The following is a 71,893-nucleotide window of genomic DNA, read 5'->3' on the forward strand; positions in this document are numbered from 1 at the left end:
TTCCTAACTGCAAAAACACAGTTTACAACACCGCAAGGGTGAGCATTCACAATAAATACTTCGTTCATTTCAGCAAGAATGAGGGATCAAAACTTGTAATTACACGAATATTATGCACTTCATGTCAACTAGTAACTTTAATTTTCGTTAAACATAAGTGACTTTAGTTTTGTTTCTCATTATCAATGATCATGTTGTGAAATGCTGCTTCTTTTTCCACATCATATTCTTGTTCAGATATATAAATAATAATAATCTTCAGTTTTGAGCCTTTTAAAAATCATAATAATAATTTTTTGCCTTAAAAAAAAGATGTCCGTGTGTATGTGGAGAGATTCTATGAAATTATACGAAGAAATACTGACATTTATTGAACCTGTATCTCGAACTTGATACAGGTTGGGGCTCAAGTTGCACGGATGAAGATGACTCCTGTTCCTATGCATGGAGGATTCTCTTGGCAAGCATATAATGAAGAAATAACATCGTATGGTGATAACACATTCACAGTGGTAGGATTGGTGGAACAGATAAATACTACTAGAGATCTCACAGATTATTTGTGGTACATGACAGAGTGAGTATAATATATCATTGCACATAAGCTATTCCTTCTCTTTGTTTATTTATTTTGTTTTTTCCACTCCCTTTGAAAATAATTTTCAGATGGACTTTATCTTGGATTTCTCCTATTGATTACATTTTATATCTCCTCCCCAGTGTTGTGATTCATCCAAATGAACACTTTCTGAAGACTGGGAAGTGGCCTCATCTTAATATCGTTTCAGCTGGTCATGCAATGCACGTTTTTGTCAATGGTCAATTAGCAGGTGTGCCACAGATTCTCATTTCATTTTAGACATGCCCAACAGTGATTGTGATAGTATGATTTCTTTCTTTAATCAGGAACTGCTTATGGAAGCTTGGAATCCCCAAAGCTAACATTTAATAAAGCAGTAAATCTGAGAGCTGGTGTCAACAAAATTGCTATTCTCAGCATTGCAGTTGGTCTCCCGGTATTTGTCTCTTCCTCTTTTCTTGATTTGTCCCATGTAGGCTTATGCATGTACAAGCATCCACAAATACACCTGTTAAGACCAACAAGTATATATGCAACTGTCATTTTCCCAAGTACATACGTTCCATGTTAGTTTGAATCTAACTATACTGTTCTGTATCTCGAGAATTCAGAATGTGGGTCCACATTTTGAGACATGGAATGCTGGTGTTCTGGGCCCAGTTACAATGTATGGACTCAATGAAGGAAGGAGAGATTTATCATGGCAAAAGTGGTCGTACAAGGTTTGTATTTAAACACTCAACAATGTTCTTTCCTGTTGCTTCAATATGCATGATGTTTATTTGATTGCATAACCAAATTCAGATTGGCCTTAAAGGAGAGCAACTGAGTCTTCATTCTCATAGTGGAAGTTCCTCAGTAGAGTGGGCTCAGGGGTCGTTAGTTGCCCGGAGGCAGCCCCTGACATGGTACAAGGTGAGAGTTGCAATTCTCAGCTAAAGAAAACTATTGTTATATTCAGGATATCAGCCACATTCGTAAACCGAGTGATTTATTTTATGCATATCCCAAGAATATCTGCATTTTCAAGCATTGGTCATTTACAAATGCTTTTATTTCTATAATGGACCTTCTTTCTTCATGTTTCTAGACTACTTTCAACGCACCAGCTGGAAATTCTCCATTGGCTTTAGATATGGGCAGCATGGGTAAAGGTCAGATATGGATAAATGGACAAAGTGTTGGTCGCCATTGGCCTGGATACAAAGCATCTGGTTCCTGCAGTGACTGCAATTATGCCGGAACATACAGACAGACAAAATGCTTAAAAAATTGTGGAGAGGCTTCTCAGAGATGGTAACGATACAACTTTCTTTCCTAAAGTTTTGTTTAGGCATGTTCGGATTTCGTAAAAGTATTTGACAAGTTACTTGTGTTATCTTAGGTATCATGTCCCTCGGTCGTGGTTGAACCCAACTGGCAACTTGTTGGTTGTGTTTGAAGAATGGGGTGGAGATCCGAATGGAATTTCTTTGGTTAGAAGAAAAGTAGAAAGCGTATGCGCTGATATTTATGAATGGCAGCCAACGCTGATGAATTGGCAAATGCAAGCCTCTGGAAGAGTAAATAAACCCTTGAGGCCTAAGGTCCATTTATCATGTGGTCCTGGACAGAAAATCTCGTCAATCAAGTTTGCTAGCTTTGGAACTCCAGAAGGGGCTTGTGGGAGCTACCGCCAAGGAAGTTGCCATGGTTTGCACTCTTATGATGCTTTTAACCGGGTAAGCTTCAACTCCCTTGTTTTTCTCCCATTGCACGTTTTATTTCAGCCAAATTGCATCCAAGAAAAAATGGGGAAAAAAGAAAAGAAAAGAAAAGTTATCGGTTTTCTGATGCTGAAAAACAGCTTCTTATACCATTTAGAATCTCTGTCTTAATCTACATCTCCATTTAAAATAGTTTTAAGCTCATAAATAAAGATTGTGCATAAGAAGTTCAGTAACCTTGGCCTCTTTCGAGTTCATGATGTCAATTCATCATCTTCTCTTGCAGCTTTGTGTGGGGCAAAACTTCTGCTCAATTACTGTGGCACCTGAAATGTTCGGAGGCGATCCTTGCCCCAATGTCATGAAGAAACTTGCTGTGGAGGCTATTTGCAGCTGATGAATCAATCCGAATCTTCCAAAAGCAAAATAAAGGAGGTTCTGCATTGGTTTCAATACGGCATTTACAGTACAAATATTTGTTTTGGGAGCAAACTAAGCATGAATGTTGAAGACTGCCACAATCATTCATTTAGGCTTTGAACAAGGTGAAGTTTTACAGTATACAACACACCATGAGGTTAAAAACCCTCAAATAGATTGTTGGTGAGCTGTATGTATATAGCATTGAGCCACGATTGGGTACCTGCACGTACACACGGAATTGTGGAAGAGGAGGGGGAGCAACTGGTAGCAGCACGTTGAGATGAAGATAATAGAGTCCATGAGTAAGTGTTTTTTTAGATTTAGATAATGGAAAGCATCTGGTTTCCAGTAAATTATTGAATGTTACTATTGTGAGAATCAACTGTCCATTGCTTTGTAAGAAATGCTTGAAAAGGTAATTAATAATATCAAGAAAGAATGTTAAGAATTTATGTTTTAGTCCATTTGAGGCACTTTTATCTTTTCAGCTTTGATGATAATACTTTTAACTCTTTATTTACTAGTGTTTATCTGTCACTGATTGTGCTGTTGGGACCTAAGTTTGACATAATACTTTTCCTGCCTGGTTGAGCGAGTCGATTTGTTGGTCAGTTTCAAATGCAAATTATTGGTAGCTCACACGACATATTACATCTCTTCAATCTTCCTTTATCACATTTTTTTAAGATTCTTTGATCCAGATCGTTCTTGCCATGGCATTGTGAAGATTACTTTCCGAGGGTGGATTTTCATGCGAGAATAAATGAAACAAATAAGAGGCTTAAAGCTTGAGTTTGTTGTTCCATCACCTTCCTCAAAGATATCAAATTCCGGCCAAGATAACTAGAAGTTCCAACCAATAAGAACCCTAATGAACCTAAAAAAAGGACAAAGGCCCAGCATAAATTACTTGTTTTTCGAGATCCTGCTATAAGTTCTATCCATATACGTTCTGACCGATAACTTTTATTGGAATTGGGAGAATAACTTTCACTGTACTCTGCTCTCTAAAGAGCAAAAATTTGATGAAATATTCCCCCAAATTCCCTTCAAATCCATCCCTTTCCATTCTCGTCCCTCCCTCAAAGCCCTCAATCCAAACAATACTCTAAATGAAAAATAAAAGGCTTAAAGCTTGAGTTTCTTGTTCCATTGCCTTCCTCCAAAGGTTTTTCAGGGGCAAAACCATATTTTATGCCCTCGAAGTTGTACGGGTTTCTCGTTTCTGTCCTTGAAGTTTAAAATTTACCTCAAATATCCTTAAAGTTTCAAAAAACAAGTGTTTTCTGTCCCGAAATCAATTTTCCGACCATTCATCACCGGAAGTTGATTAGCTGGCAACCGGAGATCCAAGTTGGCAATTACATCTCATTATTATAATAATAAAATTTTACATGTCATTTTCTTTGACAAAATAAAAAAAAATATTACCCAAAATAAAAGCCCTAGAAACGTGAGAATCCTTAACACTCCATATTCTTCTCTTTGTTATAGTCTGCTGTTGGTTCTTCGTCATTCATCCACGACAGCTTCATCGGAGTATATGGTAGCTTCATCGAAGTTCATCTTTGGTAATACCCATTATCGTTATTTCTATTCCTTTTAGTTTCTTTGGTAGAACTCCAAATTTACTGAATAAAAGATGGTGAGGATCACAGACAAAGAGGAGCTTGAAGAAGCTCTGATCGGACCTCTATTTTGAGGTCCTAATATCATCTAATTAGGAGGTTCTAGTGCTTATAGTAATGCATTTGTGTTTAAATAAAGTAATTTTACCCTTATACATGTTTCCCGTTGGTTTTGCAGGAAATCAGGCTTAAATGACTGAATTGGGCACCTTTGGAGCTGAAAGAAGAAACTGGGATTCAGCAAGTGTCCGGACACCTGTCCGGACAGTGGGTGTCCGGACACCTAAAGTGCCGTCCGGACGCTTTCTTCACAAATTGAGACAGAGGCTTCAAAGTTGATGGACGCATGAAGTGTCCGGACACCTGTCCGGACACCACCGCGGAACTGCAATTTTTCTGCACAACATTTCAAGGGCATTTGGCGTAAATCATGTATATAACCAATGGGGAACGTTTGTATAAGGGTAGTTAGGTATTTTCAATGGTAAAAGGAGGAGAAAACCCTAAGATTTCTTCTTCCTTCTCATAATTCATCTCCTCCAACTTCTTGCCTCCATTGTTTTTCTCTCTCTTTCTCTCTCTAGGGTTTTACTTAGTTCTTGTGATCTTGATTGTAAACATTGGTTTTCATCTTTAAAATTGATGTTTATTCTCATTATAATGAGTGGCTAAGTTCCCTTTCTAGTTTCTAGTCCCGAACGGTGGGTGCAAGGTTTCGATTACTCAAGGTATGTTCAAAGAATCGTAGCTTCGATTTTTCTCTTTTAATTTCGTGATAGTTGTGTGATTGGATACATGAGAATGACATATTTGATTGTATTCTTGGATTGTCTAGTCTAGGGATTGCATCTAATGTGTTTGATTGAGAATTGTTAAATCCATTGCATGATTTCCTTAATTGATTGAGTTTTCCATTGCATAGCTATTAATTATGTGTATTGATGATGGGGTTTTGGGTTAATTTAGGAATGTGCATGGGAGAGTTATGGTTAATTGATCTTTGAGTGTGAAACTAGGGTGTTAGCCAAGCCGAGCCCCAAGGGGGAACATTAATCCATAATATTTGGTGCTTATCCCTTTGTGTTCATCGTAGATTAAGAGACCCGATGGCCTACATGTATGAATTGAAGTCTTATATCCTAATTCTCTTTGCATATGCATGATTGATAGTATCACGCAATGCATTGTGTATGGTTGTGTGTGTTTGCAATGATACCTTGAGTATGAGAACCGAGTAGCCACCGGGACGGACTAGAGACTAGGTTTTTAATTAATTGTTTTAAATCCAATTTGTGCTTACTTTGATTACAAAATCGCTCATGCTACCGAGTCATTCGGCCCATTTCTTTTACTTGCTTTTATTTGATATTCATTGTGTTTATTAGTGTTAGCTAGTCATTTGCATATCATTCACTTCAAATTTGCATTGCTTCCTCGTGGATCGATACCGGACTCACCGGTTTATTACTTGACGATACCCTACACTTGGGGTAAGTACACACACACACTTTGGTGTCGGTCAAGTTTTTGGCGCCGTTGCCGGGGAAGCGGATGTCAAAGACAGAGCTGGGTGGCTTGTAGATGCTAGCTTTATGCTATTAAACACCATCAAATAAGGAAGGAGCACAGTCACGCTTCAAGGGTAACTTCGTTCCGCCCTTTTACTTGCTTTTTAGTGTAGTTGAGTTAGTGTAGCTGCTGAAAAGAGAAAAAAAAAAAAAACGGTGAGGAGAACTTGGCGGATGGGGCTAACTTAGATTCCTGTGGGCGATGGATGCCACCTTGTTTGTTGCTTGGTAGTGCTGCGTTGTTTGAGAGAGCTTTGCGCATTTTTATTTTTATCACTACTTGCTACATCTTGGTGTGTTATTGTTCCTAAGGTTGATTGTTGCTCTATTCCTCTCCTTGCTCTTGTTCTTGCTTAATATTGTTCTTGGTTGTTCATTAATTGAAAAAAATCTTGTTACTTGACGTGGTTGATTGTCATCTTTTGAGCTACTTGCTATTGTTCCTTGCCATCATGTCTTAACCTAGAGATAATGTTAGTGGGCATGGGTCTAATAGAGATGGGATAGGTGGTGATATAAATGTGAGTGATGCGGGGAGTGTACGTGGGGGTGATATGAATCTTGATGCATTGCGTCGTCTTTTGCAACATGTGAACATTGATGAATTGATGAATCCAGTGCAAGGGCAAGATGTCCAAATTGGCAATGCCCAAAATGCACCAAATGTCCAAAATTTGCAAAATGTTCAAGTTGAGCATGCTTTGCAAAATGCACCTCAACCACTTCAACAAGACAATGCGGCGCAATTTGCCCCACAAAATGTCTACCCACCTCCCAATATGCCTCCCGCATACCATATGCCTCCCCCATATAATTATATGCATCCCATGTATTACCAAATGCCACAAGTGCCACAATATGCTCCTTTTGGGCAAAACTTTCATGCACCTCCTCCTATGGAGTACCTTCATGCCCAAGCCCAAGAGCATCGCACTTTGAGGGAGCTTACACATCTCGCAAGGCAAACCCAACCTTCCTACATCATCATGCCACCGAACCAACAACATGTGAGCCTTAAACCGTCAATGTTCCAAATGATTCCCAAATTCCATGGAATGGAATCGGAACGACCATATTCACATGTGCGTGATTTTGAATCGGTGTGTACTACTTTTGGTGATGTCACATGCTCACAAGAAATTTTGAGACTCAAACTTTTTCCATTCTCTTTGAAGGATCATGCAAAACAATGGTTTGAGAACTTGCGCCCCCAATCCATTGCGACTTGGGCGGCAATGCAAGAAGAATTTCTCAACAAATATTTTCCTTCCCACCGTACCATCTCTTACCAAACACAAATCATGAATTTTCATTGCAAAGAACATGAAACCTTCTTTCAAGCTTGGGAGAGGTTTAAGGATTTGTTGTTTATGTGCCCTCACCATGGATTTCAAAAATTTCAAATTGTGAATTTCTTCCATAAATCTTTGACTCCATCTTTGAAGAAATTGGTTTCCACAATGACTCAAGGTGACTTTTTGAATAAGGATGCTAATGAGGCCTTTACTTTCTTTGATGGGTTAGCGGAGGAATCCCGATCTTGGGAAGCTCCTCCACTAACCCGACATGATGTTATGCCAAACTCTAGTGGCAAGTTTGTTTTGAATGAAAATGATGATGTTCATGCTAAACTTGCTTTGTTGTCCAAGAAATTGGAGTCCCTAGAGTCACTAAAGGCCCCTATAAATGTGGTTGGTGTTGATGAACAAGTTGCTTGTACTTTGTGTGAAAGTAGGGATCATAGGACGGATGAGTGTAATGCTCTACCGGCTTGTAAGGAAGTCCTATTTGGGCAAGGTTACAATGGGAACAATTCTAAAAACTTTAGACAGTCCTACCCTACCAATAACCAAGGCAACAATTCTTACAATGAGAATTACCCTTGGAGGAATCATCCAAATTTTGGGTGGAGGAATGATGGGAATGATCACTCTCCATCACTCCCCAATCCACCCCAACAACAATTGCCTCCTCCAAGTGTTGCACAACCAACTCAACAACCTTATATTCCACCTCCTAAGAGGTCTCTTGAAGACACTCTTAACATTTTCATGCAAGCCCAAATAGGGGAGAATCAAAAGGCCAACAAATTTCAAGAACAAACCAATAGGGCCATTGAGGATATTAATAGTCAAATCACGAAGGTTACGCAAGCTCTCACAACCTATGAAAAAGGAAAATTTCCGGCTCAACCTTACCCCAATCCTTCAAAGCAAACCAATTTGATAAATTCACCTAGTGGGAGTAGGGAGGTTAGTGGACATGAGCAAGTGCAATCCATTCTTACTTTAAGGAGTAGAAGAGTTGTGGATAGACCTATACCCTTTGAGAATAGTGATGAAAATGATGTGGTGCAAGACTTTGGTGATGGTGTGAAAGAGAAAGAGGAAGAGACAAGTGAAACTGAGAAAATTTTGCTTGGTGAAAAAAGAGTTAAGCAACAAGGAGACCGCGAGGATAAAGTAGAGCCTACCAAGGAGAGTGAGTACATCCCCAAGATACCCTTTCCCCAAAGGCTAAGAAATAACACCAATGAGGCATTGTATAAGGAGATGTTTGAGCTATTTAAACAAGTTAAGATCAATATACCTCTCTTAGATGCAATTAAGCAAATACCCTCTTATGCCAAGTTTCTTAAGGATTTGTGTACGGTGAAGAGGAAATTGAATGTTAAGGAGAAAGCTTTTCTAGCGGAGCAAGCAAGCTCTATTATTCAAACCAACACCCTCCCTAAGTACAAAGACCCCGGTTGCCCTACTATCTCATGTGTCATAGGGAACCATAAGGTGGAACAAGCATTGTTAGACTTGGGAGCAAGTGTGAATCTCCTTCCGTACACAATCTATCAAAAATTGGGGTTAGGTGAATTGAAACCCACTAGGATTACCCTACAATTAGCCGATAGATCCGTTAGGGTTCCTAGGGGTATTGTTGAAGATGTGTTAGTACAAGTGGACAATTTTTACTATCCCGTGGATTTCATTGTGTTAGATACTCAACCTCCCACTAGCTTTAGGACTTCCATTCCGGTCATTTTAGGTCGCCCATTCCTAGCAACTTCCAATGCCTTAATCAATTGTAGGAGTGGGGTGTTACAACTTTCTTTTGGGAATATGACCATGGAAATGAATATCTTTAGTATGACTAAGGTTATGGGTGAGTGTGAGGATATAAGGGATGTAGATTTTATCCATGCCCATGTTGAGGATAATTTGGAGTTAACCCTTGCAAAGGATTCGGTTGAAGGTGTGCTAGCATTGGGTGCGAAACTTAGTCAATCTTTGTGTGAGAAAGATGACATTGAGGAGTTAGAGCCTCCTACACTTAGAGTTGAATCATCCCAAGTGCATCCACCAAGACCGGAAAGCAAACCTTTAGTAAGTGGAGTGAAAAAGTCTCCAAAACGCCACTTTGTTCCAAAAGTCCTTGAAAAAGTTAGGAGGGTGTGGCGGCCCAAATCTCGGGTACAATTTTTTCCCGAAGATTTGAGGACCAAGGAGAATGGACCTTTAGATGTTCGTCATGTTCCTCAACATGGAAGTAGTGATTTTGAGGACACTAGGGGAGGACAAGTGTTTAAGGTGAATGACCAATGTTTGATACCATTCATGGCAAACTTTGATGCTTTGGTTGTTCCCCGGGATCTAAAGGATCCCACCCCCACCTAGTTGTGGGAAACTCCACCCTTGTACCATAGTATGGTTGTGATTAGTTTTGGTTTGATTTCAATTTTTGTGTGTGTTTTGTATGCTCACAATCCATTTCACAATTTCCGCGCCTTGTGCACTCATTGACGTTGGGGGGTGAGAATTGTGAAATGGTTGTGTGTTATGTTGTGATTTTCTTACCCTTAATTTTGGTGTGTTTTTGTATGTTCACAATGCATTTCACAATTTGTTCTTGCCTTGTTTTCCATTCTTGACATTGGGGACAATGTCTCATTTAAGTTGGGGGGTGAGGGAATTGTGAATCCATTGTGAAACTTGCTTTATTTTGGTGTGCTTTTGTGAATATCAAAAATTTGAAAATTTTGAAAAAAAAAAAAAAGTCTTGTTGTGTCATGTTTGGATAGTGTGGTTGGTATTAACTTTTTCAGGACATGCTTCGTTTCTCGTGATTCTGACCACTTTTGAAGAGTATGGTATGACTTCCTACCCTCTATCTTATTGTGTTGTGCTTTGTTGTTCATACATGCTAGATGGACTTTAGGAGGGGACGAGTAGGTGCTTTTTGGGATTCACTACCAATTTGAATGTTAATTTCTTATTCTTGTTCAAACGTGCAAGTGTAGAGTAGGTTTCTTGATTTCTTTTGTGAAGTTGATACATGCAATTGAGTGGGATAATTGTAATCAATCTTTCTTGGGATGATTGGGACCTAGTTTGATATAAAATTGTGTAGTTAAGCAGACATCTTGGCATTGAAGCATTTGTATGACTGCGTTTTTGGATTCTTTTGCTTTAAAAACTACCTTTTATACCTTCTCATTCTTTTGAGCCATTCTTCATTGATACACATTGGGTTTCGGGTGATGTTTTTCATTGATATTCATTTGACATCTTATCCGCGTGTTCTTCAATAGCTTTGCATCCATTACATTTGATTACTGAGAAGTGTGATTTTTGTATTTTGCCACTTGCCTGTGAACTTAGGATTGAATGATTCATTAGGTTGAGAGATTTGAGCCTAGCCTATTCATTTGTGAGTGATAATAAGCCCTAAATTTCTTTAAGCTTCTTCATTTCACTTACAAGCCTTGTGTGAGCTATTTTCCCAAATATTTCCCACCTTTGGTTGCAAGGTTGAGTAGGAGCTTGAAAAATAAATCAGTAGTGATATTACCCCTCCTTCTTATGAGAAAAAAATTATGAGGGTTGTTGTATAAATGATGTTATATTCAAGAAAAAAAATTCATAGAAAAGAGAAGAAAAATATCAAAAAAAAAAAAGTGTACGCAATAAAGTTAATCCTTTGTGTGTAAAGGATGAGAAGTGTTTGAATTTGTGGTACAATGGAAGGGTGACAAAATGAGAATTTAGCTCACATGTTTGAACTTAACCTTGCAACTTGTTACCTAGATCCAAATTCTTCCTACCTTGTCCCATGACCACATTACAACCCAGTTAACCTTTTGATGAATTTGATCCAAGGTAAGCAAGTGAGTTGGTGAATGCATTAATTGCTCTTGTAGGTGATTTCTTTCTCAAAGCTATGCCCATCCAAATTATCTTTTATAAGCACATACATTTAATTCAATTGTGTAAGTCATTCACTTAGCACAATGCTTTCATGTTTTTGTGTATATTTGGGATTGAGAATTTATGAACACCAAAAGGGTCCATAACAAGGTTTTGCTTGTGTGAATGTGTTAAGTTGTCTAGTTTGATTGCACATATATTTTTCATAGTATAAAATGTTCTTGGTCATTTTTAAGGGGATTGAGATTGATTTTCCAAAGATTTTGGATGTTTTTGACCAAGCAGGGGAATTGGGAGATTAGCTCTATTTCTTGCATGTGAGAACTTAAGAATCATTTATGGTGCTTTCAAAGTAATGGTGGATCCCTTGGCAAGTGTTTGTGGGTATCGCTCTGATAAACCCTCACGAGACTACAACTCGTCCACTAGGGTGACCTAGGGGTTTAAAGGCTTGTTGCATATGCTAAATGCAACCGTGATTCCTAAGTCAGTGAGTTAGGTTTTTATTTTTTTTAGGTAGTGTTTGCATTGCTAGGGACTAGCATCGTCTAAGTTGGGGGGTGTGATCGGACCTCTATTTTGAGGTCCTAATATCATCTAATTAGGAGGTTCTAGTGCTTATAGTAATGCATTTGTGTTTAAATAAAGTAATTTTACCCTTATACATGTTTCCCGTTGGTTTTGCAGGAAATCGGGCTTAAATGACTGAATTGGGCACCTTTGGAGCTGAAAGAAGAAGCTGGGATTCAGCAAGTGTCCGGACACCTGTCCGGACAGTGGGTGTCCGGACACCTAAAGTGCCGTCCGGACGCTTTCTTCACAAATTGAGACAGAAGCTTCAAAGTTGACGGACGCATGAAGTGTCCGGACACCACCGCGGAACTGCAATTTTTCTGCACAACATTTCAAGGGCATTTGGGGTAAATCATGTATATAACCAATGGGGAACGTTTGTATAAGGGTGGTTAGGTATTTTCAATGGTAAAAGGAGGAGAAAACCCTAAGATTTCTTCTTCCTTCTCATAATTCATCTCCTCCAACTTCTTGCCTCCATTGTTTTTCTCTCTCTTTCTCTCTCTAGGGTTTTACTTAGTTCTTGTGATCTTGATTGTAAACATTGGTTTTCATCTTTAAAATTGATGTTTATTCTCATTATAATGAGTGGCTAAGTTCCCTTTCTAGTTTCTAGTCCCGAACGGTGGGTGCAAGGTTTCGATTACTCAAGGTATGTTCAAAGAATCGTAGCTTCGATTTTTCTCTTTTAATTTCGTGATAGTTGTGTGATTGGATACATGAGAATGACATATTTGATTGTATTCTTGGATTGTCTAGTCTAAGGATTGCATCTAATGTGTTTGACTGAGAATTGTTAAATCCATTGCATGATTTCCTTAATTGATTGAGTTTTCCATTGCATAGCTATTAATTATGTGTATTGATGATGGGGTTTTGGGTTAAGTTAGGAATGTGCATGGGAGAGTTATGGTTAATTGATCTTTGAGTGTGAAACTAGGGTGTTAGCCAAGCCGAGCCCCAAGAGGGAACATTAATCCATAATATTTGGTGCTTATCCTTTTGTGTTCATCGTAGATTAAGAGACCCAATGGCCTACATGTATGAATTGAAGTCTTATATCCTAATTCTCTTTGCATATGCATGATTGATAGTATCACACAATGCATTGTGTATGGTTGTGTGTGTTTGCAATGATACCTTGAGTATGAGAACCGAGTAGCCACCGGGACGGACTAGAGACTAGGTTTTTAATTAATTGTTTTAAATCCAATTTGTGCTTACTTTGATTATAAAATCGCTCATGCTACCGAGTCATTCGGCCCATTTTTTTTACTTGCTTTTATTTGATATTCATTGTGTTTATTAGTGTTAGCTAGTCATTTGCATATCATTCACTTCAAATTTGCATTGCTTCCTCGTGGATCGATACCGTACTCACCGGTTTATTACTTGACGATACCCTACACTTGGGGTAAGTACACACACACACTTTGGTGTCGGTCAAGCTCCTCTTGCTGATGAGGGTAATGTCAGACATTTCCCTCAACAGCAACACGATCTTAGTTGTGGTGTTGGTGAAAAACTCTTTAATGAGCCTTCTGACTCCAGTGATGCTGATTTTGACATTGGAGAAGTTCCAACTGAAGAGGTTGATGATGAGATAGAAGGGGATAGTTTCATTGATGTAGGTATTGAGGCTGAGGCTGAAGCTGAGACAGAGACAATATTTCATGGCATTTCGAGTGATGAAGATGGAGATGAGGAGGTATTCGATCCCATCATTGACTCAGTTAGAGGACTGAGTGATTTGGAATGGGATGAAGAGGATTTGGAAAGCTTACCTAGTGAGGATGAGAATGATGTTGATGTAATACAAAAAGATGAATCTTTTCCCACTTTTAAGCCTCTTAAAGACATGTCAACTTTCAAATGAGAAATTGGCATGGTGTTTACTTATAGGGAACAATTTGTGGAAGCTGTGGGCACATATGCAGTATATTGTGGAAGAAAAATGAAGTGGGATAAGTTGGATCATACTAGGGCTAGGGTTATGTGTTTTTCAACATGTAAGTTTCATTTGTATGCATCGAAGATCACACACGAGAATACTTGGCAGCTGAAATCTGCATACCTTATCACAGTTGTACAAGAAGCCAGAAGGTTAGAATTCTTAATTCCAAATGGCTTGTTGCTAAGTTGGTTCCCAAATTGAGAAGGAATATTCCTAAAATGAAATTGAGAGAGAATGGTTTCCAGGGCTTGGAATACAGAAGGGCAACATTGACAAAATCGACACCTAAACCTTTCATCCACCAACTCATCTCAGAACTACCTCAATCCTTCATTCTAACACCCATACATGTATGAATTTTTCCCCCTATGTATTCCCAATTCTGAAAATCCAAATACCCTCCCAGATGATCAATCATCTTAAACTTACGATCAACATTCATCTTGGATCGAAAATCGAAAATACCAACTGGAGATCCGAACTTACCTTACTCAATCCATCACGCTAACAGGAAGAAGAACGACAAGCTTCAAAGTGGATAAGCTAGCGTGAAGAACGACGATGCAGATAAACTAGAGCTGCAGAAGTCTTCTAAACTAGGGTTATAAAATCAGGGCTATATTTTGGGTAATTTTTTTTTATTTTTTAAAAGAAAATGACATGTAAAATTTTATTATTATAATTATGAGATGTAATTGCCAGCTTGGATCTCCGGTTGCCAGCTAATCAACTTCCGGTGATGAATGGCCGGAAAATTGATTTCGGGACAGAAAACACTTGTTTTTTGAAACTTTAAGGATATTTGGGGCAAATTTTAAACTTCAAGGATAGAAACGAAAAACTCATGCAACTTCGAGGGCATAAAATATGATTTTACCCTTTTTCTGGGTTGGTTTGTTTGATAATCAAACCAGTAAAGAATCTTAATTCTGTGAAATATAACCGTCTGGATGAAAATTATTCGCTACTCAATTGTCATTTATACATAGACAATGTCACAGGGCCAGCCAGAAGACGGACACAACGACCAAATAGGTATACCATTTGAACTACATTAAATCACAAACAAACATTACCAGCATTTTGAAAAGCCACTTCTTATTTCCAAATAACAAAAAGGAGATTAAGAAGAAAACCTAGAATGTCAAAAATGGATGATGAAAACTCGTATGGTAGATAAGGTCATTTGACAACAAACCACGCAAACGAGCATTGAAGTTCATGACAGACAATGGATTATATTCAGTGCTGGAAACATCAGTAATTGATTGACTTCTCTCACCAAATTACTAAGATACATTTCATGTCTACTTAATACTGTAAACAATATATCATTCGAAGCCCCTACCCTGTCATCAAGGGAAGGAAAAAAAAAAGGCGGTTTTGAAGATAAGTGGTCATATAGTCGCACTCTTTTTTTGTGCATCTCTTCAGACGAGTGCTTCAGTCGATCTTCACAGAAGAGTAGATCTTCTGAACAAACCAGTAGCATGCATAGAAGCCTACCGTGCCAGTCAAGGTAAAGAAAGCATATGAGATAATTATCATGTAACCAAAGTACAGAATGCCTGATACCAGTTTTGTGATTTCCATCTTGGTGAAGAAGTAGAAAATGGAGTAGAGGAAAAGATACAGAGCAAAGGAGCCAGCAGTCAGGTAAGACCTCCACCACCAGTGGTAGTTTTCACTGCAGAGTTGGAAGTAGCAGAGCACCATTGTTATCTCTGCACAAGTTATAAAAAGGATAACAAACACTATGAAAAGGAAGCCGAAGATGTAGTAGAACTGGTTCAACCACAGCGATGTCAGGATAAAGAAGAGCTCAATGAAAATAGCACCAAATGGGAGAATTCCTCCAACGAGTATAGAGAAGACCGGTTGCATATACCATGCCTGCTCTGGTATTTGTCTAGGAATTTTATTCGTCTTTACAGGGTCTTCAATGGCTGGCTTTTTGAAACCCAAGTAACTACCCACGAATACCAAGGGAACTGAAATACCAAACCACAAGGCTACAAGAACGAACATCGTCCCAAAGGGTACTGCCCCAGATGACTGCTCCCCCCAGATTAGAGCATTCAGCACAAAGAAGATTGTGAAAAGAATACCCGGAAACATAAAAGCAGTTTTTAAGGTATTTCTCTTCCATTCTATGCCCTTGAGCATCTTATACAAACGCGCGGAAGCATAACCAGCAAAGACACCCATGAAAACCCACAAGAGAACCATGGCAGTCATAAGCCCTCCTCTGTTTGATGGAGATAAAAAACCAAAAAGAGCGAATATCATTGTTACAAGAGCCATTCCAAAGATCTGAACACCTGTACCAACATAGACACAGAGTAAACCAGAATTGACAGGTGCCCTGAACACATCTCCATGTACAAGTTTCCAACCTGTTTCTTCCTGAGCCTCGTCTTGGGTATCAAGCTGATTATAGTTCGCTATGTCTCTATACAGAGTTCTCATCATGATCATGGCTACCATACCAGAAAGGAAGAGAACAATCATCAAAGAATTAATGATCGCAAACCAGTGAATCTGATCATCATTCATGAGGAGGTATGTATCCCAACGAGATGCCCATTTAATCCCACTTTCCTGAAGAATGGTCAGTGAAGTAACATTATTAAAATACTAGGATAGACAATGAGATAGAGGTGAATGAGCAAAAGCTTCAGTGAGAGAATACCTTGAAGGTAACATCATAAGTAAACACAATATCCTTGCCGGTGTCAACTTCTTGTGCTGAAATGGCATCTTTCTTAGAAGTTATAGTTTCCTTGTTACAGGTTGTCACCTGTGGATTCTTCTCATCCCACTCCTTGTACTCATGATTAATACTATTTACATGAGTTAGTCAAGGATTATTATGTCAGCTAGTTAATAAAAAGACCAAGGATGATTTATACAATTCAGACTACAAAATCACATCGAATATGGACAAAAAAAAATCACTCCTTAGAGAGTCAAATGAAAATTTGAGATGATATTTCAGGATGACCTTCTACAAATTTGAGTATAAGTTAATCAACCATATAGTTTGGGAACAAGTATTGGGTATAGATATCACTCAATTCTTTAAATGTAGTAAATAAATTGCTGGAAACATCCTCTTTTTTAGTTTGACAAAGTTACTCCAACTATCCAGTACGCCGAAACGACACAAAACTATTACAAACTTCAATAGAAAATATACATATATATCAAACAGAAGAAAAAAAAAACAAATATCAAATAACAGACATTGCAAGACCATCAATTAGCTACCCTGGTTTGCTATTTAACTGCTGTCTAATTTGCATCTTAAATAGGGCGAGAACAAGGATGATATGATTCCTTGCGTAAATTATGATAAAGGAATACAAATCCTCAAGACCTCAACATCAACTCATACAAAGTTACAAACTCAACCAGCCTTAAACTCAAACTAATACTGTTGTTTAATTCCCTAAAGGTGATAATTCATCCTGTTTACAGACATTTTCCTTCTAGTAGTATCTATTCTTTCATAATTTGAAGGTGCAGTAGGCGAGACAACGATATCGGCATTGCAACTCAAGCAAACTTTCTAACTGCAACTAAAATCCATGAAGGAATTAATAGGAGAAAGATGGTGCAAAACCTCATTGGAGAAACCTCAAATCCCACAATTCGAGCAGTGTCTAAATCAGGATCCTTGTGATACATGACTCTAAAGCTCAAATGATTATATATAAAATACCTCTTCACCTGGCTCTGTATTAAGAAATAAGCAACTGCATAAATAATTATTTAAACCAGTATGACCGCAACAATTCAACACTACAAGAAGTTTGACAAAGCATACCCCTTCATACTTTCCTTTGAACCCAACAAGAAAACCATGCTCATACGTTGTAGACTGACTTCCATCAATTCTCTCTCTGAGAACGGCAACTGGAAGATTATCCAAAATCCTGGACATCCATTTCAAAGGTTGACGTAAAAAACTTATGAAAAAATAAATACAATGTGGGAAAATAGGGGTAAATCAAGATAAATATATATGGGAAACTCAGAGGAATCTAACAGAAAGATGAAGTCAGGATTCCATAAAAATGATATCAGATAGGGAACATCTTTTTACAAATAAATAAAAACTACTTAGAGAAATTAAAGGAGGTGCACAAACAACTCACATATTAACCCGGTATTTATCATCAATTTTTTCCTTAAAGTTTTTCGCAGATGGAGCATCAAGTGTTACTCGACAGGCTACTTTGCACGGCTGTTGTTCCATCATTTCAAACTGAGATAAACTTCATAAATTAGATATATTTTACATGGTACCAATATGTAACAATTTCATCATAATTTCGTCTTTTTGCCAACTACGGAAAAGAACAGCCGAGCTAGGAGATGCTCACAGAGTAGACGGAGTTCTCTATGCGATCACCTCGAAGAACCTCTCCCAAATTTTCTGCACTATTCACAATCTTAGAAGGCTTGCAATAGTTCAAGTAATAGTAGTCATATGGAAGTTGTGTCTTTGTAGATGATAGTTTGTTCACTTTGACAGAAAGAGTATCGCCCTGAGGATGGAGCGGCAACCACAAACTGAAATCAATATAAGAATTAAAAATAATGAAATAAACACAGAGTACAGAAATGGAAATACAAATAAAGAAAAGCCAAGGAAAAGATAAAGAACGGCTAATCAAAATTCCTCATTAAATAGCATTGGAAGGGGAAGGTGAGGGAGAAAAGGAGAGCAAGGGAGAAAGAGCAACTAATTAAAGAACAAAGGAAGCAAAAATTAAAACAATGAGCGTCCAGTCTCAAGTGATTGATCGAATTCCAAGAGAAAGCCTTGAGGTGGGAGGGTTGAAGTTTTATTGCCTTGAGAAACAGCCCAAACCATCAACTTCAGCTCAGTGTATACTCTTTTAGCTTCCTAATACTATTTTTCCTTCCTCTTTCCAAGATTCTCTCATGATTTCCTTGTGATTTTGCGAACATTCAGCACATCCTTGTACACTGATTGGAATCCTTGCTGCCCAAATTTGCATTTGTTTTGAAGGCAATACACAGCTCAAAACACTTATAAACACAAAGGAACAACACAAATAAAATTAAACATCACGCGCATCCTAAGACAAGTAAATACAGTTCTACCACGCAAAGTTTTTCTCATGCTTTCCTTTTAAAGGCATCAAAAAGGTCATATTGTTTCTCTCATTCCAAATGACTGGATAATAGACATTGGAAGAAGTTCGATAATTCTTCTCTGTCTTGTCCCTATCCAAATTACTCCAAGCCTGAAGCTCATTTTCTATGCTGGAGCAGGAAATCCAGCTGATTCCCAATAGATTCAAGGCAACTGACCAGACTTTCGCAGACCAGGGACAGTTGAGCAATTGGCTGATAGATTCCTCAATCTAGTTACAGAGGTAGCATCTAGTTTTGTTATCCAGCATTGAAAATCCAAAAGAATTTAGTTTCTCCAGTAAATACAGCCATCAACACTATCTCTCATAAACAGTTATTGTATATTCCCTAGGATAAAAGAAGAAAATCATTCAAAAACCATTTAAATAGATGAAATGTATACCATTGCCAATTTTCCAATAGACTAACAAGCCATCAAACCTAGTTAAACCATAATTCCATATCTCTGTATCTATCTATTTGTCCAACTAGCTCCTTGGAAAACCTTTGATAACATATATTTCCTTCACACTTCCAGGTTTTGTTTTCTCCAGAAACTCACAGTCCTGCAATATAAAACCTCAGAAAGCAAAAGCAGAATGCTAAAAGGAAAACCACTTGCAGTCCCCAAACCATAATTTAAACTAAGAGAGACGCGGTAAACAAACAACTAAATCATGATTTGTAGACTGACAAAGAACATCAGAATCAAAGGAACCCAATAACATAGTCACAGGACACAGATCTAAAAGAAACCAAAACACGCACAATATGGATCAAAATCCACAAATCCGGATCGAACTGCGTCGCAAAAAAAAACTAATCCATAAAATAAATGAGTTTAAACCTAAATAGAGCCAACGTGAGAAGGAAAAAAAAAAGGACAAACAGAAAGAAAGTACCCTGCGAACGTCGCGAGGAGCGACGCCGGGGAGATAGAAAGCCTTGACGGATGAGAGTAACAGGAGAGAGAAAAGCAGAACTACGAATATCCTGAACATCTTCATCTTCTTCGATGCTCGATCAAGAGAGGAAGAGGGACAGGATTTTAGCTTTTAACAGTATAAGAAGCTGGAGAGAAGAAAAGTTAATTGGCCCGGGATAGGTCTGGTTTTTGCTGCTTCCAATAGTTTCTTCTTGTTTTTTTTTCTACGTTCATTTCAGTAAAATTAAAATTAACATTTAATACCACCACACTTCTAAGACCAGTTGGAAGAGTGGAGTCGCTCACCCACATTATATGTCCATTTGATAGATAATTTTGAAAGTAACATATCTGATTCTTGTAACATATATTGTGAACAATTCATATTGATATAAAATCGTAACATATATTATTGTTGAAATGTTGGTAGGTGTTTGGTTATATTTTTATTGGTAGCATATTGGTGTTAAAATTATTGTGACAAATTACATGTAACAGTATTGTGCATTTATCCTTTAAACAGATTATAATTAATATTAATATTAACAATATCATTATAATTAATTTAAAATTTTATAAATATTAACAACCTCTTTCCCATGGCTATGTGACCAACACCAAAGTGCGTGTGTACTTACCCCAAGTGTAGGGTATCGGCAAGTAATAAATCGACGAGTCTGGTATCGATCCACAAGGAAGCAATGCAAATTTGGTGATGAATGATATGCAAATGACTATCTAACACTAATAAACGCAATAAATATCTAATAAAAGCAAGTAAATGAAATGGGCCGAATGACTCGGTAGCATGAGTAATTTTATAATCAAAGTAAGTGAGAATTGGATTTAAAACAACTAATTAAAAACCTAGTCTCTAATCCGTCCCGGTGGCTACTCGGTTCACATACTCAAGGTACCATTACAAACACACACAACCATACACAATGCATTGTGTGATACTATCAATTATGCATATGCAAAGAGATTGGGATATAAGACTTTAATTCATACATGTAGGCCATCGGGTCTCTTAGTCTACGATGAACACAAAGGGATAAGCACCTAATATTATGGATTAATGTTCCCCCTTGGGGCTTGGCTTTGCTAACACCCTAGTTTCACACTCAAAGACAAATTAATCATAACTCTCCCATGCACATTCCTAAATTAACCCAAAACCCTATCATCAATACACATAATTAATAGTTATGCAATCGAAAACTCGATTAATTAAGGAAATCATGCAATGGGTTTAACAATTCTCAATCGAACACATTAGATGCAATCCCTAGACTAGACAATCCAAGAATACAATCAAATATGTCATTCTCATATATTTAATCACACAACTATCACGAAATTGAAAGAGAGAAATCGAAGCTACGATTATTTGAGCATACCTTGAGTAATCGAAACTTTGCACCCACCGTTAGAGACTAGAAACTAGAAAGGAAACTTAGTCACTCATCATAATGGATATAAACATCAATTTTATAGATGAAAATCAATGTTTACAAACAAAAAATCACAAAAACTAAGCAAAACCCTAGAGAGAGAAAAACTATGGAGGCTAGTTGTTCAAGAGTGAATGAATGAATTAGAACCCCAAATGTTAGGGTTTTCTCCTCTTTTTACAATGGAAAATACCTAGTTACCCTTACAATATCAATCCCCATTGGTTACAATTAAGAAATACCGAAAACCCTTTAAAAATCTATGTTGCAGCTGTTGGTTCGCGACAAGGTGTCCGAACGGCTTCGGAAGGTGTCCGGACACCTGGGCTTCATCAAGTCTTCATTATAGGCTCTGTTTCATTTTTCAAAGGAAGTGTCCGGACACCTAATGTGGGTGTCCAGACAGTAAGTGTCTGGACACCTTGGGAGGTGTCCCGACACCTCACAGCAAAAAGTGCCCAAAAAGTGCTCCAACTTGCCAGAACAATGTCCGATTCCTACAAAACCAAGGGGAAACATTTGTAAGTGTAAAATTAAGCTAGAATGCAATAAAATACATTAGCTAAGTGCTAGAACATCCTAATTAGATGGTATTGGGACCTCAAAATAGAAGTCCGATCACACTCCCCAACTTAGACGTTGCTAGTCCCTAACAATGCGAACACTACCTAAAAAATATAAAATCATAACTCACTGACGTATGCATCATGGTTGCATTTAGCGTATACAACAAGCCTTTAAACCCCTAGGTCACCATAGTGGACGAGTTGTAGTCTCATGAGGGCTTATCAGAGCGATACCCACAAACACTTGCCAAGCGATCCACTATTAATTTGAAAGCACCATAAATGATTCTTAAGTTCTCACATGCAAGAAATAGAGTTAATCTCCCAATTCCCTCACTAGTCGAAGACATGCAAAATCTTTAGAAAATCAATCTCAATCCCCTCAAAGATGACTAATAACATTTTTATACTATGAAAAATATAAGTGCTATCAAGCAAGACAACCCAACACATTCACACAAGTAAAACCTTGCTATGGACCATTTTGGTGTTTATAAATCCCCAATTCCAAGTGTACACAAAAACATGAAAGCATTGTGCTAAGTGAATGACTTACACACTTGGATTAAATGTATGTGTTTATGAAAGATAATTTGGATGCGCATAGCTTTGAGAAAGAAATCACTTACAAGAGCAATTAATGCATTCACCAACTCACTTGCTTACCTTGGATCAAATTCATCAAAAGGTTAAATGGGTTGTAATGTGGCCATGGGACAAGGTAGGAAGGATTTGGATCTAGGTAACAAGTTGCAAGGTTAAGTTCAACATGTGAGCTAAGTTCTCTTTTTTTTTTGTCACCCCTTGTACCACAAATTCAACACTTCTCCTCCTTTACACACAAAGGATTAACTTTATTGCATACATCTCTTTTTGATGTTTTTCTTCTCTTTTCTAAGCTTTTTTCTTTCTTTCCTTTTTTTTCATTTGTACAACAACCCTCAATTTTTTTTCAACCTAAGAAAGGGTAATATCACTACCAACTTATTTTTTTCAAGCTCCTACTCAACCTTGCAACCAAAGGTGGGAAATATTTGGGGAAGTGGCTCACACAAGGGTTGTAAGTGAAATCAAGAGGCTTAAAGAAATTTAAGGCTTATAATCACTCACAAATGAATAGGCTAGGCTCAAATCTCTTAACCTAATTAATCCTTCGATCCTAAGTTCACAAGCAAGTAACAAATACAAAAAATCACACTTCTCAGTAATCAAATATAGTGTTTGCAAAGCTATTGAAGAACACGCTCATAGGATGTCAAATGAATAATTGATGAAAAAAATACCTAAAACCCAATGTATATCAATAAAGAATGACTCAAAAGAATGAGAAGGGTAACAAGGTAATTTTTAGACAAAAGAATCCAAAAACGTAGTCATACAAATACTTCAAGCCAAGATGCCTGCTCAACCACACAATTTTATATCAAAATAAGCCTCAATCATCCCACAGAGAAATTGATCATAATCATCCCACTCAATTACATGCATCAGTTTCACAAAAGAAATTAAGGAACCTACTATATACTTGCATATTTGAACAAGAATAAGAAATTAACCTTCAAATTGGTAGTGAATCCCAAAAACGTCTACTCATCCCCTACTAAAGTCCATCTAGCATGTATGAACAACAGAGCACAACACAATAGGATAGAAGGTAGGAAATCATACCATACTCTTCAAAAGTGGTCGGAATCATGAGAAACGAAGCACATCTTGAAAAAGTTAATACCAACCACACTATCCAAGCATGACACAACAAGATTTTTTTTTTCAAAATTTTCAAATTTTTGATATTCACAAAAGCACACCAAAATAAAGCAAGTTTCACAATGAATCCACAATTCCCTCACCCCCAACTTAAATGAAAAATTGTCCCCAATGTCAAGAATGGAAAACAAGGCAAGAACAAATTGTGAGATCATTGTGAACTACAAAAACACAACAAAATTAGGGGTAAGAAAATCACAACATAACACACTCTAACACTAGTAAACGCAATGAATATCTAATAAAAGTAAGTAAATGAAATGGGTCGAATGACTCGGTAGCATGAGAAATTTTGTAATCAAAGTAAGTGAGAATTGGATTTAAAACAATTAATTAAAAACCTAGTCTCTAATCCGTCCTGATGGCTACTCGGTTCTCAAACTTAAGGTATCATTGCAAACACACACAACCATACATAATGCCTTGTGTGATACTATCAATCATACATATGCAAAGAGAATTGGGATATAAGACTTCAATTCATACATGTAGGCAATCGAGTCTCTTAGTTTACGATGAACACAAAGAGATAAACACCTAATATTTTGGGTTAATGTCCCTCCTTAGGGCTCGGCTTTGCTAACACCCTAGTTTCACACTCAAAGACAAATCAACCATAACTCTCCCATGCACATTCCTAAATTAACCCAAAACCTCATCATCAATATACATAATTAATAGCTATGCAATCGAAAACTTGATTAATTAAGGAAATCATGCAATGAGTTTAACAATTCTCAATCGAACACATTAGATGCAATCCCTAGACTAGACAATCCAAGAATACAATCAAATATGTCATTCTCATATATCCAATCACACAACTATCACGAAATTAAAAGAGAGAAATCGAAGCTATGATTATTTGAGCATACCTTGAGTAATCGAAACTTTGCACCGACCGTTCGGGACTAGAAACTAGAAAGGAAACTTAGCCACTCATCATAATGGATATAAACATCAATTTTATAGATGAAAATCAATGTTTACAGATAAAATCACAAGAACTAAGCAAAACCCTAGAACGAGAAAAATAGAGAAAAACTATGGAGGCTAGATGTTCAAGAGTGAATGAATGAATTAGAACCCCAAATCTTAGGGTTTTCTCATCTTTTTACATTGAAAAATACCTAATTACCCTTATAATATCAATCCCCATTGGTCACAATTAAGAAATACTCGAAAAACCCTTTAAAAATCTATGTTGTGACTGTTGGTTCGCAACAAGGTGTCCGGATGGCTTCGGAAGGTGTCCGGACACCTGGGCTTCATAAAGTCTTCGTTATAGGCTCTGTTTCATTTTTCAAAGGAAGTGTCCAGACACCTAATGTGGGTGTCCGAACACCTCACAGCAAAAAGTGTCCAAAAAGTGCTCCAACTTGCCCGAACAAGGTCCGATTCCTACAAAACAAAGGGGAAATATTTGTAAGTGTAAAATTGCTAGAATGCAATAAAATACATTAGCTAAGTGCTATAACATCCTAATTAGATGGTATTAGGACCTCAAAATAGAGGTCCAATCACTATACTCTCCCTTAATCACTTCTTTCAACATCTTCTCTCTCTAAGGAGCTTCCTCTCTCTACATCCTCTGTTTGTGATGGTGGTTTCTAGCAAGAGAAGAGGAAGAACACTCAATTTGGAGGCTTTGATGATGGTATTAATAGTGGTCTGAGAAGCTGTAAAATGGTGGTTTTTGAAAAGGATAGCTCATCATCGGAAGTGGACTAGCTGGAGGAGATGTCGACTAGACGATTTGGACACTGAAATCGTTGGGGAAGAAGGGCATTGGTTGAATTTTCTATTTATGGACCATTTTGAAAGGGACTTATTGGTCCTTGAATTGTCTCGATTTTTGTACCATAAAAAAGTCGTTTGTTGCACCAAAACAATATATTGTCTTAGAATTGTACCTGTACAATATATTGTTGCACAAAATTGTTGTCCTGTACAATATATTGTTGCACAAAATTGTTGTCCAAACGGGCACTAATAGTGTGTATGTGACTTTACCTTAAGTGTAAAATAGTCAGCAAGTAATACACTTGGTGAGACCGAGATCGAATTCACAGAGGAGTTAATGCAAATTTGGGTGGATTAAATTAGGGGTGTCCATTCGGTTTCTGATTCGTTTTTAATCGAAATCGAAATGTTCGAATTGATTCGGTTATGATATTTTAGAATCCATAATTGAACCATATTTGTTCGGATAACCAAACCGAAATAATCATATTTTTTGGATCGGATCGGTTCAGTTGTTGGTTTTTGAAGAAATGGAAAAAAGGAAGAGTTAAATACACCGCTCTTTTTGTTAAATACATCAAGTGTTAAATACACTACCCTAAAATTATTATTATACCCTTAATAACCTACAACTACAAAACCTAAAAGCTTTTAGTCCATCAACTCTCCCTAACCTATATCATAATCCCACTCCCCATCTCATGAATGACGTTTGGCAATTGCATGGAGCACTCTACATAGAAATCCTTATTTCCTTGCCATATCCGCCACATATACATTCCCTTCCATTGAGGGTACGAAGGTGGCCATAACCATTGGCATGAATCACACCATGCACAGATGAGAGTTTGTCTTCAAACTGAGCGTTAACCCAGTCTTCAACATCATCTCTAGTGATCAGAAAGTTGCACCTATATAATGAACCAAATTCACGTTAGATGCTCTCAAAAAATACCCAAGAATCTCGCAAACATGCAGATCAAGTAGCCTGCTTGCTTACCTTGATTCTGTCTTTTGTTGTAAAAAGCTGGTTTTGGTATTGTTGTTAAGGGAAAGGGTTTACTTGTCTTTTCCTTTGGGTAGAGTCCCCCTTTTAACCTAGTTTTGTGGAGTTTCAAGTGATGTTGGAATTGAGAAGATAGTTATGAACATTAAGAGGAGCCTATTGCGATTGGCTATCTGATCTTGTATTATCTGTTCTTGATGGAGTGGTGAATGATGATTTTGTATCTCTGGTAGGCTGATTGCAAGTATTGAATACTTGGCTCTGTTGTTACTTGTTATCTGTAGTAGGTTTGCTTGTATCCGTGATTTACTAGTTCAGTAGCTAGTTGTATGGATTTCCTCTATTTTATGTAAGACAATTAACAAGCCAATAGACTTGTGTTGGTATTTTGCTGCCCTGTTAAGTATTTTGGAGTTTGTTACCTGATTTAACTACATGATAGACTCATCTTATGTTAACTTGATAAAGAGTCAGGTTTGAGTGGATTTAAGAGTTGTATTTAACATCAAAGTCTTTTTGAAATAATGTATATTTTAGTCATTTTGTAAAAGAGCATTATTGTCTAAAAATTATAAAAAAATTATGGTATTGCATTTAACAAAAAGAGCAGTGTATTTAACCATCCCCAATGGAAAAAGAATTAATAAATCTTAAATAGAGGGATGAAATAGCCCATGATAATAAATATATTATCTCATCACAGTTAAAATGATAGTCAACATGAGTTCAATTAATCAATCTTAATTTATAATTTGTATAATGATTAGGTTAATTGATATCTTAATTTATAATTTCTTATAGAGACATAATCAGAGTTTTACAAATACTACTTGGCCTCCCATGGTGTCTCAACAATTCCAATATGTAACATACATATATATATAATCTAATATAACATATATTATTTATTATATAAGATATATTATATTATATAATATAGTATATAATATGTAACATATATAATATAGTATATAATATATATTAATATTTTTTGATTGCCGAAAAAATAACCGAAATTTTACTAAAATCATAATAATATCAGAAATTGTAACAAAAAAAACCGAATCCAAAATCGAATAACCACGGTTGTAGATCGGTTGTGGACACCCCTTGATGAAATGCATATAGACTAAAATGCATTGAATAATGAACAAATGCGAGTAAAGTAAAAGACCCAAATAACTTAGTAGCATTGAGAGCATTTTGTAACTAAACTAAAGACCATTTTTATGAAACAATTTATTAAGATTCTAACCGCTAATCCGTCCCCGTGGATGATTAATTATGCATATGTAAGGAAGATTGTGCATAAAGACTTCCGTTCAAACATGGAGATCATCAGGCCTCCTGGTCTACGAATGAATGCAAAGGCGTAGTCACCTAATCTTATAGATTAATATTCCCTCTTAGGGCTTGGTTTTGCTAGCAACTCAGTTTCACACTCAAAAACAATTAGCCATAACTCTACCTTGTTCATTCCATGAATTCCACAAAATCCAATCATAAATACACATAATCAATGCCTATGCAATTGGCTCAAACAATTGGGGAAATCATACATTGGGTATTAAGAACTTCGATTTAAGCATGCTAAAATTGAGTTCCTAGATTCACGATGAATATATTAACACACAACGTACCAATTTTTATGAATTAATGTTCCCCTTGGGGCCTAGCCTAATCGTCAAACCCGTTTCTCACCCAAATCAAGAAAACACAATAATAACACATCCATTCATATGCAACCAACACATAACTATCACAGAATTGCAAGAGAGAAATCAAAGCTACGATTCTCTACACATTCCTTGAGTAATCAAAAATCACATCCAACATTTCGGGACTAGAGATTAGAAAAACAAACTAGCTGCTCATGATCTTGGTGGGAAACATCCAATTTTATTGATTAAAACTAGAGTTTACACCAAAATCAAGAGATTACACAAAGAAATTTAGAGAGAGAATGGAGAAAACCTAGAAACTAAAAGGGGCTAGAATGACAGATAGAGAGAAACCTTTAGTTAGAGTTTTAGTCTCTTTCCTACACCTAAAATTATCTATCTACCCTTACAACGTCGTCTCTCATTAGTTACAATTGGAATTTCCTAAAATTATCTTTCTATCAACACTCCACGGCACCGGAGCAATCGAAAAAGCGGGAGCGCTTGAGATCGCTAGAGCGGGCATCAAAGGTAGTCGTCTGGAGGCTTAAATAGGGTGTTTAGACGAATGTCTGATAGCAGAACAAATTGCTCCAAAAATAGTCGCATTGCTCTCATTTTCTACAAAATCAACGAGAAATACTTATAAGAGTAAAATTGAACTAAAACACACATAAACACATATACTAAGTACTAGAATATCCGAATTAAAGGACGTTCGCACATCAACTTAGAGGTTCAATCAGTCACCTAATAACACGAGAGATTCTCCTTTCACCTATTAAAATATAATTTTTTTAAACAATGTACAGTATTTTTATAAACAACAACAACATCATAATCTCTATTCTACTATAATTTACTTAATACTTGATATGCCAATTATATTCATATAATTGTGCATCCTTTTATATGAAATCTTGCATTGTTTAAGAGTTAATTCGAATTATATGCTGCTTAAAGAGTGTTATTTGCACATTTCAGGTTCCGGAGCATAAATGGAAGAAAAGCAGCTTAATGGATAGGAATAAGCAAGAAATTGGACCCGGAAAGAAAAAATCCGATCGATCGGACCAAATGCCCGATCGATCGGATTCTAATTTAACTGAATTGGACAGTGGAGAATTCCGATCGATCGGGCCAAAAACCGATCGATCGGCCAGAGTAGTCTCGCGAATTTTTAGGCCTTTAGATGTCCGAAATCAACCTAAAGTCAAGAAAGATCAGCTCAAAACGACATCATCCTGTGAGATAAACGACTCTGGGTCATGGGGAGTATAAAAGGAATAAGTTGCTAGGTTTTGGGGGGTTGGAACGTTTTGGAGAAATTCTCTCAAGCTTGGACGGCAACCCTTGGGAGCTCAAGCTGGAATTTCAGGGGTTTCATCTAATTTCTTCTCATTTCTTGTATTAAATGACTGCTAGTATGGATTTCAAGTTGTATTTCGTGATTATGAGGAACTAATCCTCTAACTAGGGGTCCTAATGGAACCCCTCTTTGAATGTTGAATGAACTTGATTTTTAGCCTTTAATCTCTCTTATGGTTGTTGATTTTCTATGGATACACTTATTGCTTTCAAATGCTTGATCACCATTTGAATGATTTTTAGCTTGAGTTGAGTCCGGAAGGATAGGCCTAAGGTTGCAAGAATCCGTAGAAAACATAAGTTGAATGAACCATAGAAATATAGGTTTATGACTTATGCAATTGTTAAGTGATTTCCATTGATCTTAATGGGTTTACAATGTACTAATCCGAGTGTTAGGAATAACCCGGATTTATGTTGAAAACACATTCGATGTATCTAGGAATAGAACATTGAATAGAGTGGGAAATTGATTGTCAACAACTAATTTGAGAATTGAGAGTTAAAGAATCAATGGAGTTCAATTGGATGAGAGGTGGTGAAATTAGGAACCCTAGTGTTTAACTTTCTTGGAAATCAAATTGTCGTTTGTTGTTAGTTAATTGTTCAATTTGTTACTTACTTAGTGATTTTGCAGTTGCTTGTTAGCTTTGAATGACCACAATCACAATTCGCATTGCCAATTAGTGTAAAAATTGTTCGAATTGACTTTGAATTTGAATTTGCTAAAATATCCTCGTGGGAACGATACTCTACTCATTCTTTATTACTTGTGCGACTTGTCCGCTTGCGAATAATTACACAACAAGTTTTTGGCGCCGTTGCCGGGGATTGAGGCAAAGTTTTATTTTTGTGTCAATTTAGGAAATTTTTGTGCTAATTCGGTTTTTAATTTTCTGCAGAAATTATTTCCTCTTGTATGAGCTTGGGAACACGTTCTTCTAATCCAGAATTAATTGCTATTGATTTGGAGATTGAAAGGACTCTTCACAATCTTAGACGAGAGCTTATTAATAATCAAATGGAAGGCTTTGGGGACAATCAAGGAAGGGGAAATCTTGGTGATCTTGGTGGAGCTGTAAATGTGAATGGTGGCAATGGTAATGGTGGAGGTGTTAATGTAAGACATGGTGATGATGAGGTTGAAGGTCCTCCTAGACAATTTGATCCTCGCTCTCTCGAGGATTGTGCTAGGCCTACTTGGGACACCAATCCTTCAAGCATCCGCTATCCCCCTATCAATGCTACTAATTTTGAGATCAAGCCGGCTATCATCAACATTATCTCTAATTCAGTGGTTTTCTATGGTCTTCCCAATGAAGAGCCCAATATTCATCTTCGCTCTTTCTTGCATGTGTGCACCACTTTTGGGATTAACGGAGCTTCTAAGGATGCTATCTTGTTGAGGTTATTCCCATTTTCTTTGAGGGACAAGGCTAAGGGATGGTTGATGTCTTTGCCTCCCAACTCTATCACCACTTGGGATGAGATGGCGGAACAATTTTTGACGAAATTCTTTCCTCCAAGCAAGGCGGTGCTAATTAGGGCGGATATCATGTCTTTTGCCCAAAAGGATTTTGAATCATTTTATGAAGCTTGGGAGCGCTTTAAAGGAATTATTCGAAGTTGCCCAAATCATGGCCTCCCGGAATGGGTAGTGTACCAAGCTTTTTATAATGGTTTGAGCATGCATACTAAGGAGACTATTAATGCAGCTGCGGGAGGTTCATTCATGACCAAGAATCAAGAGGAGGCTAGAGAATTACTGGAAAAAGTGGCCAAAACCACTAACTCTTGGTCTTCGGAGAGGGGGAATCCAAAGCAAGGAGGAAGTTTTAGAGATGATGAAGTTATGTCTACCTTGGCTATAATGGCAAAGAAGATTGAGGCATTGACACTAAATCAAGCTCAAGGAGTACATGCTATGCAAAGCACACCTTCTCATATGTCTTGTGATTATTGTTGTAGTACTAACCATCACACCGGAGAATGCTTGATCACTAATGCATCTTCGTCTCAAGGTGAGCAAGTTAATGCTATTGGAGGTGGATATTACAGTCGGCCCCGAAATGATCCATACTCAAACTTCTATAATCCGGGGTTTCGTAATCATCCAAACTTCTCTTGGAGCAACAATAAAAATGTGCAAAACCCCCCCCCCCCTCAACAAATCCAGCCACAAGAGAAAAGGAGGGATATCGATGAAATGTTTGCTAAAATGGCCGGAAGTATGGAGGCATTAGCCAACAACACCAACAATTTCATTAGCAAGACTGATTCTGCATTACAAACTCAAGCGTCACTGATTCAGAATCAAGGGGCATCCATTAGAAATCTTGAAATACAAGTGGGGCAGCTAGCTAATGCCCTATCATCAAGAGAAAAAGGGGAACTCCCTAGCCAAACGGAAGTGAATCCAAAAGGTAAAGATCATTGTTATGCTATCACCTTACGGAATGGGAATCTAGTAAAAACTGCTGCTGATCTCGATGCTGAAAAAGCGAAAAAATTGAAAGATGCAGAATTGCAGAAAAATGTAGTTGAGGAAACACAGAGTCCAAATCCGATCGATCGGACCTCAAATCCGATCGATCGGATCCCTGAATTTGAAAATGAGACAGGAGAAAAATCCGATCGATCGGACACAATTCCGATCGATCGGACCACTGCAGACCAAAATGAAAGTGTTGAAAATATGCAGAAGAGCAAGGATGTGCAGTCCCGGTATGCAGTTGAATTGGATTGGCCTGATAGTTCATTGCCAGCACCTCCAGTTAAAGCATATGTACCTCCAATTCCTTTTCCACAAAGGTTGAAAAACACCAAGACGGATTCTGGATTCTCAAAGTTTCTTGATGTGTTCAAGAAATTGCAGATAAACATACCTTTTGCCGAAGCTTTGGAGCAGATGCCCAGCTATGCCAAGTTTATGAAGGAGATTCTTTCTAAGAAGCGGAGGTTGAAGGATTATGAGAGTGTCCAGTTGACAGAGGAGTGTAGTGCAATAGTGCAGCAAAAGCTTCCAGTTAAGAAGAAAGATCCAGGAAGTTTCACTATTCCTTGCACTATTGGCAGTACAGTAATTGAAAGGGCATTATGTGATTTGGGAGCTAGTATCAATTTAATGCCACTATCGATAGCCAAGCTCATTGGCTTGCATGAAATCAGCCCCACTACAATGTCTCTTATCATGGCGGATCGATCTATTAAACATCCTCGGGGTATCATTGAGGATGTTCTTGTCAAAGTAGACAAATTGGTTTTTCCGGTGGATTTTGTGATTCTTGATATGGAAGAAGATTCTAATACTCCAATTATTTTGGGGAGACCTTTCTTGCGTACGGGGAGGACTCTTATTGATGTGGAAAAAGGTACTTTGGTATTGAGAATTGCGGATGAAGAAGTCACGTTCAAGGTGTTTAACACTACCAAGTACCCGAATGACGAAGAATCTTGTCTTTGCATAGACTCGGTGGACCATATTTTGGCTCATACTTATTCCATCAATTCTTGCCAAGACCCTCTTGAGTCTTGCTTGGTGAATAGAGATGCTCTTGAATACGGTGATGATGAAATGGTAGAGTTTATGAATTGGTTAGAATCGATGCAAGAAGCTAAACCAAGAAGATTCCAGCGATTTGAACCGCTTGGTGTTTTGTCTTCAAGGCCACAACCAAGTATCATAGAAGCTCCAACACTCACTTTGAAACCTCTTCCGTCTCATCTTCGGTATGCTTACTTGGGAAATTCTACTACCTTGCCGGTTATTATCTCTTCGAAGTTGAATACGGAAGAAGAGGACAAACTTTTAAGAGTATTGAGGGAGCACAAAATGGCTTTGGGGTGGACAATAGCAGATATTCGGGGAATCAGCCCCACTATGTGTATGCATCGTATTCTAATGGAGGAGGATTACAAGTCTTCGGTAGAGCATCAACGCCGACTAAATCCCAATATGAAAGATGTAGTAAAAGCTGAAATTTTAAAACTTCTTGATGCAGGAATTATTTACCCTATTTCAGATAGTTCTTGGGTAAGTCCGGTGCAAGTAGTCCCCAAAAAGGGTGGAATCACAGTGGTGAAGAATGAGAAGAATGAATTGATTCCCACCCGCACTACGACTGGTTGGCGAGTTTGCATTGATTATAGGAAGCTCAACAATGCCACTAGGAAGGATCACTTTCCTTTACCCTTTATTGATCAAATGCTAGAGAGGCTTTCGGGATATTCCTATTATTGCTTCTTGGATGGTTATTCGGGGTACAATCAAATCCCCATTGCTCCGGAAGACCAAGAAAAGACCACTTTTACTTGTCCTTTTGGCACTTTTGCTTATAAAAGGATGCCTTTCGGCTTATGTAATGCGCCGGCCACCTTTCAACGGTGTATGATGAGTATTTTCAGTGATATGGTGGAGCACACAATTGAGGTATTCATGGATGATTTTTCTGTTTTTGGCTCATCATTTGACTCTTGTTTGAAAAATTTATCTATGGTGCTCCAAAGATGTGAAGAGACTAATTTAGTGCTCAATTGGGAGAAATGCCATTTCATGGTGCAAGAAGGGATAGTCTTAGGGCATCGAATTTCTCAAAAGGGCATTGAAGTGGACAAAGCTAAAATTGAACTTATTGAGAAACTCCCTCCACCAACTTCGGTTAAAGAGGTGAGAAGTTTTTTGGGGCATGCGGGATTCTATAGGCGTTTCATCAAGGATTTTTCGAGAATCACAAAGCCTTTGTGTGAATTATTGTTGAAAGATGTTAAGTTTCATTTTACAAAGGAGTGCTTGGCAGCCTATACCACTCTCAAGGAAAGGCTTACTACAGCTCCTATTATCACTTCTCCGGATTGGAACATTCCATTTGAGCTCATGTGTGATGCTAGTGACTACGCTATGGGAGCGGTTCTCGGTCAAAGGAAGAATAAAATTTTGTATGTTATCTACTATGCTAGCCGTACTCTAAATGATGCTCAACTCAATTACACAACAACGGAGAAAGAACTTTTGGCGGTTGTCTTTGCTCTTGACAAGTTCCGGTCGTACTTGATTGGCTCTAAAGTCATTGTATACACTGATCATGCAGCCTTGCGCTATTTATTAATGAAGAAGGAAGCCAAGCCAAGGTTGATTCGATGGATTCTTCTATTGCAAGAATTTGACTTGGAAATTCGAGATAAAAAGGGATCCGAGAATGTGGTGGCGGATCACTTGTCTAGAATATTGGAGGGGCGTGAAGAAGCGACCATTCCTATCAAAGAAACATTTCCAGATGAACAATTGTTTGCTATTCACTCTTCTACAACTCCTTGGTATGCTGATTTTGTAAATTATTTGGCCAAGGAGATCCTTCCTCCGGATTTATCCCACTATCAAAGGAAGAGATTCCTCCATCTTGTTCGGTTTTATTATTGGGAGGAGCCTTTCTTATGGAAGCAATGTATGGATCAAATTATTCGTCGGTGTGTTCCGGAGGAAGAAATGATTAGTATCTTGAAGCATTGCCACTCGTTTCCATGTGGTGGTCATTTTGGCGGTAACAAAACGGCAGCTAAGGTCTTGCAATCCGGTTTTTATTGGCCTACTTTGTTTAAAGATGCCCACTCATTTGTTTCTGCTTGTGATGAATGTCAACGTACTGGGAATATTTCAAATCGAAATCAAATGCCTTTAACCAATATTCTCGAGGTGGAGCTTTTTGATGTGTGGGGCATAGATTTTATGGGGCCATTCCCTAATTCTTTGGGAAATTACTATATCCTTATGGCGGTTGACTATGTTTCTAAATGGGTGGAGGCTATGGCATTACCCACCAATGATTCCAAAAGGGTGTTGAAGTTTTTGAAGAAGAATATTTTTACAAGATTTGGTACCCCGAGGGCGATTATTAGTGATGGGGGTACCCACTTTTGCAACCGGCAATTCGATTCCTTGCTTGCCAAATATGGCATTACTCACAAGGTCGCTACTCCGTACCATCCTCAGACAAGTGGCCAAGTGGAGATTTCTAATAGAGAGTTGAAGAAAATTCTTGAAAAAACAGTCAATGCCTCAAGGAAGGATTGGTCTTTAAAGCTAGATGATGCTTTGTGGGCTTACCGTACAGCTTTTAAAACTCCTATTGGCATGTCTCCCTTCCGCTTGGTATTTGGGAAAGCTTGTCACCTCCCGGTTGAATTGGAGCACAAAGCCTTTTGGGCTATTAAATTTCTGAATTTTGACATGACAAGTGCGGGAGAACAACGGTTATTGCAATTGAATGAGCTTGATGAAATTCGCCTTGATGCTTATGAGAATGCAAAAATCTATAAGGAACGGACCAAGAAATGGCATGATAGCCACATTGTTCGGAAGGAGTTCAAGGTGGGGCAACAAGTGCTGTTATTCAATTCAAGACTCCGTCTATTTCCGGGCAAGCTCAAATCGAGATGGTCCGGACCTTTTCTAGTTACCACGGTGTTTCCTCATGGCGCCGTTGAGATCAAGCATGAAACTATGGGAACTTCATTCAAGGTGAATGGGCAGAGATTGAAGCCTTATTATGAAGCTGAATTTTCTGGAGGGAAGGTCACTCTTCCTCTCCAAAATCCACAACAATGAGCAAGCCATAGTCGGGCCATCGACTATAAACTAGGCGCTTGTTGGGAGGCAACCCAACCAGGGTACTTTCGTTCCCTAATTTCTTTTGCATTGCTTTATTTTCATGTACATATTTGTTTTGCTTGTTTTGAAAACTGCCTGGGTTGGATTGGAAGTGTTATGGTGCAGGATATGCAAAATTGTGAAAATATGGACAGAGACGAAGTCCGATCGATCGGACCATATAGCCGATCGATCGGATTGGGTAAGTAAAAAAAAAAAGGGGGACCCGTGGGAAAATCCGATCGATCGGACCTTACTTCCGATCGATCGGACGCGCGGGCCAGGGTTTTTAAAGACCCCAGCCCGCGCCGCGCCCCTTCCCCTTTTACCTTTTCTCTCTTTTCTCTCTTGTTCTCTCACCCGACCCCGACTCCATCAACTATTTTTCATCATTTTTCTTTCCCGTTTTCTTTCATTCACTCATTTCTCTCACTTGGGTTCATCTCCCTCTCAGGTATGATTCCTTCACTCTTCCTTCGCATTTAAATTTTGAGATTGTGTGCTGCCATATGTTGATATTTCCTGATAATTGGAGATTTGGGAGAGGTGGGCTGTATGGATTGATTGAACATGGATTCGAAGTGTCTGAATGTTTTGTTTACTCTTATTCCATCATTCTTTCTAGGAACAAGGGAAGCCATTACTATTTTGCACTTTGTTCTTGACTTGTATTCCTTATGCACACAATGTGTTCGATGAAATGTTCCAACCATGTTAGAGTGCTTGCAATTATCACGTTCCAATTTTGATATGCTCTAGTGACCTGTATGAGTGTTTTCTTGCCAATTTGACCTGTTCTTCACTATTGCAATATGCCCGCGCTCAAGTTCTCATTTTCATGCATAACGAGCTTAGTAAAATGTGTCACCCACTTTTCTTTGTTTGAAATTGCGAATTCACATACGTTTCTTTGTATGCTCACGTCCCTTGCTCCATTATATACATATATATCATGTTGGGTCGTGCATTGAGGACTTTTGGTGTTTATTTGCCTATTATTGATTTTTGCGCACAGTTTCTGATGCGTGTGGTTTTGGGTGAGATTATGTCTTCCACATTTGAAGTGCGGGATTTGTTTGAATGCTTACACTATTTTGAAATGGATGCCTGTGGGAACTTGAGCTTGTTAGATGTATCCGACCTTGTTGTCCTTGTGTTTTCCATATTTTTGCATCGTGCTCTCATCTGTTTTCGTCTTTTGCAGCATGGGACGACGCAAGGCAGCTGAGGCGTCCGGTTCCACCACACCTCCACCCTCCCCCAAGCGAGCGCGGGGCACTAAGAAGAAAACTTTGGCACCTCCGCGTCCGCGGCCATCGGAGGATAATTTTGCTTCGGCTCGCATTGCGAATGATTGGAGGCTCGACTCCCGTATCATGGATGAGCCACTGAATTCTTGGGCCGCGGGGTACTTGAGTCGAGCTCGGCTAGATTTTCTGTGGAACTACCGCCATTTCCGGCTTGATGTATACTCCACTTTAATTCGTGCTTTCTACCGTACTCTACGCACGGTTGATTCCAGCGAGGGCGACGACGGCCCCGAGCATTACATTGTGAGAATACCCAAGATAGACAAAGGAGTCGTTTCTTATACATTCACTACTGCTGATATTTGTGATGCTCTTGGCTATCCTGCTTCTTATTCAGAGGATCTTCCAGTCGGCCCTCCGGTAGAGGTGGATCACACTACCATGTTCCACACGTTAGTGCCCGACCCAGTTGTCCGCCAGAGAAATAGGCATGCTGCTACGAGAGGCTCTATTCCCTCTCGTCTTTGGATTATTGACAGTATGATGAAGAAAAATTTATGGCCCCATGGCCATAAATCTGAGAGACGCGGCCCAGCCTTGGAGTTACTGTATTTCTTCCATCAGGAGTGCTGGTTTGATATTGGCTATTATTTTGTGCGCTCCATGCTGCAATGCACTACGGAGGTGCGTCAGGGGAAGAAGATGCAGTTGTTCTTTCCCCGGTTGATCACTCGTTTGCTCCGTCATTTGGGGCACCCGCTACCAGAGACCGGTGATGCTGATCCTCTTGTTTCTGAGCTCTCCCCCGCCGACTGGAATCTGCGTACAGGTCATCTCCCTCCAGCTGTTGATCCGGCTGCTGAGCCGGCTGATTCTAGTCCCCCGTCCAGTCAGGCTGATCCACCACATGTTCGCTCTACGGAGGAGCGGTTAGAGGCCATTGAGATGTTTCAGATTGAGACACGTGACCAGCTGGCTGCCATTCGTGCTCAGCAATCGGAGATGGTTGCTCTTCTACGCCAGCTGTCCATGCAGTCTTCTAACGCGCCAGCTGCTCCTGCACCTGCTTCTGCTGGGCCATCCACTGTTTCTCTTCCATCCAGGCGTCGTTCCTTCTGAGATTGCCCAGGTTGTTTTGTTCCTCTCCTCCCTACTGTGTACTCATAGTTTGCAACACTGAGGACAGTGTTCCCATCAAGTGTGGGGGTGGGAAGGAAAAACTTTTTATTAGATCACGTTTCTTCTTTTTATTGTGTTTTTCTTTTCTTTTAGAACCTTTTAATTTTATGGTAGTGTAACTTTTTCTTTTGAAACTTTTAGTGTTGCTTTCCCCCTCTATGATGCTTCCTATTGATGTGTTCAATGCATTGGAGATGAATTGATGAATTGTAGATTAGAAAGTTGATTTTTAGCCTTAAAAAAAAAAAAAAAAAAAAAAAAAAAAAAAAAAAAATTGTGGCCAAAGGATCAAATTGAAAAATTTTTGGTAGTGCACATCCATTATTTAGCAAATTGTGGAGACTTGAACCAATGTGAGTTTTTGAGCCATTCGTTTCTTAATGAGTGATATAAATCAACTCTATTGTTTTTATTCCGCTCACTATAATATTTGCTTGATCTCATTATTCTTCATCTCGGTTGCTTGCTAAGTACTCATTGCATGACATTACATCCAAATCACTTTCTTGTGGGAAATTCAATAGTGTTCTTGAAAGATGAGAGTAAGGCCATTTTTGAATCTATAAATACCTCTTTCATCATATTTTATACATGCTATCCATTGCACCCTTTTTGAAGCCAAACACTGACCTTTTATTCATAGCCAACTTCCATGCTTCTTATTGTGGAGGAAGAATTATTTATGTTAAATGAAAAATTGGGATGATATATGCTGAATCTCTTTTGATCATTGAGGGAGTGTGGATGGATGTTGTAGTTTCTTTTGGAAGAAGTGTGGGGGGGGTATTGACTGATAGAAAAGAAGAAACAGAAGCATGCAATTGGTTTCTTCTTTAAAAAAAAAAAAAAAAAAAAAAAAAAAAAAAAAAAAAAAAAAAAAAACCAATTGCAATTGCATGTGACTCTATAGTTGTGAATTGATTGTGAAGGAAAGGGAATGATGGAAGAATGGAAAGATAGTGAAGTATGGAGAAAAATTTGAATGACATTTCTTTGTATAATGATCCTCCACTAATTCAAAATTCTATACCCTTTGCCCTTCTCATCTAGCCTTTACCCTACATTACAAGCTTAAAAAGTCCCACTTGATTTTGAGAATGCTTTGAATTTGAACACGAGTTGGTGAATGAGGATGTTGGTCAATTGCTTGGTTAAGTGACATCCATTCATGAGATCATTTCATTTGTTTCTTAAGCCTTCATTACATTATTGCATGTGGGAATTCTGAGTTCTTGTTTATAATATTCCGCCCGCATGCACTTGAGAGAAACACTTAGCCACTTCAGTGCGATTTTGCTTGCTAGTGAATATCTGTGAGGCTTGAAGTTGAAGCTAAAAACTTTGTAATGTGCTGTGTTTTCTGCTAGAGTTTGAATTTTGATCCTAAGGCTGCTCGACATTTAAAAAAAAAAAAAAAAAAAAAAAATATTATTACTGAGCTACAGTTTTGTTGATGCTCCTCCTTTGTCTTGAATTATTTTCATTCCTGAGAGTGTGGGAAAGTTTTAAAATTCCTTTCATTCTTGATTTTGGAGTTACTCGAGGACGAGCAAAGATTAAGTGTGGGGGTATTTGATATGCCAATTATATTCATATAATTGTGCATCCTTTTATATGAAATCTTGCATTGTTTAAGAGTTAATTCGAATTATATGCTGCTTAAAGAGTGTTATTTGCACATTTCAGGTTCCGGAGCATAAATGGAAGAAAAGCAGCTTAATGGATAGGAATAAGCAAGAAATTGGACCCGGAAAGAAAAAATCCGATCGATCGGACCAAATGCCCGATCGATCGGATTCTAATTTAACTGAATTGGACAGTGGAGAATTCCGATCGATCGGGCCAAAAACCGATCGATCGGCCAGAGTAGTCTCGCGAATTTTTAGGCCTTTAGATGTCCGAAATCAACCTAAAGTCAAGAAAGATCAGCTCAAAACGACATCATCCTGTGAGATAAACGACTCTGGGTCATGGGGAGTATAAAAGGAATAAGTTGCTAGGTTTTGGGGGGTTGGAACGTTTTGGAGAAATTCTCTCAAGCTTGGACGGCAACCCTTGGGAGCTCAAGCTGGAATTTCAGGGGTTTCATCTAATTTCTTCTCATTTCTTGTATTAAATGACTGCTAGTATGGATTTCAAGTTGTATTTCGTGATTATGAGGAACTAATCCTCTAACTAGGGGTCCTAATGGAACCCCTCTTTGAATGTTGAATGAACTTGATTTTTAGCCTTTAATCTCTCTTATGGTTGTTGATTTTCTATGGATACACTTATTGCTTTCAAATGCTTGATCACCATTTGAATGATTTTTAGCTTGAGTTGAGTCCGGAAGGATAGGCCTAAGGTTGCAAGAATCCGTAGAAAACATAAGTTGAATGAACCATAGAAATATAGGTTTATGACTTATGCAATTGTTAAGTGATTTCCATTGATCTTAATGGGTTTACAATGTACTAATCCGAGTGTTAGGAATAACCCGGATTTATGTTGAAAACACATTCGATGTATCTAGGAATAGAACATTGAATAGAGTGGGAAATTGATTGTCAACAACTAATTTGAGAATTGAGAGTTAAAGAATCAATGGAGTTCAATTGGATGAGAGGTGGTGAAATTAGGAACCCTAGTGTTTAACTTTCTTGGAAATCAAATTGTCGTTTGTTGTTAGTTAATTGTTCAATTTGTTACTTACTTAGTGATTTTGCAGTTGCTTGTTAGCTTTGAATGACCACAATCACAATTCGCATTGCCAATTAGTGTAAAAATTGTTCGAATTGACTTTGAATTTGAATTTGCTAAAATATCCTCGTGGGAACGATACTCTACTCATTCTTTATTACTTGTGCGACTTGTCCGCTTGCGAATAATTACACAACAATACTCTACTAAGCTATTATTTTGATTTTCTTTTATAATTCATTTTTATAATATTTAATTTTAAAAAAATTAAATTATATTTATTTGTTAATTATTATTTAGTTTTTATATTATTTAATTTCAAATAAAATAATTATCTACAAATTACATATGACTTACTTGTTACTTTTTAAAAAATAATTAATATTATTTATAAATCGAGATGTAAAGTGGTGTAGCACAGTCCGAGGCCGTTCATGACTATTAAAATGTCCAAAGTGCTCCCTACTATAGTTATAAAATGACAAGTTTTTGGAGTATTTGTCATTTTTATGATAAATTCAAAATACAAATGGAAAATATCAAAATACCCATAACAACAATGATAAACGTGTAGGTTTTTAGTACAATTTTTTTTCATACGTTATTATCCTCATTCTCTCTATAAGTGGTAGTTTTACTCCACAAATTTGTTCATACATTATTATCTTCACTAGAGATAAGTGGTAGTTTTCTACTCCACCATTTTTCATATTCTTATTACTGTTTAAATCATCATGTAAAAACAACCATCTTACGGCAAAGATAAAGAGAAGAATTCTTGAAGCTATGTACAAACAAACCAACCGTGGCAAAACTGAGAATGAAAGTTCCTATGAAGCGAGATTGGAGTACATAAAAAGAAAATTGAATAAAGATTTTGAAAAATCTAAGAAGCTGCGCAAATACAATTGATTAATTCAATTAATTGCTCTCTCCCCAAAAGAATCCAAAAGCCTCAGGCTGAAGTGCAAAACTGATTGCTCTTTTTATATAATGATATGTAAATCTACTCCTGTGAGACAACGTCCGTCTAAAAAATTTAAAATGTTAAAACTTTTTAAACCTTTTATGACAGTGTTTCCAACAATATCATAGTGTTTGCAACAAAGGCTCTCACAAACGATGAACTCAAAATCATGATCTTGGGACTCCAAATCAAGACTTCGGGTGGGTTAGGTTAGATGAGTGAAGACGAGGTGTCCTTCTTCCAGTTGGTTGAGTCAACGGGAAGTGTTATCAAAGATGGGTTATGGTAGAGAGGAGGAGAAATGTTTTGGGTATAGAGGAGGAGGTGCATGTGGACTTTGGGTAGAGAGAGGAGAAGGAATTCTATGTAGAGAGAGGAGAAGCACATGTGATTTTGGGTTTTTAACTGAAAGCTCAGTCGTTGATAAAGATATGATGGCTGAGCTTTCAATCCGTATTTTAAGGTCGTAAGCTAAGACCGTATAAGGAAAAGTTGATCAAGTAGAATTTGATTGGATGTGATTTCTCTACGGAACCATGTCATTACGAGACTATTATTCTAATTTGACTTGAGTAAAAGCTAATGGTTTCATGGATACTATTTAGTGTTAGTGATGTACCCTAAAAATTGATTGCTAGATTAGATTTTATCTAATTATATCATACACAATGTATATATTTTGATATTAATGAATATAAGGACAATTTATTTATCATATGTTCTATATATCTATACTTTGATAAATGTCTAATGAAGAAAGATAAGAGAATTTGCTCTCAAAGAGTTGAGATTGAGTTTCAAGTTCTCTTGGTATCTTATTCATGAATGTTCCTAGCCATGGAATTATTCATTGAAGCTTGTCACAAAATGGCAGGATTTTGCCGTCGCAGGGCTCACTCACACTCTGTCTCTGGGGTCACTTTGTGTACTAGTCTTTAGTTATCTTTCTTGGTTCACTAGTATTTATTTACAGTAATTCTATAAATTTACATGTCATTTTACTTTCTAGGTAGAGATATAAAGATATGCAACATCCTTTGCGAAAATTGAACATGAAGAGGTATAGTATTTATGCATTTCTGAGCTTAAAGTCTTGAATATCGATTAAGTACAAAGTATAATGTACGTATAATAACTAAAATGTGTTGTTTTCCCATTTCTGAGCTTATAAAGCGTCGTGAAAGACCTTTTCTATTGTGCTACTCAGGATAAATATTGGCTGGATAAAGATGAAATCGATGATAAAATAGTAAGCCCATTTGGTAAGGCGGATCCACACCAAATGGTAGTGAAATGCCAACGGATCCGCTGGATAAATGCCAGCGAATATGCTGTTAAGCATCCACAGTAGTAAACTAAATATCCAACACTTCAAAATCATTCTCTCTCTTCTCCTCTCTCCTATGTGGCACAATTTAATTGGGTGAGTGGTTCCCACAATAAATACTATTCATCAACACTCCATATATTCCAACACTCTACATTCATTTTCTATATTTTCTCTCTCTTTCTTTTCATCATCTCTTTCTTCCTTTCCATCTTCTCTCTTTCTTTTCATCACCTCTCTCTTCCTTTTAATCTTCTCTCTCTTCCTTTTCATCACATCTCTCTTCCTTTTCATCATCTCTCTCTTCACTATTCATCAACTATATATATACTCAAACTCTCAAGTATCATTTTTCCACAACTAAATTTTCAATAGTCATTTTTCATCTATTGTGTGCATGTAGCGCTATACTTATCAAAAAAGCAACATTTCAAGTACTTGAAATACACTCCATCATACCCATTGTGAACATCTAGCACTTAACTTATCAATAAAGTATCATCTCAAGTACTCCAAAATCATCTCATTGTGGATGCTCTTTAAGCTTCTTTGCAGCATTTTCGTTGCTATTTCTTTTTTTTTCTTTAATTTTTTCACTTGGGTCCCACATGAAATAATTATGTTAATTATTTAAAGTATTAAAAAATATTTAATTGTGATATATCATACTTATTTCATTAGTTTTCACTCATCTCTTTCTCTTCTAGCACAAACACAGAGCGATATCGAGCTTGATCGGATCTAGTTGCTTCCACCAGACCAACAACAGGGACTTCAACACTCATTCGGTTAGTCTTCATCGCAAGTGCTTTTCTTCAACTCATAATGACCTGGGGTTATTTCTTAATCTGCATTCACATGTCCTTCTGTCTCTCTTTTTCAGATTCATTTTGAATTTTGTTTTCTATGTAGCGATTTTAATGTTACGTTGTGGTTGTCGTTCTCTGCTACGTTATCAATTTCTTGATTTAATATAATTTGATACTAAGTTCCCAATTTTAAGGTTCAGCTAGGTTATGAAATCAATTTTTTGGATTTTAGGGTTTAGTTGGGTTTTTGTTAGTTTATATTGTGATTTATTATAGGGTTTACCATGAGTCGGGTCAATTGATTATTGATCGATAATCCAATCGACCTGACCAACAGATTTTGATTAAAATGCAAAACCATTACCGTATCCAACTTTATGGGTCGGGTAATGGTTGTCAACCGACATTGTCGGTTGATTAATAGGTCGAGTGATGGGTACACTCGATCTTTTTGTTTATTACCCACTTTACCTTAATTAGTTGGTTTGGGCTTTGGAATTGGTAAATATTTGGGTTTGGGTCTTCTTGAGAGTTTGCCTAGTTTGGCTTTGTGTGTCCTTTGGATTTTGGGGTGGGTAAATCTTTGGGCTTGGCCTAATTTGGGTCTATAGTTATTAATAATTAACAAATATTTTAATATTTAATTATGATCGGCCAATCGAATTTTGAGTATATTGACAACCATCATCCGACCCATCTCTACATGGGTCGAATGAAATTATCGGCCCAACTGTGTGGGTCGATTGATGATTGATTATCTGTTGACCAGTAATGACCGATAAAACCAATCTATGGTAAACCCTAGTTTGTTGTGTTAGGACCCTATGACATTTTTATAGGCTTGGGCCTAGTCTAGTGGGTTGGACTGGTTTTATGGGTCAAGTCTATTTGGGCCCATCATGAAGAAGTATTAAAAGGTTAAAAACTACACGAGAGAGGGAGTTGAAAAGAATTGAATTTGATCGTTCTTGGTTGGTAAACCTTGGTGACCGTTGATCTCTAATATGGCAAATCTTGGAGCTTATCAATTGGTATCGGAGCCTGTTATTCATCCTACCGTTCTTTTGCTAGGTTAAGGTTGAAAGAAGGATTTCATTTAGTTGATCCTACTATTCCCATCCTGCCATAGATTAAGGTTGAAAGAAGGATTTTATTTGGCAATCTTGATACTGCTTGAGAATGGGGAAGCACAGTGAAAATTTGGACGAAGAAAGTCCACAACAGGAAAGTCCTCACGCTGAGTAAATTTTTTGAGGAGAAAAAATGAACAATATTAATATGCCGTTTAAGGCCTTTAAGGACGTGTTGATAGAGGTGACAGAGTCGTTGCAAAAGAATAACAACTAAAAGGGCAACAATTGTGGAAGGAGACTCCAAGTCACCAGCTACTATGGCATTGGATTTTGGAGAAGACGACCCTACCCTCAAAATAGAAGGAGACTCCGAGTCACCAACTTCTGTGACGTTGGGTTTTATAGAAGACAACACGACCATCATAACATATTGTCATCTTTTTGGCAAGAAGCTGTAGGTAATAGAAACTCTTGATTTCAATTTGACTTTGGGTGTGAAGTGTAGACAACAGGGTACAATATTAAATTGGTGGATGGATTGTGAATTTTAATGCAACACATGGGTTATTTGATTGTACACATAAGATGTTTGTGAAAATGCACCAAAGTGAATTGTGTTCTTGGACTTTTGCCTATCTTTATCTTGAAATAATTAACATGAGAAGAACAATTTATGGGACCAATAGATTCCCATTTGATCCTGGAGTCACAGTTGGTTGCAATTCAGACATAGTTGAGTCCAAGAATCAACCCTAGAGTGACCTTTATAGACAAGCATTTAAATGGGGGAATGAAGGTTCTTTATCTCAAGAAAGTTACAATATTTCATTCACTGCATTGGAAGAAGCTTTGAGAAAATGGTGAGATGCTATTACTACTGAGGCAAGAATTGCAAGCCAACCTGGATTGATTTTAACAGCTGTTATTCAATTCACACCAAATTCGAATGATGTGAGTTTTCCAATGGAGTCAATCAGACAGAATTTGAAGTGGGTTCATGTTTTGTCTTATGACTATTATAGGTCTACTTGGGATAACTCTATTGGAGCTTTTGCTATTTTTTTATGATCCTACAAGTGAAATTAGTACGGACTATGGTATAGGGAGGTGGATTCATGGAGGAATTACAACTATGAAATGGTTGCTCTGCCATTTTACGGCTCGCTTGGATGCTTGAAAACCCAAGTGACAATGGCGTTGGTGCACCTGCAACAGGGCCTGCAACTACTGATGATGGGTCAATGAGCTATATGGATGTCAAGAAGTACATTCATAGATATAGAGCTAACATAGTATATGATGCTACATATGTAGTGAAGTACTACACAGATGGGTCATGCCCATAATTGGCATGTTGAGACACTTGAGGCACATAGGGAATGGGATGAGGTATGCGACATATATTATGATGCATGGATGGCACATTGGGTGGGTGAAAAAAAAATTTGTTTAGCATTTGGAATCACATTGTCAACTTGAACATTTCGAGCATCTTGCAAACCATTGCCTCCTTGGGCATTTTGAACATTTAAAGGATTTTGCAAATCATGTAAGTTCACATTTCACAACAAATTAAGCAATGCATGCACATTAATGTTTCCCCCAACTACACTCCCATTATCACTATAATTTGAACTCTTCCATTCCTATTAGAACCATGTCTACTAGAACTGCTTCTTGGCAAAGACATGTTTTCACAATTTGTAAGTAAGCATGAAGAGCAAGAATATAGCAATCAAAGCAAAATATCAATCAATTAATGAGGTAAATATCACCAAGAATGAATAACTAGCAATTGAAAATTGAAAATTGAAAAGTGGGCAAGTCTCTCTCAGCCAATTTTTTCACTACCAATTAACAAACGAGCTGACATCCATTGCCCAAGGGAATCTAAGTTAGCCCCTTCCGCCAAGTTTTTCACTTTTTTAAAAAAAATTCTCATTTTTCCAACTACGCTAACCTAAACTATGAAAGCAATAAAAGATGGAACGAAGTTACTCGATTTGCGTGACCGAGCACCTTCCTTATTTACTGGCGAATAGTGTCTACAAACTAGCATCTACAGGCCATCTTCCAACTTCGCAATTGATTCCCCGACAAAGGCACTAAAAATTTGACTTGCACCAAAAAGTGACAATGAAACTACCCCAAGTGTAGGGCGGTTATCAAGCAATAAATTCAGAAGTTCAGAGTCGAACCACAAGGGAATAATGTCGAGTAGAGTGGATGTAATGTAAAAGCTAGTAGGAGAGCTTAGCACAAAGAGCAAATAATTTTGTGCAGAAATTTAGAAAGACCGAATTACTCAGTAGCATGAGAAATTGTATCAAAACTACTCATTTAAGAAAACTATGAATGAAAACAACCTAGTCCCTAATCCATCCCGATAGATACGTAGTTTCCATGTTCAAGGCAAAAAGCAAGCAATCACACAAACTCAATTAGAAAAGTAGTTTTTGATGATTTCAATACATATAGGTAAATCATCGGGTTCATTGATTTAGGATGAAAACACACTGAATTTTTAATCAAAAGACCTAGGCTAGCCAGCATCTTAATTCCACACTAAAAAATCAATGCACCATAACACTACCACATTCATTCCATAGGATCAGCAAGATTCTCGCAAGACTGAACATAATCCACTCTTACTTGTAGAGGATACTCTCTTACAATGACTCCGTTTCATAGAGCAGTTGTATGATTTTCAACGCTAGCGGTTAAGCTATGGGACAAAGTTGAGTTTAAAGTTGTGAAATAAATTGTGAGATGTTTGGTGCAACTTTTACTGTTGTTAACAGCTAAACTGTATAAAATCTATTTTTGTTTGTATTAATTATTATTAATTAATAAATATCAATTATTACAATTATAAATAAAAAAATATTAATTTATTATTGTAATTAATTTACTTTAATATTTATTTAGAATGGATAATTAATTTATTATAAGAATTCTTAATTTATTATAGCAATTATTAATTAATAATCTGTAAGTATAAATATTAATTTATAATTCTTATTAATTTACTTTAATAGTATGTCTTATAGTTTATTAACAATTTAATTCATTTAATATCAATATAACTTAACTTTAAAGCAGGTGGTCACGGTCCGCGTCACCAAACAGGCCAAATGTTGTGTTTTCAATGTATATGTCGACTCTTGCCATTGTAATAATGGTTCTGAACTCTAGAGATAACCGTAGTACTATACAGTGGAAACCTTTGATAATGCAAGAGCTTCACTTTTATGGCGCATTAAATAAACATAAGTATATTTTGAATAATCATTGATAAACGTTATAAAATACATTTTTCTATTTCTAGTTAAAACACTATCATACTCACATATATCAGAATGAATCCTCCTCAATCGCATTAGCTTGAGTAACAGGATAACGATTCCTGTAGTTTCGAGCCATGTGATCAGGTTTATTACAAGCAAAACACATAAACTGATCATTATTTTGTGTTTGTTGCCTAAAGGGGACCGAAAGTTGTTCATGTTCTGGTTCTGATTGTTTCTCTTATTTTGGTTATTCCTTTGGTTTTGATTCTAGTTCTGCTTCATATTCTTCCTCGCTTAAGGTGTGCTACAGTTTGATTCTTATTGTTTGAAACCACAAAAAATCCTCCTTCATATCTTATTTTCGAGCTTCCTGCTCAATTCTGAGTTTGACAATCGAGCTTTTGATGTGTGTATTTTATACCCTACCTTTGTACGTATTTTAATTAAGTTCTTGGTAATTTTGATGGAATTGAGTTGATGCTATTGGAATTCCTCATGTTTTTTATTGTATAAGAGCTGGCGTGAAGATATGGACTGAAGAAAAGTTGATTTAGCGTAAAACGACATAAAAAGTCATTAGAAGGCCACTGAAGCGCTCTCAAGTGCATGAGCGTGCCAAAAGAATGTTGTTGGAATATGAGGTGGTGTCTTAGGCTACTCGAGCGCCCCAAGACCATTCAAGTGTACCTCAAGTAACCCACGGATGGCAGAAGACATATTTATGGCTGCTCAAGTGCCCCATGCTGCTCAAGCGGGCCACGACGAGGGACAACTATAGTTTTGTATTTTTTTTAGGTTTCCTAATTTTCTAACCCTAGTATATAAAGGGGGCCACGAAAATTAGGAGAATACATTATTTTCTGAGTTTTTGGTAGTAAACCTCATTCTCTCCAAGCTTAGGCTAGGATTTCAAGGATTCAAGACTTTCTCTTAACCTCAATTCCATCATTCAAGGGGGTTTCTTCATCTCCTTTCTATGTATTCTCTTTTTAGTTTTGTATTTGATTCTTTGATGATGGGTTGTAACTAAACCTTAATGTTGGGGTATGATGTAGCCTAACATGAATATCACATGTTATTCAATTTGATGAGCATATGCTTATAGTTTATGATTATTGTTTCTAATTTCTATGCTTAAAATTTATTATTTGTTTGATTGATTGGCCACCAATTGAATATGCATATAGACTCATCTAGCTAAGACTAAGGAATGAACAAAATTCACATGTTTTAGTGGAACTAAAATTAAGGAATCAATTGTTGAATGCTGAGAACATGATTTAAGGGATTGGTTAGTTATTATAATTCTTTAGATCTTAATGAGTCATTAGTTTTAGGTTAACTAGTGCAAACAGTATCACTAGGTTGAATGTGAACAATCTTGATATGCTTGTTATTGGAACCAAGGGTCATGAAGACTACAAGAATACAACTACGACTAAATCTCTTCAAGACAGCTAGTGTGAACTGTTTGCCGGTTATTAAATGGTGTGATCCTTGGACCAAGATGGTGGAGGAAACTTTGGCGATTAATTGTGATTTCAATTAGTTTATTAGTGGAGTATATGCTTGGACTTGAGAGTCCTATTTAAGACAGTCTCATTTTCTATATAAGTATCTTATTTTGTATTCAGAAAATATTGAAAACCTGAATGAAAGAGTGATTCATGAGTTCACATCCGGAGAGTGATTCTCTATTGTTTTTCCGTAAGATAGACCCGTGTGATATTGGGTCTGTTTTACATCATTAACGATTGCGAACGAACATGATTAATTCATTATTTAATGATATTTATTGCCATTGAATTAGAATTGTAATTGTTTGCTTATTAGTTGGTTGATGTGATAGGATTGTTAGGTATAATCGTTACCCTAGTATTCTTCTATTGTTAAAGTTTCTTAATGTTGGGAAAATTCCTCACCTTCATCATGCAGTCATTTCTATTTCTCAAACTATTTTTGACGACTCAATTTTTCTGTATATTTTCATTAATATTTGTTTTCTCTCAAATTATTTTATTACTCCAATATCTTAAAAAAGAAAAGCAAAGACATATCGTTCAAAGAATGTTGGTTGATCAGAATTCAGAACTTTGAATTCGCGGGGGTGTACCAAAAGCCGCACTATCGAAAGCGCCATCGAGTCGTCCACTTTTTTTTTTTGGGACCGTCCACCTTCTTGAAAATGGTATTGGGGCGGCTAGTGGGGTCCGATGTGGGGCCTTGATCAATTCTTTACGACACATCATCATCTATGGAGCACGGGTGGGATCCGATGCGCCCAGTTCTCTCTAAAGCCAATGATGGCAAATGAAAAGCAACCACGATGATTTATGCGGTTTAACGAATTTCCAGTAGACTTGTGATTTGTTAAACCAGAGAGAATTTGAGAATGAGAGATAGCATGGTTGGTCTGGTTATCTGCCCAGGACCTTGAGGTCCAGAGTTCTATTCTCACCAGGGGGTTTGGAATTTGGGTAATTTTCCATTCGTTGTGGTGGCCTTCATGCCCCTCAAGCATGGCTTAGCGTGTGTGTGTTTGGAATTTAGGTAATTTTCCATCCGTTGTGGTGTTCATGCCCCTCGAGCATGGCTTAACGTGTGTGTTTGGAATTTGGGTTTTGGGTAATTTTCCATCCGTTGTGGTGTTCATGTCCCTCGAGCATGGCTTAGCGTGTGTGTTTGGAATTTGGGTTTTGGCTAATTTTCCATCCGTTGTGGTGTTTATGCCCCTCGAGCATGGCTTAGCGTGTTGATGGCCTTCATGCCTCTTGGGCATGGCTTAATGTGTGTATGGCCTGTGGGCCTTTCAAAAAAAAAAACCAGAGAGATTTTCAGGATATAATAAAGGCAATACATACTGCAAATACAGTCTTATTAACATTTTTAAATTCCTAATTTATATTATTCTTTCCAACTAAAAAGATTTGCTTTTTGATCATACGACAGTCAAGCCAACTTTTTTAAAGAATAAGCACAAACAATATAGAATATAGAGACCTCTTTAAGGAGATCTCGCTGTCTCTTCCGTTTTCTCTGCTATCTTAATCAGTTGATCTGAACTTCCGACGTCTCCCAGGTCGAATCGAGCTCGCAATCTGCTCCGACACTGATTCAATTCAAATGGGTACCCTCTCAAATCCCGTTGATTGGATCCTGTTGATTTATAAATCTCTCTTTTCAATTTAATTTCATGTTTCATTGCTGTTTTAATTGTTTAGGTTTTATTGCTGATGTGCGTTTTAGGTTCAATTGTAACTCCGTCGTCAGTTTCTGAAAGCTGCTTTATGGGTTGAATATATTTGGGTCAATTAATATTTTCTGGAATAACGTGTAATGGTATATAAATTTGCGGTGATGGATGTTTGCTTGGTTCGATCTACAAATCTAGGTTTCAGAGAGCTCTCGTAAGTTATGAAATCTGTAGAAAATTCTTTTGAGTGCTAAAGAAATGTTGGAAATGGAAGTAATGTAAGAATTTTGAATGACATATTGTCTTCTTTCACGTGGATTTTTCCTGCATTGTGATTGAAGGTGATAAAATTGCAAGGGTCAGTCCATTTTGTCAAAATTGAGCATATTCATGTGATGTAAATTTCATATCTTTCTAGCTTTCCTTCAAAAATTATGGATGGAAGTTCAATGGTTGATATAAGGAATTAATTCTGAGTTGGGCTAATTAGTGGGTTCGAGATTGGGTTCTTTTAGAGTTTAGACTATACAGTTTTGTCAAAAAGTTCCTGGCACATCTACTATAAAAATATTAAGTTGAACTAAGGACAATTCCAACATGACATTTCTGTTGAAAATAGTGATGGAAGCTCCTAATAGGATAAGGTCATTCCCGTTGAAAATGGTGATGGAAGCTCCTAATAGGATAAGGTGGTAAGTGGTAACACTTTTCTAAGTTTATGACACTGTGGCACTGCCATTTCTTATCATGCAACATAGATGGAAATTGCTGTTCCTTTTCAATCTATATGACATGTAATTGCATTGCCAAATATAATTGTGGGCCAAAGTCATAATCTGTTTTGGATGATTCTACATGCTCCCTTGATTTGCCTGCTGCTAAGAAGTGTGAATGATAAGAAGTAGAAGTAGTGACAAAAGTAATTTTTCTCCTAATATATGGGCCCTGTGGTTTTCCAGCGAGCGATGGAAGTTGTTCTACTCATTTGATTGATGGAGATGGCACGTTCGAAACTGAAGGACTTGAACATTTTATCAAGGAAGTGAAGTTGGGGGAATGTGGATTATCATATGCTGTTGTCTCCATCATGGGCCCACAAAGTAGTGGTATGCATTTTAATCTTCATTGCTGTGTTATTTTCTATTTTTGTGCTTCACTGTCGATGCGTTGTTCTGTTGAAGGCTTGATATGGTGATATGCATTTCATCCAACCGCTACGCTACGTGGGAGAGGTTTTATTGCTGAGAGATTTTCCTTCGCTTATTGGAGCTTAATAATCTTGAAGCAACATAAAATCAAATGTGTTTCTATATACACTAGCTTCAAATTATGTGCTTCGGCAGTGTTGACTTGTGAATTATGATAAAAATTTCAATATTATGTACATTTCACCTAAATGACTGTCGAGAAGTGAGAATGGTATGATACATCCTTGATATGAGGTTAAGGATGCATGAATGGATGCTTGAAGTACTACGAAATATGCACTTTGTTTCAAAATTAATTATATTGCTAATTCCTGAACATGGTCTTCTTCAGGTTTTACCCACTTCTTCCCTACCGAGTATTTGTTTATTAATATGTTATAGTAAGAAATGAATTTTGTTCTTGAACTGCACCATTGACAAGAGTTTGACATTGTTTTCTATGTTATGCACAGGGAAGAGCACTCTCTTAAATCATTTATTTAATACCAACTTCAGAGAGATGGATGCATTCAAAGGAAGGCATGTGTTTGTTTTTTTCTTTTCCACTTTAGGTTACTTGAGTTTTAATCTGCCATAAAGCTGATTCGTTCTGGTGCTTCTTAGGTCTCAAACTACTAAAGGTATTTGGTTGGCAAGATGTACTGGCATTGAACCTTGTACTCTTGTAATGGACTTGGAGGGTACTGATGGAAGAGAACGAGGAGAGGTTTCCCTTTTTCCCTTTCTTTACTTTACTACCTTTTGTAATTAAATTAATTCACACTTTTTTATATTAGCTTGCTTTTTTGTTACATGCGAGCATGTGGCCCAATGGTAGAGTTGCAAGGGTGCAACCTAATGGTCACAAATTCAAGTCTTGGAAATAGCCTCTCCACATATTATATGGGGTAAGATCTACATACATCTTGCCTATCCCCGATGCCGCCCACTGCAGGAGCCCTGTACGTGGGAGTTGTTTACCTAGCTTGCTTCTTTGTAGTCGTTGTCTCATATCTTCCCCACACTAAGTATTGTGCAAAATTCTTGGTTCCGACATATGTTTCCCATAATTGATTCTATATTTTGCACCTTTTGCCTGCTCGTGAGGAATATTATATGTATTGGAGTAGGTGAAAGTCATTGCTTCACTCATTTTCCCTGGGTTTAGGAACAGACTGTCATCTAGCTCAACTAGGAATAATCCATTCATTCTTTCTTTAAGAGCACCTATGGCTGTAATAACATGGCATTATGGCGTTCATATTAGGTAGATTCTGTAGAAAAGCTGCTTGCAATAGTAAATCTTTTTCTTTGTGATTCCAACATTATAAAATACTTAACATCTACGGAAATTGATTGTGCTTTTACTCAATTAAGATTCTTGGATCCAAGTTTATAGCTGCTAGAAACTCTAGTCATTAACTTGAGGTTTTGTAATAATCTTTGGGGAACGAAAACTTAGGATTTAGGTTACAAGATGGTGAAATTCTAGACTTACCAAAAAAATAAGTCAAATTCTAGAATCTTACAAATATTGAGAACATGTTTCATGTGTGATTTATTATTTTTGTTTATGAGTTCATATGAGTTGTAGTTTCAGTCTATAAGCTATATGGGAAATGGAATGTTGAAACTTAAAATGTCTAAAGGCTTTTGAAATTTCAAGATTGGAGAATACCACCTATTTCCCTGACTCCCTTCTAAAATGATCTTATTGGGGATCATGTTTTTAGGAACTAATATCTTTCAAGTGGATTCCATAGTCAGATAGTTACTTTTGAGTTTCAATGCTGAACTTGTATGCAATATATGCATGTGCAGATATGTAAAACTTGAATGTATTTCAATCTATCTTACAAGAGAAAATAACAATATAGCATAGGGCAGCCTCGAACTAGGAAGCTTGAGGAAATTTACTTCAACTGTGAAAAATGAAAAAAAAATCACAGATAAGGTTTTGTAGCAAAACTCCCTTCTTTTGATACAAGTCGTTGAACTCGACGGAATTTGATAAATTTTTTTTTGAATGTAAAATAAAGTTTATTAAGGTGCGCCTAGAGAGTGCAACTGAAAGAGAAGAGTATATAAAGAGAACAAGTGTGAAATAAAAAAAAAGAAGGTTACATCAAGACTGTCTATGAATATCAAAGAGATCGCTGCCATTTTGACAACCAGAATTTGGTCATGAAGGAACACTTATACATGAACTTGATAACGTAGGACCCATGTGACCAACCAAAACCAAATTAAGAGAGAAAATTTGTCTTCAAACATCAAATTTATTGACTTTGCTCATGTTATTTACCAGAAACTGTCAAACACCATTGCAAAATAATTTCTTTTCAGGTTTCTTCTGCTGTTCCTTTTATACTAGGAACCCTTGGATTTCGTTATGCTAGATCTTAGACCTGGATCGGTCTGAAAATAATCAGAATGTTCTATTTTCGGAAAAAAGATAACATTTTTTGTGTTCAACTCTGTGAGGGAGAACTTATGGTGGAACAAATGAGCTTCAAGTTAGGATCCCCATTGAAAGATGTTGCTGAAACATTCTGCTAGCTTTAGATTTAAGAGCTACTCTGCAAATGTTTTGAATAAACTCTCGATTAAGGACTAAGAAGATAGCGAATCAGAGGAATTCAAAGGCACTTGAATAAGAAAGTGCAGACCTTTACAGAACAAGCCAGAATCAAGCCCACATATGCAGCAGTGCTTATAATCACCAAACAGAATCTCCTTTTGTTCTGCCTTCAAATATCTGCAAATACATGCATATTGTTATATGCAGAATGGTTGTACATCTTGGATTCTCAAGAAATCACGAAATTGAGAGAACCTTGGGGGTCTTCTTTGCGTTAAACGGGAAGAAATGGACCTTTTTTCCTTAATTATTTTTCTATAACTTTACCCGAAATAGTTTGGGACAAGGCTTGGATGACGATGTTTCTATGACTTTGATTTTCTCTGAATCAGGTTTTACAAGGCCATGTGAGTCTGACATGACCAATTTCTGTTAACTTTGATTACTCATACCAACTGAATGGGTTTTTTCCTTCTAAACTTTACTTTAAGGGCTTTTAGTCCCTTTTTTTTGATAGTTGAGGGGGTAATATGCATAGCTACATGGTCTGAGGGTTCCTGGTGCTATTTTCCCATATATAAATGTAAATATGCAGTTGAGGCTCTAAACTTGAACCCTTCATAGCTTCGGGTTTTCACCTTATTGGTGCTGCAATAAATGTTTTTCAATTCAAAGACTATGCAATTGAGAAGCACCACTATACAAGTGGTTTGCTACTGAAGGCAGGGTTTGAATCCCCCAATCCCGGCGAACGATAAATGATATTTTATGTTTGTGTATATTTTGGGAACAAATAATTGGCCATTTTTGCAGGACTAAGCATCCTTGTCTTTTCCTCAGGATGATACAGCATTTGAGAAGCAGAGTGCTCTTTTTGCTTTAGCTGTTTCAGATATAGTGCTAATAAACATGTAAGTTTATACTTTCTTTAGGTGGCTTGCCATAGTTCTTTTGATTGTTTGTTCTAACTTCTAAGCAACATTACACTTGTGTAGGTGGTGTCATGATATTGGTCGTGAGCAAGCTGCAAATAAACCTCTTTTGAAGACCGTGTTTCAGGTATCACTACTCGACTGGTCTGTTTTGTGAAATTTAAAAACTTAAGCAGCTTGGCTTATATTGTTTTTGGTTTTTTCTTTCCTCGTGTAGGTCATGATGCGACTATTTAGTCCACGGAAGACTACTTTGATGTTTGTCATACGGGATAAAACAAGGGTGCGTTTCTTCTATGTATCATTGTCCAATCATATGTCATGTATTTTTTTTTGTGTACTCTTGTGCCTTGCCATGGATTTTGTTGGATTTTACTTGAGATTTTTATCGTCTGATGGTATTTAACTGGTTACAGACACCTCTGGAAAACTTGGAACCTGTCTTAAGGGAAGATATCCAAAAGGTAAAGTCCAAGGCACATCCCATTTTTATCTAACTGATTTAACAAATTTTTATTTGTCCTAGTTTTATCCCTTTCAACTATTTTCTTTTTCTCAATGCAGATATGGGATTCTGTCCCTAAGCCAGAAGCCCACAAAGAAACTCCATTAAGCGAGTTTTTTAATGTAAGCTGTCATGTTGTGTTAGCAGGGTGGTAAATTGGATTTTCCTGAATGGTGAACATTAAGTAATTACAATGGTTTTATCTTATTGTCTGAAACGGCTAGGTTGAAGTTGTTGCTCTTTCTAGTTATGAAGAAAAGGAAGAACAATTTAAAGAGCAGGTAAGCACTGGGAAGATAACGTGTTGTTTCTCTCTGTCAGTTGTTTTGAATTGAGGCAGTGACAACATATTTAGAAGAATCCCTGGATTTCTTTATTTATAATTCATTTGTCGGCGCCCCTCCCCACCCCTTCCCCCAAAACACCGTATCAGTGAGGCTGTTTTCCTTACTTGAACCGATGACCCTTAGGAAGGTTTCAATGAAACCACACTTTTGTCGATCCACTGTTCGCCTTATTAAAAGTAAATCATAGTTGTGCTTTTAATCGCGATTTTCTTAATTTGGAAAATTGAGCTATGCCATATGACTTCATGAACTTCTCCAACATTCATATGTGATAGGTCGCTAGTTTGAGGCAACAATTCTTCCATTCTATTGCACCTGGTGGACTCGCGGGAGATCGGCGGGGTGTGGTTCCAGCATCAGGATTTTCATTCAGCTCGCAACAAATCTGGAAAGTCATTAAGGAGAACAAGGATCTCGACCTTCCAGCCCACAAGGTATGAGTAATGAGCTTTTTATGAAGCAGATTTTCATGGGAAGGATGCTCATTTTTTTGATTTTTATGCCACCAATGATCCTTGTGTCAGGTCATGGTGGCTACTGTACGCTGTGAAGAAATTGCTCACGACAAGTTTGCTGGCTTCACCGGAAACGAGGTAAATTCTTTATAATTATGCCTATTTGAATTTCAATCTATGTATCATTTATCATTCTTAGCATTTTGGCCTAATAAATGGCTTTGAAAGCACTGCAGTACTGGCTTCATATTGAAGAGGCTGTACAATCTGGCCCAGTTTCCGGCTTCGGAAAGAAGCTCAGTTCAATTCTCAACAGTTCTTTATCAGAGTAAGTGCATTTCTTGGATGAATGTCTTTTTACAAAATTATTAGTTACTGGACTTCTAAGAACTTGTGATGGTTACAAACTTAATGATTCTGCCTCTGAAGGTTAGAACTGGGACAAGGGTGATGTGCACGCTTGTGACTGTTTTGTTGCCTATTCAAACTAAAGAAACAGCCTTTCTGTAGCCAGGACAGTTAAATATTGACGGATGTGGGTAGAGTTGGCACACACTTGCCAGCTATATATATGCTTGGAATTCATTTGTTTAATGCTACATTCCATGTGTAAAGGGGAATGTGAGGGCCGTTTGATGCAAAGTGGTTTCGTCTTTTTGAATTTTTAAGAAAGAAATAATTTAGATAAAGTAGTCTAAAGTGGTGTTGATTGAGTTGACATTTGGTCAAGTGAGAGACCTATGTATACTAGGTTTCAATGCATTTCTAGTTGATAAGATCTTTAGGCTCTTATGACTTCTTTGTCATAAAAGGAGATTTGTTGAATGACTTATCTAACTGTGTATGTGTGCTATTTATCTTTTGGTTTATGTTTGTTTGAAGTTTATTTGCCCTATCTGATAAAATGTATTATATATGTTGCGTTCTAGATGCAGTTATCATGTAGTTTATTCTAATGGGATTATACTGGACGACCTACTTTTTACACTACAAATTATTCAGTCTTTAGAAGTATTCTAATGGGGTTAGACCAATAATGCATTCTCTGTATCTGTTTTCCAATTCTAGGTATGACGCTGAAGCTACATATTTTGATGAAGGTGTCAGATCTGCAAAGAGAAAGCAGCTAGAAGAGAAATTGCTGCAAGTAATAGTTCTCTACTTATTCGTGAATCATAGTTCTGTAATTCTGTTACGTTGGACGTATATATTGCTGCAAACCAAAGATCGTAGGAAGATGAATTTTAAGCAACCTGCATAATTGTCCAGTATGCTGCATACTTGTTGCCGCTAATTTTTTTTTTCACTTAACACTTCCAACACTTCTGTCATAATTATCATTCTACTAATGGATTTATTTACATTTATATTAAAATCAGATGTCTTTCATGTGCTTTCCATGCCTTATTAATGCCTCGCAATTGCCATTATCGCAATCGCCATTAGCGTAAAAATAAAAAAAAATTGCATTGGAACTTTGAATGCTTGCTTTGAAAATAGATTTTTAATCCTTGAATCATAATTGCTACACCATTATACCGTCCTTCTTTTTCCCTCATTATTGATCTTTTTTATTTTTAGCTCGTCCAACCAGCTTTCCAATCCATGTTGGGACATATAAGATCTGGGTCACTTGAGAAATTCAAAGAAGCATTTGACAAGGCTTTGAGTGGAGGAGAAGGGTTTTCTATGGCTGCTCGTCAATGCTCAGAGTCCTACATGGCTCTGTTTGACGAAGGGTGTGCAGGTATAATTGAATTTTCTTATGCATTGGATAGTAATGAAATGAAAATACATGCTGAGAGTGATAATAACACACACAACAAAAATGAAAGTGAGCTCGGAGACACGTACTTTTAAAGATGACACTGAATTGGCTTTTCATTATTGATAAAAGACAAATCAAAAATTATTATTATTATTATTATTATTCTTGTTCATGAACAAGAATAATCATGTATGGGATGAATATTTTTTTTTATTCTTGTTCGCAACAAGCACGCGCATAATCTCGCTTATGGAACTTGGTCAATGCGAGATGAAGCGATGCGCAAGCCTTGCGCATCGCATCGCTTCTCGCTTAAAGCGCAAGAAGCGTGCACATTTGACAACTATGATGTTTTTAATACTTGAACTCGGGTGTTCTTTTCTGAAAGTCCTTGAATGGTTCGGGTTTGTTTTGGTAACAACAAACATTTTGACTTTAACCCATTTTTACAGATGTTGTTATTCAACTAGCAAACTGGGATACATCCAAAGTGAGAGATAAGCTTCGACGTGATATCGATGCTCATGTTGAATCTGTTCGTGTTTCCAAGCTTTCTGAACTTACGTCAGTATATGAGGTACCAGAAACCACTTGTTTGTGTACATCTTTTCCTCTAGTAAGTGTCTGACTTCGAATTTATTCGGGTTTGAGTGATGTGAAAACAAACCAAGACATGTAATTGGAGTTTGTGAAACTTAGCGAGTTGGAAGTTGTAGTGGGGTTATCTTTGAGGATTTTTGTTTGGCATTGAACCAAAAGTTTGCCAGAGAAAGGTCGTGTTTTTTTCACCATGTGGCTGGTATTTGTACCAACTTGCTTGTTCATCGCAAATATGTAATATCCGTGCTTGTACTAACCAGTTTTTTGTTTTGAACACTTGTTGCACATGGTCATTGTGCAATATATCATATATCTTACAATAGAAGCCCAAAACTTGGCAGCTTGCATTATTCATTTGAACTTATATATGTAGGCAAAACTGAATGAAGCACTGTCAGGACCAGTTGAGGCACTTTTAGATGGAGCTAATACTGAGACATGGCCAGCAATAAGGAAACTTCTTAGGCATGAGACTGAATCAGGCGTCTCTGGTCTCTCAAGTGCACTTTCTGGTTTTGAGATGGATGAACATGCCAAAGAAAAAATTCTTAGCAGTCTAGAGAACTACGCAAGAGTGGTGGTTGAAGCGAAAGCAAAGGAAGAAGCTGGAAGGGTACTTATCCGTATGAAGGACAGGTCAAAACTCTACCATTTAACTTCAGTCCATTGATGTGTCTCAGATTTCTCTAATATTAGGATTGACTTTGAAATTCATATGCAGGTTTTCAACTTTGTTTAGCCATGATTCTGACTCAATGCCACGAGTTTGGACTGGGAAGGAAGACATACGAGCTATCACCAAAACTGCTCGCTCTGCAGTATGTGAACACCAATATATTTTTAGTTCTTGAATAATGAATTCTTTTGTTTGTTTTGGATCTCTTAATTTTTTTTTTTTATGTAACTTTTTTCAGTCCCTGAAGTTGCTATCTGTAATGGCTGCAATTCGCTTGGATGATGAGAGCGATAACATTGAAAACACTCTATCCCTTGCTTTGTTGGATGTTAAGAGTGTTGCTACTAGTACTGATAGGAGCATTACAGCTATTGATCCACTGGCCTCGAGCACTTGGGAACAGGTTCACATTTTATTTTTTGCCGAAAATTTATCTTCTCAATTCTGTTGCTATTTCTGAAAACAATGCTATTCAATGATAGAATTGGAGCTTTGGAGACCTAAATTTTATGTTGTTTGGAATCATATTGCGTTACATCTTTTTTTTAAAGACTCGTATACGTATGTATATGTACCATGGCAATCTATGTGCTAGCTTTGAATGTAGTGTAGATTCATTTGACAAGAGGTTTATTCTTAGAAATTGTTTGTGTGGAGATGTTGAATTGTTGTTGTCTTAGACGACAATCTGCCACAGATTCTCTAAGCTTAATGGAGATTTGATTATGTATGTGTGTTTGTCTCTGTGTGTGCATATAACAAAAAGGTGTGTGTTGATCGATTCTTTGTTCCTTTGAGAACTAAAAGGTACTTTTATTGATGCAGGTTCCTTCCTCGAAGACTTTGATCACACCTGTCCAGTGCAAATCATTATGGAGGCAATTCAAGGCAGAGACTGAGTATAGTGTCACCCAAGCTATTTCTTCTCAGGTATGATATTGTAACCTACGACTGTTTGTGCGAAAAATCTTTATACCTTTTTCCAAATTGATTCTCAACTATATGGGGGTAAATGTCGACCGTGTTTGGCTCAAAACATTGTAAGTTGCATAATGGTTCAGTTGCTAGATGAGCAATTTGATGTGAAGAAATAAGTATGAAATTGGAGTTCATCCATGGTGCCCTGCCGTCTGAAAACAAACTTTTCATTTGGCTCATTGATGCAATGGCTCTGGAAATGGTTGGACGACCTAAGAAGACTATCTCCTAAGTCTCCATGCTAATTGGGGGTGAATCGGTAGGTTTGATTGGTTATTTTACATTGGAAAAACCGGGCCAAAATTTCGGTTCTCTTAGATATAGAAAACCGATAACCAACGGTCAAGCTTATCTTGACATGAAAACCGTCCAACGGTTTTCGGTTATTACGGTCGCTTTTCGGTTTTTGACAGCCCTAATGATAATGCTGTCAAAGAATCAGTGACAAAAAATTGGTCTTCCTTCTCCAGACTAATAAGCAAGGTAGGCTATGATTGATCAATGAGATTTCAGGTGTCCAATCATTGACAATCGTAATTCCGGAGGATCCTGGTGGTAATGGTTGGAAGGAGATGGAGAAGGTGATTTGCAATTTGGCATCAGAGGTCCAAAATGGCAATTCTGATCCCCCTGGACAACAATTTGCGGGGAAGCAGACAAACCAGTTTTCCAATTGTGGGTTTCAGTTGAAAGATGCAAAATATGGGCACTTCTTGAGTAAGGGTCATGATTTACCGGAAAAGGATGCCGCCGCCGAGGGAAGAGGTGGCTCAAAAGTCAAACCCCAAGTCTGACAAGGCAAAGGGGAAAGCTGCAAAGTTTACGGAAATATATTTGAAAAATCAAATCCAATCACGGTGGGATTTGGGCTCCTCCCACAAAAAGCCACAAATGAAAATGGTGTGGATGCCCATTAACCATTTGGGTGTAGGCCCGCCATGTACTTCTGGACCTTCGATTACCACCTTTACATCTGCAGACAAAAGACCAAGATGGAGTGTTGGAAATTAAACCAATAGTGAAAAGAGAATAAATCCAACCCATGACCTCAGTGGTGATAATAGCGAGCAAGCTAACGAAGACGATTCTGGAGAAAGCACACGGTTGCCGAAGACGAATATTCTCAAATCAGTTCTCTTAGATCTATTGTGCCAATTGATTTGGGCAAAGGTGATGATCTGCAAAATCCACAGAGTTCAACAATGGTTGAAGATATAAGGCAAACATCGAAGATTTACTCGAGTGACTCATATGAGAGAGTTTATAGTCATATGAGAGAGTTTATAGTTTGGCGAACTCTTTAGGAAGGAAATCTCACGAAGATTGGAAGCTTTTTATCGCTCTCTGGATCTCCCACTTGAGGACTAGTCACTTTAATAATCAATCAAGAAAATTGATAATTGCAAATACTGATGGCAGTTTTGAGCCTTTGCCTCTTGCAATCGATAAGTCTCTAATGCAGAATACAATTGTCAAATTGATAATTCAGGTCATGCTTGGAATCTAGGAATGTCGAATTATGATAGAGTAAATGCTACTGGAATTTGCAGATACTTAGTGGCTTCGGGAGCCTTTGGCAACGGATACCTCCCTTAGTCTTGTTCTAGGTCAGGTGGAGTGCTTAGCGATGCTAACGTTAGATGGAAACTCTGGATGGATGATTAATAGATTCAAAAAGATCAAGCGTCCCTCGGTATCGAGGACAAAGACTTGGAGGATGCAATAATTGTCCTTATGTGGATTGAGGAACGAAGAAACCAGAAGCAACAAGTGAATTGGGCTAAAAAAGGGGTGATCACTAAGAGGTCCAAGGACAAGGGTAAGGAATTGAAATGGCTTAAGTTTGGTGTTAACTATACGAAGGGGTCCACTAGGAAAGATAGTGATATAGGGATAGTAGTTACTAGTTAGTAATGCCAATTAAGCTTCTCACTTGGAATATCAGAGGGCTTAATGATCTTGATAAGAGAGTTGTTGTGAAAATACCTTACAGAAGTGGAAGGCTAGTGTTATTTGTTTGTAGGAAACAAAGCTGGAGGGTTTTTTGCCCACCATCTTCAAGAAGGTTTGGCACTTTAATATTTGGCATTGGACCTCTCTCCATGTTATGAACTTGTCGGGGGTATCACAATCCTGTGGGATCAGAATAAGTTTGACTATAAGGATTGAGGTGGGCTTTTATTCAATTTCCGTAACTTTAACATCCCGAGTAATAATTTGCTTTCGGCATTCTTGATGGTGTATGGTCTGAGTAAGTATGGTGGTTAACTAAATGTTATGGGTTGAACTTTCTGCTTTCAGTGGATGGATCCGTGGGTTCTTGGTGGTGACTTTAATAGTATCCCGGAATTGTGTAATATGAGGCACTTTAGGGGCTTCATCTCTAAATTTATGCTCAAGGACCTCCTCCCTCTTTTGAATGGAAATTTCATTTGGTCTAACATGAGGGAGGTAGCTTCGTTATCCAAGTTGGACAAGTTATTAATTTTAGTGGATTGGGATTTACATTTCTAAAATGTTCGGCATCCCCTTTTACCTAGATAGGGGTGGAAGTTCGGTGGTTCGGTCCAGTTTTAGCCAAATCGAAATTTTTCGGTTCCATTTTTAAGCAAACCGAACCAAACCGAATAACATGCGTAAACTAATATAAACTGAACCATATATTTCGGTTTCGGTTTCGGTTTCGGTTTAAACCGGAACAACTGAAAATTTATTTCTCAGCTCAGTTGAACCTGAACCTGTGCCTCAACCTGTTACCTGCCAAACTACCAAAGCAAATGCAATTCCAATTTACCTGCCAAATGCAAAGTCTCCTAAACTGCTAAACACATTAACCAAAAGGACCAATTTACCTCCTGAATTCAGTCCTAGTCACTCCTAGTTGGCATGTGACATGTCCACAACAATACAGTAAGGCAATAGACCAAATATTACAATTCCACAGGGAGTCAAGGACCACAGGTCCACCATCCACACCACAACAGTCCAAATATTACAATACCAAATATTACAATTCCACAACGATTCAAAACATTAAAACCGTAACCAAATTTAACATAACCTTCAAACTGTAACCGAAAAACAGAACCAAACTAAAATTACGGTTTGGTTTTCTGATTGGTTTGGTTTTTAACAGCCCTATACCTGGATCCACTTCAAATCATCATCCTGTCCTCTTAGAAAGTGGTTCTCAGGGAGAGAACTCTTAGAAAGTGGTTCTCGGGGATGGGTTCTCTCCCTTTGGGTTTCAGAATTGTTGGCTTGGAAATGCTGAACTTGAAAATCTAGTCAGGGCTTAGTGCCTTGGCCACTCGGTAGCTCGCCTAGCACCATCAAACTTGATATTGCAGAGGCTTGTGGCCCTACCCATTTAGAGTCTGACACTACAAAGATTGACCCTCAGAATCAACAGATTGTAAATTTGGATAGGATGGAGGTTGAGCGTGGCAAGCTAAGTAGTAAGGATTGGGTAGAGGGAGAACTTCAAAGTCGAGCTCTCTGATTTGTTAATGGTGGAGTTAGGCAGAAGTCTAAATTTTTTCACCCAATGGTCTCTTTGCGTAAACATATAAATTACATCAGTAGCATCTCTATTTATGGCTCATACGCGTCAGGGTTGAAAAAGGGAATATTTGACTATTATAAAGGTCTTTTCGCAGAAATTGAATCTTGGAGGCCCTCCTTCGATCTCGCCAATGAACACTAACAGTGAGGCGGCGGGTGCATAATTAGAACATTATTTCTCGGAGTAGGAAATTAAATCTGCCCACGAAGATTTTGATGGCGGTAAATCTCCGGATCTAGATGGGTTCTCCTTTGCTTTCTTCAAGTGATTATGGTCTATTATTGAGAGTGGCGTGATGCTGATGTTTGTTGAGTTCCTTCCATCAAACTAGTAGGTTGTCGAGTATATGAATTCCACCTTCATTAGTTTGGTGCCCAAAAAACTTGGAGTTTCGAATATCAAAGACTTCAAGCCTGGTAGTCTCTTGTGCATTGTTATATTTGGTTTAGAGGCAGTATCGGGCCTTCAAAGTGAATTTAGGAAAAACCCAAATCGCTGCCATAGGTTTGGACATGAACCGGTTAGCGGGTATCCTTGGTTGCAACCTAGTTAATTTTCCTACGTAATATTTGGACTTGCCCCTTGAAGCAACTGCATACAAACAAGTATTTGGAATTTAGTAGTGGACAAGTTTGACCAAAAAGCTCTCCGGGTGGAAGAAAAAAATCTCTCCAAGGCTGGTAGACTGACCCTAATAAAGAGCGCTTTAAAGAATCTCCAGTTATACTACATGTCTTGTTTCCTACACCCTCCTCTATTGCCAATGAGCTTGAGTTGGTTCAATGAAATTTTTTATGGGGTGATAGCGAAGCTGGGAAGAAGTTTTATTTGGTGAATTGAGACTCTGTGAAGAGGCACAAGGACAAAGGTGGTTTGGGGATCATTTCCTTTAAGCTCTTCAATAACGCCCTCCTTGGGAAATGACACTAGAAATTTGTTAGAGATTGAGACCAGCTGTGGAGGAAAATTGTGGTAATTAAATATGGGCTACACTGGAATGGGTGGACAACTGAGCAATCCACGAAGGCTCATGGTAGTAGCCTCTGGATTCATATTCAGAAAGGGTGGCCTTATTGAGAGCATCACGTGTCGTTTAAGGTTGGAATTGGAACCGAATTAGTTTCTAGCATGATAAATGGATCAATGATGTCCAAGGGTCAGCAACCTCATAGATGGCGTCTTTTGGTCCTTGTGTTTTTCTTGGGAGGCCCAATATTAGGATATTGACCTCGTCATGACCTTCTGGCAGACTCTCCATGATCATGTGCCTCTCTATGAGGATGACAATATGTGTTGGTTACTCTCTGCTGATTCAGTCTTCTCGGTCAAATACTACTACACTTAATCTTTTGATGGCCAATCGAATAGTGGAGCTATGTGTGGAGCACCCCTTGCCCAGCTAAGGTCTCCTTTTGGGAGGCTCTGTGGAGCTAAATTCTTACCATTGACAATCTTAAAAGAAGGGGTTCATTCTTGCCTAACAGATGTCTTCTACGTAGAACGGAGAAAGAAATTGTCACTCATCTCTTGTTGCGTTGCTCCTGGGCGGTGAAAATTTTGGGGAACGGTGTAGAATCTAATGGTTGTTAATAGGGTTCCTTATGGTAATATGATCTCGGAAGTTAAGGCTTGGCATTTCCTTGCCTTTGATAAATCCAAGACTACATGTTGCCACGTTGGTTAAATCTCGAAAGAACGAAATTCTAAAACTTTTCCTTGAAAGGGAGTGCTTGATTGTGGTTTTCTTGGATAGATGGCTCTTTGTGCTTATGCTATGGTCGAGTGGAACTTGTTTTAATATCTTTGATTGTTTTAAGTTGTCAAATATGTAATTTGATTTGTTCTTGGGTTGCACCCCCCATGCTGTTAATAAATCTTTTCTATTCAAAAAAAGAAAAGAAAACAACTTTTTATCTTAGCTTCATATTGGTGCTAAAATTGCATTTCCAATCTATGTTTTTTTCATTCATTTATTTTTTAAACGCATAAACAATTCACATCTTTGCACGTTTTGGTATCAATTATGCACTAGGGTCATTAATTGGATTTTGAAACTTTTGTTATCAAGGTTTATATCACCAGAATCACCACATCATAGCGTGTTTTATTAGATACTTCTATCTTATTTTTTATTTTGATATCGTTTTTCTTCAAATTATCAGGAAGCTAACAAGCGGAATAACAACTGGTTACCTCCCCCATGGGCAATTGTTGCCTTACTAGTCCTTGGATTTAACGAATTTATGACACTTCTGAGGTATCTTATAAATTGATTTTGTTTGTATCTGCTTTAGAATGCATTATCTTTTTCTGCTGTTACGTACTTTAGCTGCTTCTTTGTTGCAGAAATCCTCTGTGGCTTGGTGTTATCTTTGTAGCTTTTCTACTGGTTAAGGCCCTTTGGGTGCAACTCGACATTACTGGGGAATTCCGCAATGGTGCTGTAAGTGTCCCCTCATTTATCTGTAGATTTTTGCCAACAAATTGAAAATACTTTATTACCAATACGCTGATTATTGCATAAAGTTATGCCTTGGAATTGTTGGTGGAGACTCAATCCTGTTTCAACTTTTAACTATTAAGCTGCTCTATATACAGGATGGACTTATGAATTACTTTGACTTTTCTACTTGTGGGTACTGAATGTAAGTGTTAGAATATGTATAAATGATGTGAAACATGCCAATTCAACAAGTTGACTTATTGGGTTGAATGACAAAGAAACAAATCTTAACATGGTATCGGAGCAACATGTCTTGATTTCAAACCTTAGTTTCAACAATTTAACCCTCATTTGTTGGTGCCCCAAGTGAGGGCCTTGTGTGAGAGTAGTCCTATTGTTGTTAGGCCTCGTTTGTTATGCACATGTTAGGCGATCAGATTGTATAGCCCACACTTGAGGGCGAGTGTTACAATATTTCTAAATGATGTTTAACATCCTAACCCAACAAATTAATTTAATTGGGTTGAATGGCAAAAAACTAATCTTAAGAGTAACATTATAGATGACAATCCATGTTAAGAAAATATTATATGAATTAGATGGGCGTTAGATGGCCATTATAGGTTACTATCAGTCCTTATTTATTGAATAAGGCTCCAAGGGGGTACCCCTGACGTGCTTTCTCCTAGGGGGGTTAAAAATGACATACTGATATGGGGGCTCATTTTGCAGAATCATTTTTACTCAAAGAGTGGCATGTATGCTGTGTCACTAGATAGTTTATCCAAAAGTGCTTAGAATTTCAAATTTACTAACACTTTATCATATATACTTCCAATTTTTTTTTGTGTTGGATTGATGGAAGATGATTATGAGTGCTAATTACTAGCTTCCTGCATTTACAGCTTCCTGGGTTGATCTCCTTGTCTTCCAAGTTCCTTCCCACGGTTATGAACATCATCAAAAGCCTAGCAGAGGCAGGCCAGACCCCAGCAACAAACAATCCTCGGACAAACCCTGCATTACATTCTCGGAGTTTTGGTAATGGAGTAAGCACCAGTGAGTCATCATCAAATCCTTCTGCGGTAACCACCTCCTCCGAGAATGGGACTGTCAACTCAAGTTACTCGAAAGAAGAATAGTACAATAGGTATTTGATTTCAAGCTATGTTGGTTATTGAAGAAGCTCGCTTTCCCACTCCACATTGGGGTGGTTTAGTTATTGCGGATGTGATTTCCATGTATACGATCTCTTGCAAGCATGTGGAGGAGCAGAATTTCCAAGGCATTGATTTTTATACAAGTGCCACATACAAGGGGGCTGGTTTGTTATGGAACACTCCCCCATTACATAGTTTTATGTATTTTTGACTAGGTGGTGTTGAATCTTGTGTCCTGTTGGTTGGACAAGCTACAGGGCATCCTTTATTTAAACCAACGTTGGATGTGTTGATTTGCATTCAATTTTGTTTGACCATCAACTTTTAGTGGTAATTATTTGGGTTCTTTGCAAAGAATTTGGGGTCTTGGAAGATGAGTCTGTGAGACAGATATACATTATATATTGAGACAATGATGAACAGTTAGATCTCATATTGATAGTCATTCAATTTTTATGGCAACAGATGGCCTCATTCATATCCTGCTAAGTGGGGGGTAAGTAGGAAAAAATAGTACTTTGTGTCCCTTTGCAGTCTAGTGGTTGTCTTTCATCTTTACTCAACTTTTGATTGTACTTTAGCGATCTAGCTGTAAGATATTGGATTGCATTCTTTGGTCTCAGTTTTTATCAGGTGTTTGGGGCATGTTGTTGTTTGTAGGAATGTAGAAACCATGATGTTGTAAGTTGTTGCATTCTTGAAGAGACAAGGCATGCTGATGCAGCGTGATTGTGTCAAGCCCAAGGGGAGTCAATGGACCAACATGGGCCCACACAAGCAGGGGCTCTCAAGGCCCAACTACAAGCCCAGGCCTAACTAAGCACTCGGAAACCGACTTACCAATATTAGGGTTGCCCAAGCTTATAAGCTGGACCCTGGAGTCATCTACAACCGATGTGGGATTCTTCCCGCATCAATCCCTCCCACTTAGAACAAGCGTGTCCACGTGCACAACCCAGCCCAAGGGGAGTCAATGGACCAACATGAGCCCACACAAGCAAGGGCTCTCAAGGCTCAACTACAAGCCCAAGCCTAACTAAGCATTGGAAAACCGACTTACCAATGTTAGGGTTGCCTAAGCTTATAAGCTGGATCCTGGAGTCATCCACAACCGATGTGGGATCCCTCCCGCATCAATCCCTCCCACTTAGAACAAGCGCGTCCGCGCGCACAACCCAGCCTGACCACAGGCACCGTGCCATGGTCACACAGACCCTCACGCGAACCTGGGCTCCGGTACCACTTTGATGCAGCGCGACTGCGGGCAGTCAATGGACCAACACGGGCCCACACAAGCAGGGGCTCTCAAGGCCCAACCACAAGCCCAGGCCTAACTAAGCACTGGAAAACTAGCTTACCAATGTTAGGGTTGCCCAAGCTTATAAGCTGGACTCTGGAGTCACCCACAACCGATGTGGGATTCTTCCCGCATCACATGCAATGACTGCTTTGCCAAGATGAGATGGTGAAGCAAAAGCGCTCTCTGGCAATTTCTACTTTATTTTATTTTATTTTTTTTATTGGTGCACCAACTTTTTTTTTTAATGATTGGGTTGCAATTCTTCACACAGCAATGCCAATTCACGCCTACCCATTCCAAATGATTTTTGGCAAATGTATTAATGTTGCATGCATGTTTTTTGCAAATATGTAGTCAGGGCCGTCTCTAGCATTTTGGAGGCCCTAGACAAGTTAAGAAAATGAGGCCCCCATCCCCTAAAATATTTTTTTTATAAATCTGAAATCCAGCATATCTAATAAATCCAAAATGCAATATAATTAATTCTTGAATACACATAAATTATCACCAATATCCAACAAATTAAGCAACTCAAACTTATAAATTTATTACATTAAATGAAACCAAATAACGCTAAACCAAATAACTCATTGGGGAGGGGCCTCACTTGTACGGTTCGGATTTGATTTGTTATATGACAATCAAAGTTCTAGGTCAATGAATTACACTTTTTAATTTTTATATATGTGATAGCGTGTCATTTTGTGTTTGGGTTAATAATCTTGTTTTCTTAAATAGCAATATATTAAGATATTTTTTTCTTATATCATTGACAAGTACACTGTACTATCTGTATACACCTAAAAAACTATACAACTTAATAAAAAGTGAGGCCCCTCCCCATGAGAGGCCCTAGGCAACTGCTTGTCTGGCCTCCCCAAGGAGCTGGCTATGTATGTAGTAGTTCCAGTTCATATATATGTTTGGCTTGAAGATACAATTAATCATGCATGGTCCACGTAGAGTGTGTTTGGATTGAGGGATTTGGAGGGAAGAGAAAAGAAGTGAAATGAAGTTTCTTTTCAATTAACTTATTTGGATAGTTTATTAAAAATTAAGGTTTCTTTTGGATGAGCGGATAAGACTCCGTATAGTATAAAATTATCCTTTAAGGCTCCGTTTGGACGAGCGGATAAGACTCCGTATAGTATAAAATTATCTTTTAATAAACTTATCAGGTGTTTAGATGATTTTTAAAATACTCGGGATAATATAACTTTATACAAAAGTGACTTTTTTACGATGCCGATCGTAAAATATTAAAATGCCTTCAACTCGTTTTTATTTTATATAGAGCGTTTAATATAAGAAATAACATGTCAAATGACAAAGAAAGCCATCACTCTCACTTTAATTGGGGGTAATCCAGACATATTACCACAAATCTTATACGATACAAGATTATATCAAATTATTTCCAAACACAGGATATGATTAAATTATACATCAACTTATACAAGGATTAAATTATACATTGGATAGAAAAATTATAGTATCCTATACGGAATTCCAAATGAAGCCTAAAGGGAGGGATTTCAAGAGAATTGGACGGAAGATTTTATTAAATTTTTGTCAGAATACTTCCTCTCAAAATGGGGCCATTTGGACTGAAAGAATGGCTAATTAAGTTATTAATAAGTTAAAAGCTTTTTTTATCATTTTACATAATGCTTCAACATAAAAAGTAGGGATATCAC

General features: G+C 37.6%; 4 protein-coding genes, 1 non-coding gene and 1 pseudogene across 5 annotated transcripts in view; 3 read left to right on the plus strand and 3 right to left on the minus strand.

Annotated features, from left to right (window-relative positions):
• LOC120001812 (beta-galactosidase 1-like) overlaps positions 1–3,157 on the plus strand; it is an 8,647-nt gene extending 5,490 nt beyond the window's left edge. Inside the window, exons 11-19 of the mRNA XM_038850282.1 lie at positions 1–38; positions 399–577; positions 721–830; positions 907–1,016; positions 1,192–1,302; positions 1,385–1,495; positions 1,671–1,876; positions 1,965–2,301; positions 2,573–3,157. The exon at positions 1–38 is cut by the window's left edge and continues 127 nt beyond it. Of these exons, the coding sequence (XP_038706210.1) occupies positions 1–38; positions 399–577; positions 721–830; positions 907–1,016; positions 1,192–1,302; positions 1,385–1,495; positions 1,671–1,876; positions 1,965–2,301; positions 2,573–2,683 (1,313 nt within the window). The 3' untranslated portion in view covers positions 2,684–3,157. The remainder of the gene's footprint in view (positions 39–398; positions 578–720; positions 831–906; positions 1,017–1,191; positions 1,303–1,384; positions 1,496–1,670; positions 1,877–1,964; positions 2,302–2,572) is intronic.
• Positions 3,158–7,195: 4,038 nt separating this feature from the next.
• On the minus strand, positions 7,196–7,295 carry LOC120003159 (annotated as a pseudogene).
• Positions 7,296–14,800: 7,505 nt separating this feature from the next.
• On the minus strand, positions 14,801–19,947 carry LOC120001813 (transmembrane 9 superfamily member 7-like). The gene is made up of 7 exons (XM_038850283.1): positions 19,702–19,947; positions 18,019–18,183; positions 17,791–17,900; positions 17,460–17,568; positions 17,256–17,368; positions 16,323–16,473; positions 14,801–16,231 (listed from the first exon to the last, which is right to left on the minus strand). Exons 1-7 carry the CDS (start codon positions 19,804–19,806, stop codon positions 15,074–15,076), a joined length of 1,911 nt encoding a protein of 636 aa, XP_038706211.1. The 5' UTR covers positions 19,807–19,947; the 3' UTR covers positions 14,801–15,073.
• A 10,439-nt stretch (positions 19,948–30,386) lies between these two features.
• LOC120002571 lies at positions 30,387–34,775 on the plus strand. The gene is made up of 7 exons (XM_038851335.1): positions 30,387–30,409; positions 31,258–31,310; positions 31,806–32,013; positions 32,101–32,214; positions 32,617–34,178; positions 34,377–34,416; positions 34,634–34,775. Exons 1-7 carry the CDS (start codon positions 30,387–30,389, stop codon positions 34,773–34,775), a joined length of 2,142 nt encoding a protein of 713 aa, XP_038707263.1.
• Positions 30,827–30,933, minus strand: LOC120003171. The gene has a single exon (XR_005469295.1). It is a non-coding gene; the product is annotated as a small nucleolar RNA R71 (small nucleolar RNA).
• Positions 34,776–51,413: 16,638 nt separating the features above from the next.
• On the plus strand, positions 51,414–69,372 carry LOC120002222 (protein ROOT HAIR DEFECTIVE 3-like). The gene is made up of 23 exons (XM_038850895.1): positions 51,414–51,633; positions 52,659–52,805; positions 53,360–53,426; positions 53,511–53,613; positions 56,308–56,378; positions 56,463–56,526; positions 56,617–56,682; positions 56,816–56,863; positions 56,964–57,026; positions 57,129–57,185; positions 57,527–57,685; positions 57,776–57,844; positions 57,943–58,034; positions 58,775–58,853; positions 59,288–59,453; positions 59,927–60,051; positions 60,448–60,710; positions 60,796–60,892; positions 60,989–61,153; positions 61,576–61,680; positions 67,456–67,550; positions 67,640–67,736; positions 68,642–69,372. The coding sequence occupies exons 1-23, from the start codon at positions 51,630–51,632 to the stop codon at positions 68,876–68,878; spliced, it is 2,439 nt and encodes an 812-aa protein (XP_038706823.1). The 5' UTR covers positions 51,414–51,629; the 3' UTR covers positions 68,879–69,372.
• Positions 69,373–71,893: the final 2,521 nt, after the last annotated feature.

This window comes from Tripterygium wilfordii, chromosome 7 (genome assembly GCF_013401445.1).
Source record: "Tripterygium wilfordii isolate XIE 37 chromosome 7, ASM1340144v1, whole genome shotgun sequence".
Lineage (NCBI taxonomy): Eukaryota > Viridiplantae > Streptophyta > Magnoliopsida > Celastrales > Celastraceae > Tripterygium > Tripterygium wilfordii.

What these genes read in the sequence shown, in the direction of transcription:
- LOC120001813 (XM_038850283.1), bottom strand. Translation starts at nt 19,806, where the DNA reads ATGAAGATGTTCAGGATATTCGTAGTTCTGCTTTTCTCTCTCCTGTTA. An exon ending in CTCCTCGCGACGTTCGCAGG is followed by an intron (nt 18,184 to 19,701) that starts GTACTTTCTTTC and finishes CTCCATCCTCAG; the next exon opens with GGCGATACTCTTTCTGTCAA. An exon ending in CTTATGATGTTACCTTCAAG is followed by an intron (nt 16,232 to 16,322) that starts GTATTCTCTCAC and finishes ACCATTCTTCAG; the next exon opens with GAAAGTGGGATTAAATGGGC.
- LOC120002571 (XM_038851335.1), top strand. Translation starts at nt 30,387, where the DNA reads ATGGTAATGGTGGAGGTGTTAAT. An exon ending in GTAATGGTGGAGGTGTTAAT is followed by an intron (nt 30,410 to 31,257) that starts GTAAGACATGGT and finishes TTATTGTTGTAG; the next exon opens with TACTAACCATCACACCGGAG. An exon ending in AAGAAGGAAGCCAAGCCAAG is followed by an intron (nt 34,417 to 34,633) that starts GTTGATTCGATG and finishes TATTTGGCCAAG; the next exon opens with GAGATCCTTCCTCCGGATTT.
- LOC120002222 (XM_038850895.1), top strand. An exon ending in ATGGAAGAGAACGAGGAGAG is followed by an intron (nt 53,614 to 56,307) that starts GTTTCCCTTTTT and finishes TCTTTTCCTCAG; the next exon opens with GATGATACAGCATTTGAGAA. An exon ending in GGGAATTCCGCAATGGTGCT is followed by an intron (nt 67,737 to 68,641) that starts GTAAGTGTCCCC and finishes CTGCATTTACAG; the next exon opens with CTTCCTGGGTTGATCTCCTT.